The sequence below is a fragment of the Pongo pygmaeus genome, chromosome 10, assembly GCF_028885625.2.
Source record: "Pongo pygmaeus isolate AG05252 chromosome 10, NHGRI_mPonPyg2-v2.0_pri, whole genome shotgun sequence".
Taxonomy (NCBI): Eukaryota; Metazoa; Chordata; class Mammalia; order Primates; family Hominidae; genus Pongo; species Pongo pygmaeus.
Window position 1 is genome coordinate 32200838 of NC_072383.2, and position 72089 is coordinate 32272926.

At 42.2% G+C, this 72089-nt stretch overlaps 2 protein-coding genes and 1 pseudogene across 7 annotated transcripts; 2 read left to right on the top strand and 1 right to left on the bottom strand.

Moving 5' to 3' along the window:
* Positions 1–4118: 4118 nt before the first annotated feature.
* SINHCAF (SIN3-HDAC complex associated factor) lies at positions 4119–49919 on the bottom strand. 6 transcript variants are annotated; one of them, XM_063672557.1, is made up of 8 exons: positions 49765–49857; positions 49571–49639; positions 49328–49410; positions 21645–21792; positions 18815–18914; positions 17374–17500; positions 11196–11346; positions 4119–6416 (listed from the first exon to the last, which is right to left on the bottom strand). In XM_063672557.1, exons 4-8 carry the CDS (start codon positions 21770–21772, stop codon positions 6257–6259), a joined length of 666 nt encoding a protein of 221 aa, XP_063528627.1. In that variant the 5' UTR covers positions 21773–21792; positions 49328–49410; positions 49571–49639; positions 49765–49857; the 3' UTR covers positions 4119–6256. The 6 variants fall into 6 exon arrangements, with proteins under 6 accessions (XP_063528627.1, XP_063528628.1, XP_054298481.1 ...); XM_063672558.1 differs by lacking the exon at positions 49571–49639 and having other exon boundaries at positions 49765–49863; XM_054442506.2 differs by lacking the exons at positions 49328–49410; positions 49571–49639 and having other exon boundaries at positions 49765–49919.
* Positions 27275–27372, top strand: LOC129011097 (small nucleolar RNA U13; annotated as a pseudogene).
* LOC129009505 (uncharacterized) lies at positions 47955–49559 on the top strand. Its single transcript, XM_054442511.2, has one exon. It carries the CDS (start codon positions 48578–48580, stop codon positions 49055–49057), a length of 480 nt encoding a protein of 159 aa, XP_054298486.1. The 5' UTR covers positions 47955–48577; the 3' UTR covers positions 49058–49559.
* Positions 49920–72089: the final 22170 nt, after the last annotated feature.

The window sequence follows — 72089 nt, forward strand, 5'->3', positions numbered from 1 at the left end:
ATGAATATGATTTCTGAAAATACCAAGTTGTAAGCAATCAATCAATATAAATATTTATTGTGACCCTGCTATTAATATATCCTAATCAACCCCTCTGGGAGCTGTAGTGGTGACTAAACAGACATGCTTAATGCTCTCTTGGAACCCATGTAGCATGTTATTTTGTACGCGTGTGTGTTGGAAGAAAGAGGAATTATTCTGGAATGCTTCCCCAAGTGATGCCTCAGCTTAAACCTGAAGGATAAATAAGTAGGTGTTGCCTAGTTATAGGATGGTGGGGAAAAGGGTCAGAGAAAACGAACAGGTGTGAAGGCACTAATGATGGAGTTGGCCAATCTGGAGAGTGAGAATATTTACTTACTCCTACTGCTTCCTCCAGGCCCCCACTCTTTTTAGATAGCCTGTTGGTCTCCTGGTTCCATTAACCAACTCCCTGTATTCAATCTTCAGACCCAGGAGTAGTAGTAACAGGACTCCAATGTTACTAGTCTCAAGAACTATACTCACCCTGAGGTTTCCCTATACCCTACATACAACTTTGTAAAGGTCCCTTTATTAAACTTTCCTCAAATTATCCAATTTCAGTAAGCCATCTATTTCCTGCCAGCAGGACTGATAAAAATCTCTAGAGACAGATATGGGAGATGTCTGCATATTTCATATGGTATCTAGGACCATGGAATGGAGATGATCTGGGAAGAAGGCTGAAGATGAAGCCTGGGCCAGTGAGCATCTGAGGTCCAAGGAAAACCTGGAAAGTGTGTTTTCAACCAAGAGTATTTCAAGAAAGAAACTGTCAGTCGTATTAAGTACTGTGGAGAGTCTGGGTAAACAAGATAAAGGCTTTGGAATGTCCCATGAAGAAGCCATCAGTGACAGATCAACATTGAAGAGATTTGTAAAGTTAACTGGAGGCCAAGTATACACTTACTTGAGGGAAAAAAAAAAAAAACAGTATGGCCAGGCATGGTGGGTCACACCAGTAATCCCAGCACTTTGGGAGGCTGAGGCGAGCAGACCACTTGAGGTCAGGAGTTCGAGACCAGCCTGGCAAACATGGCGAAACCCTGTCTCTACCAAAAAATACAAAAATTAGCCAGGCATGGTGGCACATGCCTGTAATCCCAGCTACTCAGGAGGCTGAGGTGGGAGAATCCCTTGAACCCAGGGGATTCACTGCAGAGGTTACAGTGAGCTGAGATTGAGCCACTGCTCTCTAGCCTGGTCTACATAGTGAGACTCTGTCTCAAAAAAAAAAAAAAGAAAAGGAAAGGAAAAAACAAAAAAACAGTATAATTGGTCAGGTTTCTACTTTAACTCTACCAGGAACTTACTAAATAATTTGAGATTTTTTAGTTTTAATTATTTTGAGATTTAAATATAAATTTAAGCAAAAACAATCTTTCTCTTTTATTTGCAAAAAGCCAATACCGGCTGGGCATGGTGGCTCACGTCTATAATCCCAGCACTTTGGGAGGCTGAGGCACGTGGGTCACCTGAGGTTAGAAGTTCAAGACCAGCCTGGCCAACATGGTGAAACCCTATCTCTACTAAAAATATAAAATTGGCTGGGCGTGGTGGCAGGCACCTGTAATCCCAGCTACTCAGGAGGCTGAGGCAGGAGGATCGCTTGAACCCAGGAGGCGGAGGTTGCAGTGAGCCGAGATCACGCCATTGCACTCCAGCCTGGGCAACAAGAGCAAGACTCTGTCTAAAAAAAAAAAAAGCCAATACCTGGAGATACAGTTAAGCTAACGTAAGCCATAGAAGTTTAGAGAATAAATGCTGTAAAACAGAATAAATCATTTTCCCCTTTCAGACAAAGAGCAGGCTTTCACAAAAAAATCTTTTGTCTCTCCCTAAACTGAATGACTAAGTTCTTTTACGCTAAAGCTTGCAACGAAGTTTGTCTAAGACCCCCTAGTCAACATACAATAACAAGCAGTTTCTAACCAGGGTGTAAGGTATTTGATACCTAAAGCATTCTCATGATACAATGAGTAACCAAACTCCACAGCTTGAGAAATTGTTAGACAGAACCCGCAGATCCCTTTCTTTGAGAACATGAGCCTGTGAAATTATCTATCTTTGATCCAATTTGGCTTTCTCCTCCCTTCCAAGTTCACTGAACATCACACAAAAATGATTGCCTGGCCACTACAATGCTAAATCTGGGGCACTAGGAACGCTGAATAGAAAAGGCTCCCAGAGTACCTTTTATTGTTCACTGCAGAGCAGCTACCTTGATGAATTGTTTTAAGATATCGTTTCACTAAACCTCCAGCAGTTTTCTCCACAAAAAGACAGATAATAGGTACTTTGAACATTACCAAAATTAAAAAAAAAATTTTTTTGATTAAGTTAAAGATCAACATATCTGCAAGAGCTAAACTTGCCCCTCATTTCAGCCTTCAGAAAGAAGGGAGGCAAGAAGAGACCCAGGGAACGGTTTCCAATGAGGGTTAGGACAGCATTACTGTAGCAGACAGTTTAGGGAACAAAGGCTCTCAAATAAGAAAAGCAGATTCTTTCATTCAAGTTACATGACCTCCTGGCACCTCCTACCTGTAAATAGATTTTTTTTTACTTTGCGGGGTTACTTAAACAATGTTTAAAAGTGCCTGGCCCAACAGTAGGTCTTTTCCTTTCTTTTTTTTCTTTGGAGATGGAGTCTCGCTCTGTCACCCAGACTGGAGTGCAGTGGCCCGACTCGGCTCACTGCAACCTCTACCCCCCGGGTTCGAGCAATTCTCCTGCCTCAATCTCTCGAGTGGCTAGGACCACAGGCGCCTGCCACCATGCCTGGCTAATTTTTTTATTTTTAGTAGAGACGGGTTTCACCATGTTGGCCTGGTTGGACTTGAACTCCTGACCTCAAGGGATCCACCCGCCTGGGCCTCCCAAAGTGCCGGGATTACAGGCATAAGCCACAGTGCCCAGCCAGGGTTTTTCATATTGTGAGAGCCATTTTTCTTTTTACTTGCTACACAAAGCATTTGCATTGTAGGGCGAGAGGACCAATTTAAAGAGATTCAGTTAAAAAAAAAAATGCTGTGACAAACTCTGGGTGCCTTCCCATTAGCCCCACCCACACCTCTTGGTATCCAATCCTTCGTATGAGCCTCTCCCCTTGGATATGGGCAAGACCTGAAAAGACCTCTCTTGCTGGCAGCTTGGCTCTCGTCACTTGCTGGTAGTGACAGTAATCATGTCTGTGGTCCAGTCAGCAGCCAGGCCATGCAGGGAGCACCCAGCTGGCAAGGAACTAAGGGGGGCCTCCAGCTGACAACCACTGAGAGGTCTGGGCACTCAGTCCTGCAGTGGCAAGAAATGAATTCTGCCAGCCGAGTGAGGCTGAAATGAGTTCTTCCCAAATCACCAGGTGAGAATGCAGATGAGACTATGAGCTTTCTAAAGGACCTATCTAAACCATGCTCAGACAGAAACTGAGACGCATTTGTTTTAAGCCACTGAATCTGTGGTAATTTAGGACGTAGCAATAGATAATACAGGTACTGTCAACTTCCTTAGTTACCTTGTTAATTTCATAGTAACTGTATTAGGTGGCATCCGGACTATCCCAAAGCAAATTTAAATACTAACAGTAGTATAAAAAGTCTGGCCCTTTATTACCTTTCCCAGGTAATAAAACAATTGGTTTCTAAAAGTTTGATATGGATTACACCTCTTAGGATTCCTCATAATCCTGAGAAGTAAATATTCCCGTTAATTATTTAACTCAAATGACTAACAAGGGGCAGAGCTAGGAACTTGAGAACCAGGGTCCAACCCCTGATGCCACCACCCTTCCGACTTTTATAGTTTCCCTAAAGTCTCAATGATGCTTCCCACTATGCCCATAGACAGTAATAAAACCACAGACAGTAAAAAGTACTGGGAACATTTTGTTCTTCCTTTTAAATCCATCTTATCCACTAGATTAATAATTGTGCACATCAGTTAAAATGTCTTTTATTCCAAAGTCTATGTCTCAGTAAAGAGGAATTTATTCCCTTCATGGCTTGTTATTAATACTAAGCACTTAAACTGAGTATATGTGAAGGCCAAAAACATTATTCTTACTGAAGACCTGTCAAACAAAGCCACAAAACAGCTCCTTTTATTTTCTAATAAGACTAGATTTATTCAATACCCTAGTAAAAGTTTTGATTATAAGTATCCAACAGTATAAAAAGTACAAAACAGATCTGTAGATTTCTAATATATTAATACAAAGTGCATGACTACATACAGTACATCCTACAGGCAAAGAGAGGTGGAAGGGGAAAAAGAAGACTGTGGTTGAGGTCTAGTAATAAATAAATAAATACAGAAGTAGAGATGATCCATATTATAGTATATTCTACCACCAATACTGCAGCCAAAATGTACAAAAAAAATCATTTCAAAATAACTCAGGAGGATGATAATGGCTGGACTTTTGTAATTCGCCTCAAAGACTGTGGGAGAGCCAACTCAACTCACTGTATAGTCTGTGCATATGGTGGCTTGTAGCATGTAGGTTTTTTCCAAAAGAAGGAAATATAAGATGTTTAGATTAAGAACTATAAAACTACAGGGTGCCTATAAAAGGTGGCTTACTACTTATTGTTATTATACTATCCAATTTTTAAAATGCAGTTTAAAAAATAAGCACTGAGTCTTGTTATTATAAGGCAGGCAAATGTTTCTCCCTCATTCTGAAAAGACTGAACTGGCGATGCTTTTCCTGAACATTTAGAAAAGAGGCAGTAAGAGTACTCCGGTTTGGGTTCATCAAGTGAGAGGCTTTTCATGAAAATCTTAGGATTGAAGAGCTCTAAGTTCAGGATATCTCAATGTTCAGAAAGCCTGACTAAAAGAAGCCAAACCAAAACCATTTAATGTGAACACAAACCTCTTTTCTTTTAGTGAGTTTTACTTTTAATACAGAGTGAAAGAAAATAAAAAGTTAATAGGCTAAAACAAGTCAAACACCCATTCTACACAGATAAAAAACCTTCACAAAGGTCAACTGAAGTAATCCAGAGCTGAAACTGAATTGCGCAGATTTTCAATGAAGTCACAGAAGTCATGTAACACAAACAAAAGTCGATTATATTTACACACTCAGCAAGCCCTCTAAGAAATGTGCCCCAAGAAGCATTAACCTTTGTTTTGTGCCATCCTGAAGACTTGCACATTTTATTTTTCAGATAGCTTAACATTTTTAATCGAGTGTGTTCTCCACCATGCGGTAATGCTTTGGTACTATTCACACAGGGTCTCGCCTGTCCTAAAGACTTGCCATTTCCCCAAGAGGAGCTCTGATTCTGCTTTAGAAGTTTTACATAAATTAAAATCTTTATCAAATATTAATATGAAGGGAGACACTGGATGCAACATATATAGTCAAGTTACCTCTCTGTATATTTAGAAATTACTTTCTCCTCCAAGGTATTTGCAACAGAAAGCTCAGTCTGTCCTGCTTAATAATCAGTAGTACAGGTTTGAATCATCAGAAGCTTGGCAAGACCTTAATATTTCAAAATTATTAACAACTACCTCTAGGGGCAAGTTCATGTTACTGAGTTATGACAAATTTATTATCATGAGGGAAAACAAGAGTAGCCAGCCATCTTAAAAATGCCCCAACCACTGCTTCTCAATACAGAAAGACTAAAAACTACATACAGTTTATCATACAACAAATCCCATCTCTGTCCCCTGAAATTCCCCTAGTTTCATTCATTAGAAGGGGATTAAAAAAAAAAAAAGACTTAAAGAGCACTTTACAGCAGCATTCAGCTTTCCTATGAAATACTCAGCATCTTAAATATTATGTACAACTCTTTTTTTAGTAAGCTAGACACTGGCTTCAGAGTTTGTGGGACTGGGGGAAATCAACCCATTCAAAACTACTCTAGAAATTGTCTTTTGGCAGAATAGCAGGTATCCAAGTTAAAAATAAGAGGGTCATTTGAGACCAGCCTGGCCAACATGGTGAAACCCCGTCTCTACTAAAACTAAAAAATTAGCTGGGTCTGGTGGCGGGCACCTATAAACCCAGCTACTTAGGAGGCTGAGGCAGGAGAATCACTTGAACCCGGGAGACGGAAGTTGCAGTGAGCCAAGATCACGCCACTGCACTCCAGCCTGGGTAACAAGAGCAGAACTCCGTCTCAAAAAAAAAAAAAAAAGAGGGTCAGTTTGTTGCTTTGTGGTCTTTTCAAAATTCAGATTTTTTTTTTGTTCCCCTTCTACATAAAAACCTCAGTCACCACTCCTGAGTGGAGATGGGCAGAGGCTCTGGCCCCTGCTCCTCTGGCTTCTCGGCAGCTGCTTTCTTATTGCTGCAGCAAGGCTTGAAGAGATGTGTGTCAATGAGGACTTCCCCAAAACGGCCTTTATAGATGATCCCACAACATATCTTCTGTCTAAAAGAAAAAATGGAGAACAAGATACATTAATAAGGAAGAAAAATAGGAATACAAAAGAAATCTACTCACTATAATAACTAGTCCAATATAACTAAAGAGTTGTGCTTCTACAATCTTGCACATTCCAAGTGAAAGGGCTCCTAGAGTAACCCCAATTAGCTAGAGAAGGGGAATTACCCAGTTGCCTTAAAGGCCACACTGGAATCTTCTCAAATATTGAGGAAGATGGCATTTTGAAAGACAGCAGTCAGTTTCAAAGGCTGCCCCTGATGTTGTTAACTATTTCCTCCAAAATCACCAACTCTTGAAAAAAAAATCAGCCACCATAAACTGGCTGATGCAGCTAGCAATTTTTTATATATATTTAATTTTTTTTTTCTTTATCAACTCCTAAGTGCTTGAGTGGTAGTTTTTAATTAAATACTGAGTAGATAAAAATACATGTGTGGGCCGGGTGTGGTGGCTTACACCTGTAATCCCAGCAGTCTGGGAGGCTGAGGTGGGCAGATAACTTGAGGTCAGGAGTTCGAGACCAGCCTGGCCAACATGGCGAAACCCCATCTCTACTAAAAATGCAAAAATTAGCCAGGCGTGGTGGCACATGCCTATAGTCCCAGCTACTTGGGAGACTGAGGCAGCAGAATCACTTGAACCCAGGAGGCGGAGGTTGCAGTGAGCCGAAATCACACCACTGCATTCTAGCCTGGGAGACAGAGCAAAACTGTCTCCAAAAAAAAAAAAAAAAAAAAAAAAAAAGTGTGTGTGTTAGCAAAGGCACCAAAAATGACAACACAGTAAGAATGCCTACAGACCACATACTCTAAGGGAAAAAAAGATCATTTCCTATGAAGCTCCCTGCAGGCCCCTCCACAGTCCCATCCTACCTCATCTCATCCTCCCCCCACTTAATTTTAGGTTTATCGCTCCCTTTTCTTTATACTTCATGGTTTCACCGTGTGTTGGCATCTCTAATCATACTGCACAGTTATCCATTACACACACAAACACACACACACACACACAGAATCACAATGTATTCTGCAATGTTTTAGTCAACATTAATTGAGATCCATACATATTGTTATAGAGCTTTATTTCATTTTAACATGTATAATATTCTACCCTGTGAATATATAACACAGTTTTATTTATCTACTCTTATTTTAATGTATAAATCAGTGGACACATCCTAAAGGTTTTTACTAGTTTATATTGCTGGCATATAGGAATGGGAACATCTTCAACTTTACTCAAAAATGGCCATTTATCTACATGGTTATAACTATTTACACCTATAACTGACAGTGTTCTCATCATTCCATACCCTCTCTCCAACATTTGGTAATAGACTTTATTTTAGTTTTTCCACCAATCTAATGAGTATAAAATGGTATCTCATTGAAATTTTACTTTGTATTTCCTTGATTTTCAAAAAGTTTGAACACATTATCATTTAATTTGTTATTTTATGATTCCTTTCTAAGTATGTCCATTTTTCGGTTGGTTTATCTTTTTCTTCTATTATAGGAGTTGTTTGTATATTCCAGATACTAATCCTTTGTCAGATATATGTGCTGGATATCATTTCATTTTCTTTATGGTATTATTTGATGAATTTAAGTTCATAATTATAATGTTATCAAACCTGGAGGTTTTTTTAAATGCTTAGTACTTTGTCATAAAAAAATCCTTTCCCACTCAAAACTCATAATCTATTTTCTACTTTAATGCATCTGTAATTGGTGTTTGTCTATGGTGTGAGGTAGGGAACCCAAGCCCAATTTTTCCATATGAATAACCATGTTGTTTTTAATATCCTAGCAACACTTATTGAACAGACCATTTTCGCCCACCAATCACCCCCACATCATGTATCACATAACAAGTGCTATATACATATGTGGGCTTGTTTCCAGGCTCTCTATACTATTCCATTGGTTTATTTTTCTATTCCTAGTCCCAAAACACATTAATTACCATGGCTTCATAATATGTCTTGATTTCTGTTAGGGCAAGTTTATCCACATCTTTCTTTTTCTTCTGAAGATGCCTATTTTGGGCCCTTTGCTTTTCTATATAAATTACAAATTAGCTTGTAAAGTTCCATAAGTATGTTGGGATTTTGACTGCAATTACCCTGAATCTACAAGGTGATCATCTCCCTAACAGTCAGTTTAATAATATCTATGAATGTGCTATACGTCTCAATTTATTTAGGTGTCTTTAAATGTTATTCAATGGCCAGGTGCGGTGGTTCATGCCTGTAATCCCAGCACTTTGGGAGGCCGAGGCGGGCAGATCACCTGAGGTCAGGAGTTCACTATCAGCCCAGCCAGCATGGTGAAACCCCATCTCTACTAAAAATACAAAAATTAGCAAGGTGTGGTGGTGCATGCCTGTAATCCCAGCTACTCCAGAGGCTGAGACAGGAAAATCGCTTGAACCCAGAAGGCGGAGGTTGCAGTGAGCCAAGATCGCACCACTGCACTCCAGCCTAGGCGACAGAGCGAGTCTCTCTCTCTCTCTCTTCATACACATATATTTATTTATATATATATACACACATGCATGCACGCGCACACACACACACACACATATATAAATAAATGTTATTCAACAATATCATATGATTTTTACATAACTCCTCCAAAGGGCTTTTGATATTTTACTACTACATTATTGTATATTTCCTAACACTATGATAAAATGTATCATTCTAATGCCAAACTGCCTAGATTTAAATCCTGCTCTACTTACTGTGTAACCTTAAAGTACTTCCTCTTTGTACCTGTGTTTTCACATAATGCTTCACAGAATTGTTATAAAGACTAAATAAGGTCAGGTGCAGTATCTCACACCTGTAATCCCAGCATTTTGGGAGGTCAAGGCAGGCAGATCACTTGAGGCTAGAAGTTCAAGACCAGCCTGGCCAATATGGCGAAACCCCATCTCTACTAAAATACAAAAGTTAGCCAGGCATGGTGGTGCATGCCTGTAGACCCAGCTATCTGGGCGGCTGAGGTGGGAGAATCGCCTGAGCCCAGGAGGTGGACATTGCAGTGAGCCAAGATAACACCATTGCACTCCAGTCTGGGCTACAGAGTGAAACTCTGTCTCAAAAAGAAAAAAAGATTAAATAAATGCAAACTTAAAGTGGTTTAAAGTATTTTAAAGTATTTACACTATGCTCTAGGCACTGTTCTAAAGTGTTTACTACTACTGGTACTACCACTATCACTACTACTACCAATATTGTATTGGTTAGAGCCTTCTGTATAATGCTGAATAGAAACAGTGATAGTCAGCACTCTTGATTTGTTCCTGATCATAGAGAAAATGCTTTCATTTTATCACAATTATGTATTATGTACTTTTGTACTTTTTGTAAGATACCTGTTGTCTAAGTAAAAAAGTTTCCTTCTATTCCTATTTTGCTAAAACTTTTTTTTTTTAAACCTTAAAGGAATGTTCAAATTTGTCAAACTCCTTCTTTGCACCACTAAGAAGACAACACCTTCCTTTAGAAACTATCAATGTGGGCTAGGCATGGTGGCTCACGCCTGTAATCCCAACACTTTGGGAGGCTGAGGCGGGTGGATCACCTAAGGTCAGGAGTTCGAGACCAGCCTGACCAACATGGTGAAACCCCTTTTCTACTAAAAATACAAAAATTTAGCCAGGCGTGGTGGCCATGCACCTGTAATCCCAGCTACTTGGGAGGCTGAGGCAGGAGAATCACTTGAACCCGGGAGGCAGAGGTTGCAGTGAGCCAAGATTGAGCCATTGCACTACAGCTGGGGCAACAAGAGCAAAACTCCATCTCAAAAAAAAAAAAAAAGAAAAGAAACTGTCAATGGGGTAAATTATATTAGTTGATCGTCTCATGTTCAAACCAATCTTACATACCTAGAATAACCCTAGTTTTGGTATCAAACTTATATCAGCCTTAAAAATGCTTGGGGCCTATGCCCTATTTTATCCATAGTCTGGAAAAGCCAGTGCATAGGCCCCAATCATCTGTTCCTGGATGTTTAGTACAACTTGCCTATTGTGGTTTTTTGTTTTTTTTTTTGTTTTGTTTTGTTTTTAAATAGAGTCTTGCTTTATCACCAGGCTGGAGTGCAATGGTGCAAAAATAGCTTACTGCAACCCTAACCTCCTAGGCTCAAACAGTCCCCTCACCTTGGCCTCCCAAAATGCTAGGATTACAGGTGTGAGCCATCACGTCTGGCCTGAATCAATTTATTATGAGATTATCTCGGTTTTTCACTTTTTCTTGAGACAGCTTTAGCAAGATGTCTTTTTTCTAGTACTGTACCTGCTTCACCTGTATGTTCAAATTTATTGGCATAAAGTTGTCTATAATATCCTATTATTCTGCTTTATCTATACCTAAGTCTCTTTTCTCTTTCCTAAAATTGCTTATGTGTATTATCTCCTTTTCCTGATCCACTTTATCTCCAGTATTTTTTTGGTCACGTCTTTTTGAAGGACCAACTCTTAGTTTTACTGATTCTCTCCACTGCATATTGTCTTTCTACTCCATTTATCTAGCAATAGGCAATGTAGGTACCTTGATGTGATTTTTATTTTAAATAAATTTTAATAGGAAGAACATACAAAATCCCACTTCCCTGCTCAATTCCTGCTTAATCCACTGCAATCGTGTGTTACCAACTGTTTGCCAAATGCCATTTAATTGCTAAGGAAGTAGAAAAACACTGCCCATAATTAAGATGGTCTGCTGGTTAGAGAGATACTTTCTGTTTCTTTTACCTTTTCCAGTATGTGAGATCTAAAAAGGAAAAAACTGGTGTTCTGTTAGAACCAGAAGCCATCTCTGTATCTGAGCCGTCGTCTGACTGGTTACTGTAACAAGGAGATTGAGCTGGGGAGGCACTTGAGGTGGTACTGTGAGCATCAGAATCTGCAATAAAGATTAAAAGAAAAAATAAAATTTTCAATTTCATTACATGTAATTGCAACTAAACCTCAGCATAAGACACTGTGAATGAGTTGGTAAAAAAGAAAAAGTAAAAAATAATTCATTTTCTATGCACTACTGATATTTGAAGATATTCAGACTAACATGTTTTTTAAAGAAGTGAAGAAGATGGAATAGACATACTTTTTCCTTTTCCTCCTGCTTATACCACTAAAATCCCTGGATTATTATATATAAAACAAACCTAAGATTCCAAAAGTTGATGATCATCTAGGGAGCTCAAGACCCAAGGCAAGCCATGGTGGTAGGTTCCTTAGTTTTTCTGGATTTTCCTTTTGCCTCATAATCCCCAGCTTTGGAAGTGAAGCAGCAGCCACCCAGAAATGCCAATGGGTACAGACAACCAAAACGACAACAACAAAACAAAAATCCAAAACCCCAAGTAAAACCTGATCTCTCTAGCAAAGAACTAGGAAAAGGGCAGCCTAGCCAGACAGAAAACGTTTCTAAACACTAACCTTCCTGTTCCAGCCAAAGCCAAACCCACGGAAAAAACTGTGGACACCTTTCCTAACCTCAGCAGAGGCTAAGGTGAAGAGCCTTACATTTCCACCCTCACAAGACTTAGGAAGCACCCCAACACCTACACCAGTATGGTGTCAGAGGAAGCCTTGCGAAGTCAGGATTTTCGTTATGGCCCACTAAGTACAAGGCCACCCTCACCAGGTGGTAGTCTGAACTCTCTCCTGACACCCAGTAGTAACAAGGAGCCTCCCCCTCCCCCCGACCTCAGATGTCAATGGAGGTTGAGGGAGAAACCGGAATTCTAACACCTGGCGGTAACAGGGTGGTGGTGATGCCCCTCCCTCTTTCTCTGCTCTGAGGGGTGTCAAAAAAGCCAGTTAAAATAGAAGGGTTAAATAAGACCCAGAGTCTCACAACATAATCTGAAAATGTCCAGGTTTCAATAAAAAATTACGTCAGTCCAAGAATCAGGAAGATCTCAAACTAAATGAAAAGGCCAACACTAAGATGACAAAGACAATAGAATTATCTGACCAAGATTTTAAAGCAGCCACGACAAAAATGCTTCAGTGAGCAATTATGAACACGTTTGAAATAAATGAAAACATAGCCTTGGCAAAGAAATAGGAAGCCTCAGTAAAAATAAGATAGAAAACTATAAGGAAAAGATAAATGAAAAATTTGTAACTGAAAAAAATACAATAAAGAAAATAAAAACCACAGTGGATGGGCTGAGCAACATGGAGGGGAGAGAGAAAACAAACAGCGAACTGGAAGAAAGAACAACAGAAATTACCCCATATGAACGACACAGAAAACAAATGAACAGAGCAGGAGAAACCTGTGGAGCTTAGTCAAACATGCATCTACATTCATGTCATTGCAGTCCTGGAGGGAGAGGAAAAAGAGAACAGAGGTGAAAAAGTACTCAAATATAGTGGCTGAAAACTTGTCAAATTTGGCGAGACATAAACCTAAGACTCAAGAAGCTAACCAAAGCCCAACAGAATAAACCCAAAGAAATCCATGCCAAAACACATCATAATTAAACCTCTATAAACTAAACCAAGAGAAAAATCTTGAAAGCAGCCAAAGAATAATGACATTATACCTATAAAGAGAAAACAAAAGATCCTGATTTAATAAGGAATAAAGGCAGTTCATTAGATGCAGAGCTAACCCTGATTTAATACTCTGCCTGTTTATGTGAAGATGTCATATAAATGTACAAGCCAGAAAGTAAGTTTCTTGGTTAACAGTCATTGTGCTATAAGGCTGTTGTACTGCCACGTCACAGCAAGAGCAGTATTATAAACCTCATAAACACAGGTGGGGCCTACCATACACCTTGCCTGTCCCAGGACACGTGGACAGAGCAATCCTTCAATTCAGATAACCAATCAAGTACTTATTAAATATTTATAAGGCATCAAATCCTGTGTTACATGCTGCATGGAAAGAAACAGACTAAAGAAAATTTTGGGGTTTTTTATTATTTTTATCTTTTGATTTTCCTTGAGACTGGATCTCACTCTGTCACCCAGGCTGAAGTGCAGTGGCATGACTACAGCTCGCTGCAGCCTCAACCTTCTGAGCTCAAGCAATCCTCCCGTTTCAGTCTCCTGAGTAGCTGGGACTACAGGCACACACCACCACACTCGGCTGATTATTTTTTTAATTTTTAGTAGAGACAAGGTCTCGTTATTTGCCCAGACTGGTCTCGAACTCCTAGCCTCAAGCAATCCTCCCACCTCAGCCTCCCAAAGTGCTGGGATTACAGGCATGAGTCACCATACCTAGCCAAGAAAATGTTTTTGTTTTTGTTTGTTTGTTTGTTTAAAACAGAGTCTCACTCTGTCGCCCAGGCTGGAGTGCAGTGGCTGGATCTCAGCTCACTGCAGCCTCCACCTCTTGGATTTTCATGCCTCAGCCTCTCGAGTAGCTACAACTACAGGTGTGCACTACCACACCCAACTAATTTTGTTATATTTTTAGTAGACAGGACTTCGTCATGTTTGCCAGGCTGGTCTTGAACTCCTGGCCTCCCAAACTGCTGAGATTACAGGTGTGAGCCACCACACCCAGTCAAGAAAATGTTTTCTGAATAGAGCTCACAAATATTTTATATTAACAAATATTTACACAAAACAGCATAAAATTAGGTATCCAAAACAAAGAAAGCACCGTTAATTTTTTAATATGTTAACTTAGCAAACAAAATCCTCAAGAGTAGCAGGTTTTAAAAGAATGAGTCTAGTGGGATGTTTAAGACTTCCTAAATAATTAACATCAATAGACACCTCTATGCTGCTGAGGAAAACTCACTCTCCTAGAAAGTGCTTAATACCTTTAAACTATTTGAAATTTCAATTATCTGACCATTTTTGTTTTGTTTTGTTTTCGTTTTTGGAGACAGAGTTTTGCTCTTGTTGCCCAGGCTGGAGTGCAATACCACAATCTCGGCTCACCACAACCTCTGCCTCCCAGGTTCAAGCAATTCTCCTGCCTCCGCCTCCCAAGTAGCTGGGATTACAGGCATGCACCACCACACACCCAGCTAATATTGTATTTTTAGTAGACACGGGGTTTCTCCATGTTGGTCAGGCTGGTCTCAAACTCCCAACCTCAGGTGATCCGCCTGCCTCGGCCTCCCAAAGTGCTGGGATTACAGGCGTAATCCTCCATGCACAGCCCAAACTGCAATTTTAAGTCTTAAAAATTACATAGGATTTGGAAGGCATCAAGGAGTGATTAGATGGCATCAAGTCGGTAGGGACAATGGGCAAAGTCAATGAGCAAAGTGTGGAAGCCAAACACACTCCAGGAACTGACTCAGCTCAAACAAAAATAGGACCTTCAAACACTTTCTAGGAATTCTCAACCATATTTTATAGCAAGCAGAAATCACTGCAGATTTTGGAAAGGATGACACAAAAAGAATAGCTAACATTTATAGAGGAATTTATTTTGTTTTACAAAGCCATTTTTTACTTGATTATCCCCAGTTCTCTGATTAGAAAATTATGGTTAAACGTCAAGTGACTCCAGAGTCACACATTTGCTAGTGACAAGAGCCGAAATTCAAATCCAGATCTGTAACTCTAGGTCCAATGCCTTTCCAGTACACCACAAAATGTCTTGAAAAGGGAATACAGGGCTGGGCACGGTGGCTCACGCCTGAAATCCCAGGACTTTGGGAGGCCAAGGAGGGCAGATCACCTGAGGTCAGGAGTTCAAGACCAGCCTGGCCAACATGGTGAAACCCTGTCTCTACTAAAAATACAAAAAATTAGCCGGGTGTGGTGGTGGGCACCTGTAATCCAAGCTACTTGGGAGGCTGAGGCAGGAGAATCGCTTGAACCCAGTAGGGGGAGGTTGCAGTGAGCTGAGATCGTGCCACTGCACTCCAGCCTGGTTGACAGAGCAAGACTCCATCTTTAAAAAAAAAAAAAAAAAAAGAATGAAAGAAGAGAATACAGGCCAGGTATGTGCAGGATGCACAGAAGCAAGCACATAACCAGAAGCACAGACCATTTAGTGGGTGATATATAAAAATTCACATGTCTCCCAACTGCTTCAATGCACAAAGGTGCCAGCAATTTATAATGTACCTGGTGAACACCCTGTTTCAGTTTGAGCCTCCACAATCTACACACCTTATTATCAAAGGAATTTATTTTCAGTCTCTAACTACTACACAGCACAGTTTCATAATAAAAATCTAAAATTACACTGAATATATTCCCTTAAGTAAGGCAAAAGTGAGGTATCACTTTCTCTATAATTAAGGGAAAGGGCTAAGAATATACATATGAATAATCAGTTCCTCTGCCTTCAAGTGATAAAAGAAAATTAATGTTTCCCAAATGTTCATTAAAACATCTAGTGAGGACTGGGTGTGATGGTTCACACTTGTAATCCCAGCACTTTTGGGAAGCCGAGGTGGGTGGATTGCTTGAGCTCAGTTTGAGACCAGCCTGGGCAACATGGCAAAACCCCAACTCTACTAAAAATACAAAAATTAGCCAGGCATGGTGGTGCATGTCTGTAGTCCCAGCTACTCAGGAGGCTGAGGCACAAGAATTGCTTATACCCGAGAGGCAGAGGCTGCAGTGACCCAAGATCACACCACTGTACTCCAGCCTGGGTGACAGAGCGAGACCCTGTTTCAAAAAAAATAAATAAACAAAAGAAAACATCTAGTGAGAATGTAAGGCAGAGTTAAATCTTTAGGGAGATGGGGGGTTGAGAGCTGGTTAGGAAAGGTAAGTGTATAATTAAAATACATATACAAATTTATATTACCTAAATATTTTACTACATCTCTACCACTTATTAAGTGGCCCAGGTCAAGTTTAAATCACCCCTTTGTGCCTCCCATTCTGAGCTCTAAGATGGAAATAACTGAGATCACATATGTAAAGTGCTTAGTATACCAAAATGCTCAAAAAATGTTGAGTTCTCCTGCACTCCTCACTTTACCGTCACTAAACTTTGATGTCTTTTTCCATTATTCTAAAACAAGATTATAACCATTTGTCTTGATTGATAATGTTCTCTCTAACAGGGCCCTATAGATTTTTTAGAAGTACTGAGAGCTCCAACAGAGATCCACAACCCCTAGCTGCAATTCTGAGAAAGATCTAGAAACAGAAAGTATATTCCTAACCTATTTGGCCACAAAATCTGGCATGACCTAAGCTATGATTATAAGCAGACAAACCTGACTAGCCTATGTACCATCTATTTATTCCACTAAATGTGAATACTGCTACTTTTTGCTGTAAAAATACTAATGTGTTTGGTTCAATAATGCTCCTTCAAACCCCAAGGGTAATAGAGATATTTATTAGACAATAACATTATATGCAGTTTATTTCCTTTTCAAAATCCAAAATCTCAATTCCAAAATACAGATGTGCCATTACAGCAACCCCCCCCCAAAACTTCCAATAATAGCATGTGACCTGACATTAATTAGACATTCCTTTCTCATTCTATCACACAACACACACTGCCCCTTAAACCTGAAAGAAGCCCTGAGGTTGGCTGTATTTCAATATGTGAGTTATGATTTCTAAAGTTACTTTCCAGAAAACCTGGACTTTGGTCTCAGATTGTCCCCTAATTATTTACGTACCTTCTTGCACATCTGCAGGACTCAATTTCCTTATGGATAAAAATCAAGTAAACGAGCTAGAAATGCACCTTCTAGAAAATTAAGATGTCAATAAAGACATCAGGGTGGTTTCAGTACAGTCTGAAGTGGTTAGCTAGTAGAAATACTCTCTTAAGACATCAAAATCAGAAAGAGTACCAAGATTTCATAGAAATAAGATAACATCTCTACCAAGTCAACATTGCCTTCCAGTGCTCTTTATAAAAAGCAATAAAAGAAAAAATGATCCACACACGCCATACACCACCCCCAGCCAAAAATAACAAAACAGTTATTAAGTACTAATGTTGTAATATCAAACTTACTATGACGTTTAAATTCCTTCTGCAGTTTACTGATCTGGTTGCTTTTTATCCTGTTCCCAGATAGAGTTTTCACTTTCTTTGGTTTCAATGTAGTCTTTAGACTGGGTCCAGCCCTTGCATCTACCACCTGGAAGAAAATACTGAATATTTAATAATATTTTTTAAATGACACCAGTGTATCCCTTTGGGTCAGATTCGTGCCTATTTGAGAACCACAGTTTTAATACCGAAAAGAGGATGAAGCTCCATGTGCACCTTTAATCATCACATGACATAAGGGAATAAATAATATTTATCTACTGGGGTTTTTTAAGATATTCTTTCCTGTGAAGTGGGTAATAGTGGGAGTCTATTGGAAAAAAATTTAAATAGATTTGTATATGGGATAATCGTTACTGGATGACCCAACTAGGTTAAAGAATCAAACCTAAAAACAACTCCATTTCTACAGGATAATGTTTTGCAGTTTACGAAAAGCTTTCATATACTTTTTATCTTCAGTACAAAGCAAAAAATGGGGCTATTTTTGTTACTCCAATTTTAGACGGAAGGAAAACAAGGCAAAGATAAATTATGCATTTTGCCTTATTTCACCAAGCGAGTAAATGGGTAAGAGGGGTGGAGAGGGGAAAAGATTGGAATCAAGGTCTTCAGGCCTATTCTTTACGCTTTTTTCACTATACACCTTAATCTCTGAGGTAAGTTACACGACAGCAATAGCATGTTCTCCCACAGTCTAGCCCAGCCATTGATCTCGCCCCATATGGTCCTGTTTCTTAGGTATTCATTCACATTTATTAGTTGCAGATTTCTACCCCATGTAAAAAGGAAGGTTGTTATCATCTTCAAAATCATGACTTATTATAATAACATAACACTGTCATCAAAGGACAATGTAAGGCTAGTGTGAACGATAACTATGTGTTATACTTTCTATACACCATCTCATCCAGTTCTCACAATAGCTCTGTAAGAGAGCTATTATCTTTGCACTTCATGAATAAATATAACCTGCCCAAAGTCCACAACTAGTAAGTGGTAAAGGCAAAATTCAAATTCAAGTCTGATCCTAAAATCTATGTGTTCATTAGTACCAACCTGAGTTCAAAGGATCATGTTATCCAAAGAGATTTAAGAAAAAGGATTCATGTCTAATTAACTCTGGGAATTACTAGGTTAAACCTAAAAATAGGTGAATGCTTACTGTGAATCTCCAAAAGGGGGATATTGGATACAGCCTTAAGGAAATGCCACACCAGGCTATTCTGTTCTAAAGATGCCAAAATGTTAGGCAATTATATCTGAGCAGCAGCTAGTGTTTTTCTTTATTCTTTTCAGACTTTTCTACCCTAGGGATATATTACTTCCTAAATTAGGGGAAAATTAATGTTACTTTAAATATAATAGAGGTATAATTGAGAAAAAAGAAAGATGGACTAACATGATTCCAGTTTTTTTTTGATCCTGCTGGCAACTTCTTCCATCTTTTCACAAGCAGGACACAGGCATTGCAGATGTCTCCTGAACGAGTCTCATGCAATCTGATAAGAAAACAATCAAACCTTTATCAGTCTCCCTTACCTTAAAGAATTCATGCAAGCACATTTCTTTTGGGGAAAAAACTGTATCTATGTATGGTTTATAGATACAATTTAATCATCCTGGATGATCCCATTCCATTGTTTCTATAGAATATTTCAGAAATAAAATTATCTTCTAGATTCAACAAACCAATTCTATGTACTGCAATTTGGTTATTTTGAAATAGCAAATGCTTTTAAAATTAAATAGGCCAGGCTGGGTGCGGTGGCTCACACCTGTAATCCCAGCACTTTGAGAGTCTGAGATGGGTGGATCACTTGAGGTCAGGAGTTTGAGACCAGCCTGGCCAACATGATGAAATCCCGTGTCTCTACTAAAAATACAAAAATTAGCTTGGCGTGATGGCGTGCACCTGTAGTCCCAGCTACTCGAGAGGCTTAAGCAGGAGAATCGCTTGAACCCGGAAGCAGAGGTTGCAGTGAGCCAAGATCGCACTACTGCACTCCAGCCTGGGTAACAAGAGCGAGACTCCATCTCAAAAAAAAAAAAAATTAAATAATTAAATAGGCTGGTGCAGTGGCTCACACCTGTAATCCCAGCATATCAGAAGACCAAGGTGGGAAGATCACTTGAGTGCAGGAGTTCTAGACCAGCCTGGGCAACACAAGGAGACCCCATCTCTACTTTAAAATTTTTTTTAAAAAAAATTTAATTTAAAAAAATGCTTTTAAAATTAAAGAGTAAAACTCAAGACCTAAAAGAGATTCTGATTATCATGGTTTTAAACAATGCTGTTTAATTAATCTTTCTTGAAATGTGTAGATATATTTCTTTTTTGGTGGGGGTGTGGGGGTGAACAGGATCTCACTCTGTCACCCAGGCTGGAGTACAGTGGTGGGATTATGGCTCACTGCAGCCTCAACTTCCCAGGTTCAAGTGATCCTCCCACCTCAGCCTCCCTAGTAGCTGGGACCACAGGCACATGCCACCACGCCTGCTAATTTTTCTATTTTTTGTAGAGACAGGGTTTCGCCATGTTGCCCAGGCTGGTCTCCAACCCCTGGGCTCAACTGATCTGTCCGCCTTGGCCTCCCAAAGTGCTGGGATTACAGGTGTGAGCCACCACACCCGGCCTGTGTAGATATTTCAGAAGTATCCAAATGCTAACTTTGGCAAGTAAAATAAGGTGCCATAATATTCCAGTTTCGCAGCAAACAAAACCAGAGAGGCATTGTAGTTTTAAAAAATGAAAATGGCCAGATGAGGTGGCTTATGCCTGTAATCCCAGCACTTTAGGAGGCTGAGGCAGCCGGGAGTTCGAGACCAGCCTGGGCAACACGGCAAAATCCTGTATCTACAAAAAAATAGAAAAATTAGCAGGGCATGGTAGTGCATGCCTGTAGTCCCAGTTACTCAGGAGAGAGAGGTGGGAGGATCACCTGAGGCCAGTGAAGTCAAGGCTGCAGTGAGCCATGATAGTGCCACTGCAGTTCTGCTTGGGTGACAGAGTGAGACTCTGTCTCAAACAAACCAACAAACAAACAAACGATTATATTGCTGGGTAAGGTGGTGCACACCTGTAGTCCCAGCTGCTCGAGAGGCTCAGACAGGAGGATCACTTGAGCCCAAAAGTTCAAGGCTATGGTGTACAATGATCACACCTGTGAATAGCTACTGTACTCCAGCCTAGGCAACGTAGGAAGACATTGTCTCTTTAAAAAAGAAAAGATAAAAAGAATGATTTCCCATGTTAAAAATTACTTTCACCACTTTTTCTTATCAAAACATTTGTTGATCATTTATTGTTAATCCTGGACTTTGTAACTATTCTGAAGGTGTCAAAAAGGTCTGTGCCAACCATGCCTTTTTAAATTTTATTTTTATTTTAGTATCTTCATTTCCTCAACCTCCCAGGCTCAGGTGATCCTCTCACTTCAGCCTCCGACGTAGCTAGGACTACAGGCATGTACCGCCACGTCTGGTGAGTTTTTTGTTTGTATTTTTTGTAGAGATGGGTTTCCCCATGTTGCCCAGGCTGGTCTCAAGCTCCTGGGCTCAAGTGACCCACCTGCCTCAGCCTCCCAAAGTGCTGGGATTACTTGCGTGAGCCACTGCACCCGGTCAAGGGTAATTTTTTTTTTTTTGAGACGGAGTCTCACTCTGTCGCCAGGCTGGAGTGCAGTGGCATGATCTCGGCTCACTACAACCTCTGCCTCCTGGGTTCAAGTGATTCTCCTGCCTTGGCCTCTGGAGTAACTGGGACTACAAGTGTGCGCCACCACGGCCAGCTTATTTTTGTATTTTTAGTAGAGATGGGGTTTCACCATGTTGGCCAGGATGGTCTCAATCTCTTGACCTCGCAATCCGCCCGCCTCGGCCTCCCGAAGTGCTCTCAGATTACTGGTGTGAGCCGCTGCACCCAGTCAAGGGTAATTTTTTTAAAAGCCTTTTTAAAAATTAACCACAAAAGGAAGTCAACAACAAAAGGGTTTGTCTAGCTACAACTATAAGGGGCTTCACAATTAATGTGGTAGCTCCTTATAATCTGGAAAAAAGTAGGCTGTCAGCATTGTTTGATTCATTTAAAAAGCAGGAAACTTAAACAGCCTAAATTAGAATAAGTGATTTTTCTTATTAGCACATTGTTCCAATCACCTTGCTTACAAATATTTCTGTATGTTGTGGTATTTTTTCACTCTAAGAATAGTACAAACATCAGGTGATCTTACCCAAAACAGCTCTGGAAGTCCTTTTCATAGCGTTTACTGTCAGTGAATCGAGAACTGGAGGACTTAGCTCTGCAAATACAGCAGCCCTCTATACTTCGGTACATCTTTGGCTTGTGAAAACCAAACATCTTTTCTTCTGGGCAACAGTCTGTAAAGCCAAGGGAATTGACATATCTTTGTTGAGGGCTGTAACAAGGAACCATTAAAGAGTTCTCTCTGCTCCACCCCACCCCCAAGCAACTTGGTGTTATATGACCAAGACAGGCAGGCAGCTCAGGGGAAGACCTCCTGGATCTACCTCCATTCTTGGCACTATCAAGGCAAGCGTATAAAACACAAAGAAAAGCCTAGTTATTTAAGGAGGACTCTACTACCTCCTAACTCGCCTAGCAAACATGCACTCTAAAAATGGGTAAGAGAAGCATTTTTTTAAATCAGGTTTTTAAGTAAGAAATGCCACAAACAATCCTGTAAAATAATGAAGCTGTACACAATTAAGGATGCATCCTTAAATTTAAGACACACCTTTTTATTTTGCACATTTGCATTATGTGATTCCCCTCCGGGGAAGTTTTGAGCATTTACCATGAATACTATTTGATACTAAGCACACAACTAGCTCACTATGTATCAGCCCATACTACTTTGCCTAATGGGAATTCAGAGGGGATTTCTTCTGTGATGAATGGGAAGTTCTAAGCAGTCAAGTTTGCCCCTAAATTGAAACTGCTGAAAAGAAGATGTAAAATTCACAAAAATCCAAGGTTAGAATTTAATAATAATAATTCCTTATTATCATTAAGACAAAAAAAGAACGAGCTCATGTTGTCTGACCGTTGATCTGCCCCTTAGTTGTTAGAGGTTTGCGGACCTCTTCTAGGAGGCTTTGTGCCTGAGAGTGGTAACAGTGGGAGGCAAACGTCCCAGAGATGTAGAGTAAAATAAATTGCAGTCCTCCTGTTAAAAAAAAAAAAAAAATCTCAACATCAAGGAAGGAATGAAGAAAACAGCTCTGGGGCTGGATGCAAATATGTAGCTGGCAGTAAATCTGTACCTTAGGAAAAGTAATTTGGAATATCAAAATCAAGGGCCAGCTCACCAGAACATCTGGACTAAGAGAGGTGATGAAAAGGCAATGAATATAGAAACTAAACTCCAATGGACAAGTCAGAGGATGTGTGTATGTATGAGGGTCTAACTATAAATTATCACAAAATTATCATGTAAAGCAACAATAAAAGAAAAAAAAATTTTTTTTTTTTTTTTGTGAGACAGAGTCTCGCTCTTTCGCCCAGGCTGGAGTGCGGTGGCGCGATCTCGGCTCACTGCAAGCTCCGCCTCCCAGGTTCAAGTGATTCTCCTGCCTCAGCCTCCCCAGTAGCTGGGACTACAGGTGCCCGCCACCACGCCCGGCTAACTTTTTGTATTTTTAGTAGAGACAGGGTTTCACCGTGTTAGCCAGGATGGTCTCGGATCTCCTGACCTTGTGATCCGCCCGTCTCGGCCTCCCAAAGTGCTGAGATTACAGGTGTGAGCCACCGTGCCCGGCCAAGAAAATTATTAATACCACTTTCGTGTCCATAGTTTTAGGAGTTATTACCACAGAACACTACGTTTTTAAAGTTGTTTTAGAAATAAACTTAGATGAGTAAACCTAAAGCTTCAGTACAGTCATGTGTTGCTTAACAATGGGGACACATTCTGAGAAATGCATCATTGGGCATCCTTGTGCAGACATCAGTGTCCTCACACAAACTAAGATGGCAATAGCCTACAACACCCCTAGGCTATATGGGATAGCCTACTGTTCCTAGGCAACAAACTTATACAGCGTGTGACTGTACTGAATGCCGTGTGCAACTGTAATACAATGGTAAGAATCTGTGCATCTAAATATAGAAAAGGTACAAAAAAATATGGTATTATAATCTTTTGGGACCACCATTACATATGCAGTCTGTGGTTGACCGAAACGTCCTTGTGTGACATATGGCTGTATTTGTCTTTGGATTATCTCGTCTGATCCCATTCCATTCCAATTCTGGTCAGTATAATATAGAAAGTATTAATGAAAATGATTCAGAAGTAACCAAATATCCAGGCTTTTTTGTGTATTTTTTTGGTATTAGGGGTTTTGAAATATAGACAGAGGTTTTACAACTTTTAAAAGAAATTTTTTTAAACTTTTATTAGCAAATAATTAGCTAAAAACTGAAGCTTCCCTTTCAAACAGGCTATTGTTAATAAACTGTTCCTCTGCAATGTTTTTGTTGGTGAGAGGCAGGCAAAAGAGTGGGATGGGGGCAAGGCAGAAGGCCTTGATGCATTTCAATAATTAAGTCTAAACAGTTACCTCTAAGAATTGTTTAAAAAAAAATTTTTAGTTGATAATAATTTTAGTTAAATGCTTGGGAATTTGATGTCTTTGAGAGGAATAAAAACGAGGAAGTAAGCTCTACACAGTCATAAGAAAAGATCTAGAGAGGCCTGCTCAAATGAGGCAGATTTTTTTTTCTCAATCCAACAACAAACCCATATGATAACTGAAAAGAAAATCCTGAAGAAAATGGTCGCACGTTGCTTTGGAAAAAACAATGTCAAATGACAGAAGATTGCAGAAACAAGAAAGCAGAGTAGGAGTTATTGCTTTAATTTGTATATTTCTGTTTTAAGGCAAAATGTAATACGGCCCTCGTCCTCACACCACCCTGCGCTCTTCTCCAAACTCGCCCAACAGCTTGCATTACCATCAAGAAGGTCAGAGAACAGTTCCTCTAATACTCTCCAACTTCATCCATAACTCTTGGAAACTTCAGCCTCCCTTCTCAGCAAGGACAAAAGAAGCAGAGCAAAAAAAGGCCAGTTCATTCCATTAATACACAGACCAAATCCTATTACGACAGATAGATTCCTATCTCTACCCTCACAATCTCTTTCCCTTCCCCTAAATAAACAAGTCCTCAAAGCTATCAGCATTCAGCTCATCTCTAGAATGTGAACTACCTTCACTGAGGTTGGATTTGACCAAGACGCCATAGTTTGTGCCAGTTACCACACTGGCAAGCTGTTAAGGATGTTAGGGTTATAGGTGAATACTGAGGCTTTCTTTTTAATCAGCAGCCATTGTGAATTAAGTGTTCCTCTTCAATGATTTTTTTCTGCTGGTAGGGACCTCCAAAAAACTTACCCACCACCCCCTAGCAAGACATTCCAGTCATAAGCTGAGGAATATTCTTCTTAGACATAGGGGAGAATAGGCTGATGTCTTAGGATTCATAATCCATTTTTATATAGTTCCATGACCTTTGTCCTGACAAAATTATTCTGCCTGAACATCTGAGAGGGACCTAAATCCTAGGGCTTACCCTCTCCTAGGCAATGCTCAGTGAGAAATGCAATGAGGTGGCAGACACCTGTCCTTATGCAACACACAAGGAGCATGTGAACCTTTTAATGGATGACAACTTAATAAACCTATTAAGCCTTTTCTGAGCTTATCCTCACACTTAAGAGGCACCTGGGAATCTGCAGCAAATACACAGGGGTTTCATTTTGGGCTTTGTTTACAGCAACCAAGTTAAGCAGTGGTTGGTGTTTAACCATTTCGAGGTTTGGGAAGCCCTGAGATTAACTGAAAGTATTTTCAAAAATCTACAAACCCATGAAATGTTTAAAAAAAGACAAAAAAAACACTACTGAATCTCTAGAGCAAAACCAAGGACACAAAATGGTCTCTGAAACCAAGTTACTTTATATATTTAACAAAGTAGTGGGTGGGCGTGGCATAATTTGATTTTAAGCTGGAGATTTGTTTTTTCAAGCAACCTGGTGGTTCTTTAGAATACTGCTTTCCTAGTACCAAATTTGTGCAATATTAAATGATTCCTCCAGTACAATCTATCTTATTTGTTCAAATGACACCATCAGCTATGAAACCATCTGTGAATTTTGCCTCTATCCTCATAGACATCATATCACTCAGCACTATGTTTTAAAGGAAGAAAGGTAATACTATCTGCTTTCTAATTGATTAATAGTTACAGCTGAGAACAGACCCCATACACTCTCACCCTTAAGCGTGTGTTTGGGGAAAGAAGAGGAAAATTAAGCTGTGAGATAAAGCCAAAAATCAAGAAAAACTTAAAATACTGATTATGAACTGTCATTTGTCTTCTAAAATTAAAGAGTGGTATGGTTGCAAAACTCTGAGTATACTAAAAGCCACTGAATTGTACACATTACAAGAGTGAATCTTATAGTATATAAATGAGTGAATTTTATGGTACGTGAATGATCTCAGTAAGCCTGTTTTTGAGATATTTAAAAATAAAAATAACTGAGTTAGGAATTCACTTGTCTTTATCATCTTTGTAAACTCATCATCTAGGATGCCAGTCTCATAGTAGGTGTGTCAACCCAAATTGAGAGACCAAGATAGGAATCTCAATCAAACAAGGTTTATTAGGCCGAGCTTGAGGATGTGTGCCCAGGAAGCACAAGTTCCAATAGGTTATAACCTGTGTTTCAAAGCAGATTACATGAAGCACGGTATTCATACATTTTTTTAAACAGGGGGATACCTGCAGTACAGTGAAGCAACAATTACATTCTTGTCGATTTGACTGGTATTCAGTGATGTTACACATAAGGTAAAGTAAGTATGTGGCTGAGCGGGTAGGAGAGAAGGGTTAATAATTGTGTAGGCATCTCAGGGTCTGGCGGAAGGATGATTGATTCCATCCTGCCTTTGTTCTATATCTGATACACAAGTTTACAACCAGTACCTGCTAGTAAAATATTTAACAAACTCTAGTTACAAATGCACAAAGGGTCAGCCTTAGTTAATAGGCCATTATTTTATTACCCATATGTCCAAACTGCAGCCATCTTGGCTCACTTTTCTCTTTTCTTCTGACACTATCATCATCATCTATCTATCTACAGTATGTTTTCTTAAGGTCCTTGAAATTAAAAAAAAATCATTTCAAGATGTTTTTCAAGATTTGAGGGATTACAGTTAAAACATGCCTATTTATGGGAGGTTCTAACACTGATCTAACTGACACAGCTGCCTTTGCACGTACACATTCTTCAGCCAGAACAAATATTTAGAACAGGCTGTGTCAACCCATTTTTCCTTGTATTTCCACATTTTCTCCCTTTTGATCAAAATTTCTCTTTAGAGAACACAAATGATCATACTTTATGTCCTTTTGTCCCTCTGCATTGGGAAGGCTCATTCCCAGGAAGTCATGTCCCACGTTGGAGGGAAAGAGGTGAGACGACGCTGATGTAGGCCTGAGGCGGACACTTCAGGGGTATGTAGTAGAATCTGCTGCTACGCTTACAGGATAATTCTATCTACATTGTGCTACCATAATGGGGGGGAGGGTGGTGGTGTTTTTTTTATCAAGATAGGGTTTCACTGCATTGCCCAGGCTGGTCTCAAACTCCTAGCCTCAAGCAGTCTTCCCACCTTGGCCTCCCAAGTGCCAGGATTGAGTGTGAGCCACTGCACCTGACCTATAATTCTGGTTTTAGCAATAGACTTACATAAGTTGGTTATAAATACCATGAGTAATTTAAGTGATAGTAAGAGAAGTATGATAGAAACTATATCAAGGTTTGAGATCCTTTTGTCATTTATAAGTGTGATGATTGGGCATTCACACGTGTGAGATGTGCCTCCCTCAAACCTTGTTATGACAACGGCACTTTACCCATGAAAAAGGGGTTGAATTGCAGACTGGAAGAAATAGGAAGCCAATTAAATAGATCATTGAGAAGATCGGTAGTTTGTGCCTCTTGTAACCATTTAGCTTGCTTGGAAATTCTTTCTATGCAAGTCTCTACTTCACCTGAGGTGTTGATGTAAGTGCAGCAGGCAGTGGGAGCTACTGCACAGACTCCTTGTCCCAGCTACTCGGGAGGCTGAGGTAGGAGGGAGCCCAGCGAGGTCAAGGCTGTAGTGAGCTGTGATCACACCACCACACTCCAGCCCAGGCGACAGAGCAAGACCCTCCCTCCAAAAAAAAAAAGCGCCCTTCAATTTGCCAGCTATTTTGCCAGCTATTTACACTATGTGCCCATCCTTGAGTTGGTGGGTGTGGCCCAATGCCACATACCAAAATGTATCTCTTAACTATTCATTCATAATAGTTTGAATAGGTAAGTTGTTTAAAACATGAGTGAGCCATGGATTGGTTTTACTGCAGGCCTTACAAAAGCCTGCACAAGCACGATATATAACAAATGAGACAGCCGGGCGCGGTGGCTCACGCCTGTAATCCCAGCACTTTGGGAGGCCGAGGAAGGCGGATCACGAGGTCAAGAGATCGAGACCATCCTGGCTAACACGGTGAAACCCCATTTCTACTAAAAATACAAAAAATTAGCCAGGCACGGTGACGGGCGCCTGTAGTCCCAGCTACTCGGGAGGCTGAGGCAAGAGAATGGCGTGAACCCAGGAGACGGAGCTTGCAGTGAGCCGAGATGGCGCCACTGCACTCCAGCCTGGGCAACAGAGCAAGACTCCGTCTCAAAAAAAAAAAAAAAAAAACAAAAAAAACAAATGAGACGTGCTGGCACAATTTGCTTTGCTTTTTCTCATTTGGACATTCAGTTGCCAGTTATGACAGTAACGGTGGGAGACCAGGAATGTGCAGGGACAGTGGCCTGGAAAAGATGAGGAATTAAGTTTGTGTTCTAGATAAGTTAGAGAATTTGTCCCTGATTGGCTTACTGTTAGATAGACCTGGGGGCGGTGGGGAGGGGTGAGACTTAGGGGATATCACTAGGCACAGAATGAAAATATGGCCTGGCTTTAGAAGCTGAATTTGAGTTTGGAAAGTGACACTTGGAGGGAACTGATGTAAGTATATGGTAACATTTGGAGTGCCAGAAAAATCAATCTCTGGTGCAACAAGTAGCATGTAATGATCCTGAATGGCCCTTGGAAGCTGGTGACAAATCCAGCAATCTGAGAGACTGCCTCCATCTGCCACACTTTAGGAGAGTTTAGCTAATGAACTATTTTTCCATCCCCAGCAGAGACCCTGAAAGTCAAGTGTAGGTGGCCATCGTGTGTACAGAAACATTAACCAGGTTATATATCCTATAATCGGAGTCAAAGCAGACAAGGCCAATAGTCCTCAAAGTCAATATCATACTCTAAGAATGTTTAGACAGGAGATCATACAGGCCTGGTCTGAAGTCTTGGGTCAATTAGCTGTCCACTCAGATGTTGTCAACTTCTCGTCCTAGTTTCAGGGTTGAAGCTGTTTGGTGAATCAGAGACAGGGATCTTTGGTGGGAGTCATGGTCCATTCAGGTAGTTGTGCCTTTTTAAGGTGAGAGATATGGATCCGTGAGTCTGCAACCTTTAACTCTGCTGTGCATGGATTAGTCAACAGTACCTGGTAGGGGCCCCTCCACCAAGGCTGGCGGGAGTCCTTTACAAGATGTCTTTTCCAACAGACAAAATTTCCAGGTTGGAGGTCATGACCAGAATCTTCATCTCCCAGGAGCGCACTGTGGGACATGTCTTGCACTAAGGTCTGGCTTTTCATGAGTTGGTGAACGAGTCCCTTACAATAGTGCAAGATGTCCCCATTCAGCAAATTTGGATCAGTCATCTTGATTCCCATGTGCCTGGGTCTTCCAGTTACAATTTCATGAGAAGAGAGCTGATAAAGGGATGGATCAAAGGTTGAGCAATACCAAGGGGAGTGCCTTCGGCCAGCAGAGGTGAAAAGCCTCCATAAATTCAGCCAATTGTGTTTTTATTATTCCGTTGGTCCATTCTACCCATCCAGAGGAACTAAGAGTGGTAGGCACAATCAAAATACTGAAATATAGGCCAATTTTTTTTTTTTTTTTTTTTTGAGACCAAGTCTCACTCTGTCACCTAGGCTGGAGTGTAGTGGCGTGATTTTGGCTTACTGCAACCTCCGCCTGCCAGGTTTAAGTGATTCTCCTGCCTCAGCCTCCTGAGTGGCTGGGACTACAGGCGTGCGCCACGATGCCCGGCTAATTTTTGTATTGTTAGTGGAGACGGGATTCACCATGTTAGCCAGGCTGGTCTTAAACTCCTGACCTCAGGTGATCCGCCCGCCTCAGCCTCCCAAAGTGCTGGGATTACAGGCATGAGCCACTGCGCCCAGCCCCAAATTTTACAAATGCTCAATGACCTGGGCAGTAAAATAAGTTCCCCTATTGCTGTGAAGTTCAAAAGGGGACTCCCCATAATGGGGTAATCCCTTCTAATAAGATTTTACCCACTACCATTGCCCATCAGCAGGATGGGCAATTGCATTACCCAATGCAAAAACATGCATATCATTACCAATACATGTTTATATGTTTAAGATGGTGGCAGCTGGATAAAATCAAGATGCCACATCTCAAAAGATCTAGGTAGAAAAAGAAAATGACCCTGAGCCCCATAAAGGGGTTTTCCAGGATTGTGTTCTGGGTAGATGGTACACTGTGAATCAATCTTCTGTGCCATGATGACAGTCTCCAATAATATTGTTTATAATAGGATATCATTTTATCTGAATTCCAATGGGTCAAGCTGTAAATGTGTTCCATGAGGGGTATCTGATACCCCACTAGGATAATGGGTTTATCATTAGGTCCATACCATAGTTCAGTTTGGGGGAAAAGTACCCCCCCTTTTGTTTCCAGGTAGATCTTTCTTCGGTGAAAGCAAGTCTTGGGTTTCCTTTAGCTTAGACTTAACTGTTTAAGTCTCACAGTCATTCCAAGGATCGGACTGGTGTCTCAAATGCAGCTCTCTTAGCTACTGCATCAGCAAATTGATTACCTTGACTCTGTGTTGTTTAATTCAGAGCAGCCTGGAACCTTTATAATTGCCAAAAGCGAGATCCAAGACTAGTCCATTTTTTATGGGTTGCCCTGAGAAGGTTAAATACCCTCTCTCTTTCCATAGCATTCCAAAGTCATGAGCACCACCAGATGCATAGGGGCATAATTTTTGCTACTTTATTCTTTGCTAGTTAACAAGTTTGAGTAAGGGCAATCAGTTCAGCCAGTTGGGCTGACTTAGCCTGAAGAAGACCAGCTTCAATGACCATGGCACATCCTGCTTTAAACTTACCACCTTCTCCCCCCAAGTAAGATACATCTGTAAACCATTCTGTCTCAGCATTATCTAGTGGTGATTCTTGTAGGTTTGTCCTTGAGGTAAAAAGTTGGGTGTGTCATCAGGATGAAGTCATGAGAGGTCTTATCAGAAGACTGGCCAGGCCTGGTGCAGTGGCTCATGCCTATAATCCTAGCACTTTGTGGTCTGCTAAATTGATATTTCAGTATTTGGGAAGTAAGTGGGGCACTGTATATCCCTGTGACATCACAGTGCAAGTATACCGTCATCCTCTCCAGGTAAAGGCAAACAAATACTAACTACCTGGATGTATAGGGATGCTTAAAAAGGCACTACAGAGATCCACAAGTGCCACTCAGAGTGGGCAGACCGCTTGAGCCCAGGAGTTTGAGACCAGCCTGGGCAACATGGTAAGCCCTGTCTCTATAAAAAATACAAAAATTAGCCAGGTGCAATGGTGCAAACCTGTAGTCCCAGCTACTCGGGAGGCTGAGGCAGGCAGATTAACTGAGCCCAGGGGGTCAAGGCAGCAGTGAGCTGTGATCACGCCACTGCAGTCCAGCCTGGGTGACAGAGCAAGACCCTGTCTAAAAAAGAGAGAGAGAGAGAGAGAGGCCAGGTTAGGGTTATTGCAACAAGAGATGGTAACATTCGAGGATAATAAAATTAACACCTAATAGGAAGTTAATCTATTGAAAGATAAGTGTTGAGTTATGATGGGAATTCAGAAGTAGCTCAACTGAATGTGGAATGAAGGCGGTAAGGGAGAGGACCCCATGACTATCTCTCCAAGAGTTTTATATAGAAGGGCTATAGCTGATATTGCCCTCATACAAGGGGGCCATCCTCGAGTCATTGGATCTAACTGCTGACTATAATAGCCTATAGGTATTTGCTGGTCACCATGTTTGAGTCAACATACCAAATGTGTTCCCCCCATCTTCATGAACAGAAAGAGAGAAAGTTCATAGTTTGGGTGTCTTATTGCTGGGGCATTTATTAACCTTTTTTTTTTTTTTTTTTTAAAAAAAGACTCTTGCTCTGTCACTTAGGCTGGAATGCAGTCGGCTCACTGCAACCTCTACCTCCCAAGTTCAAGCGATTCTCCTGCCTCAGCCTCCCATGTAACTGGGACTACAGGCGTTTTGCCACCACATTTGGCTAATTTTTATATTTTTAGTAAAGACACGGTTTCCCCATGTTGCCCGTACTGGTCTTGAACGCCTGGCCACAAGTATCTGCCCGCCTCAGCCTCTCAAAGTGCTGGGATTACAGGCGTGAACCACTGCACCTGGCCTACTAATCTTTCTTTAATTTGTTGCACAGCTGGTTGTCCCTCACGAGTCCACATGATGGGATCAGGCTGGTCATTCTTTAAACGGGTACAAATGGGTTGAGTCACACGATAAAAATTTAGTATCCAGCTTCTACAATAGCAAGCCAACTCCAAGAACCCTCTAAGCTATTTTTTAGTAGGAAGCATCAAAAAAGCTAAGATTCCTTTGATTCTATCAGGATTGATGCTCAATCCTTTGGCTGACATGACATGTCCCATATGTTTGACTTGAGAAAGACAAAATTAAAGTTTACCCTTAATGTAATGGCCAATTGTTGAAGTAAGTACAAGTTTTCTTTCTTCAGAGGAAGAAAGTGTGTCAGAGCAAAGGAGGAGTTATGCACACACTGGATGAAGGATGAGGATCCCCTGAGAGAAGTCCGAGTCTGCTAAATTCATATTTCAGTATTTGGGAAAAGTAAGTGGGTCACTGTATATCCCTGTGACATCACAGTCCAAGTATACCGTCATTCTCTCCAGGAAAAGGCAAACAAATACTGACTATCTGGATGTATAGGGATGCTTTAAAAAGGCACTACAGAGATCCGCAACTGAAAAATATTGTCAGGGACAGGCACAGTGGCTCACATCTATAATTCTAGCACTTTGGGAGGCTGAGGCGGGTGGATCACTTGAGGTCAGGAGTTCGAGACCAGCCTGGCCAACATCATGAAACCCCGTCTCCACTAAAAATACAAAAATAAGCTGGGTGTGGTGGTACACATCTGTAATCCTAGCTACTTGGCAGGCTGAGGCAGGAGAATCACTTGATCCTGGGAGGTGGAGACTGCAGTGAGCTGAGATTGTGCCACTGTACTCCAGCCTAGGTGACAGAGTGAGATTCCGTCTCAAAAAAAAAAAAAAAAAAACACTATCGTCCTTGATATTTGGTATGGCAGACAGGAGTATGAAGGTTAAGAAGCACTGGATAACTAGGTATTATAATACTGTCTACAGCCCTTAAGTTTTGTACAAATCTCCATCCTCTTCCCATTTGGTTCCTTGACAAGGAAAATGGGGGTGTTGCAGGGACTGATGCAGGGAGTAATAAAACCTCTCTCAAGATAATCTCATGATTGGGGCAACTCCATCTATGGCTTCTTGCCATAGTGGCTATTATTTTACATTAAGCAAGAGATTCTTAGTGTTAATCTCAACCTTTATTGGAGTAGCTAAGAGTATCTTTCCTATGTCTGTGTTAGACTGGGACCACAGCTGGTAAGAAATAGTTTCAAGTAAAAGCTCAGCTTCTGGCATTAGTAGAAAAGTTGACGTTTAAAAGGAGCCTTATGGTTTCCTCCCCTTTATTATATTTCACTTTGTTTTCTCATTTTCCCAATCACATGAGGGTGTCTTTACACCACTAACATCAACTTGTGATTTTTTTTTTTTTTTTTTTGAGACGGAGTCTCACTCTGTCGCCCAGACTGGAGTACAATGGTGTGATCTCGGCTCACCGCAACCTCCGCCTCCCAGGTTCAAGCAATTCTCCTGCCTAAGCCTCCGGAGTAGCTGGGATTATAGGAATGCACCACCACGCTCGGCTAATTTTGTATTTTTTTAGTAGAGACAGGGTTTTTCCATGTTGGTCAGGCTGGTCTCAAACTCCCGACCTCAGGTGATCCACCTGCCTCAGCCTCCCAAAGTGCTGGGATTACAAGCATGAGCCACCGTGCCCGGCCAACTTGTGATATATTATGAGGGCATCTGTTGGTTTGCTTTCCCCAATCCCATGGTTTCAGTTCCAGAAACATTTCCCACTTTGAGGAAAAAGAGATGAGCATTATGGATGTCGTGGAAATTTCAATCCAGAAGGTTAAACAGGCACTTCTGGGCATATCAGGAAAACATGGGATTGGCTGAGGGTATCACATTCATAGCCCTTGGGAAGAAGCCAAACCCAATGAACCACTAAAGCAAAGATGTGAACTTAAGGCAAGAGATAGGTTTATTAGGTATACCCACCATGTTAACTTTTTCATTCCTCTGAGAAACGGGGTTTTCAAGTAAGGTGGAATTTATAACTGATACAGCAGCTCCTGTGCCTATTATTGTGTTAATTTCTCCCAAAGAGTGAGTTAAAGCAGCATATTGGGAGAAATGAAAACCCCCTATTTCCTCAGAGGAGTCCTAGTTTTCCAGTTTATCATCCTGTTGTTTCCATTTCAACGTCCTGTAATTCCTTTTAAAATGCCTAGTTTCTTGTAGTAGTGACAGACAAGGGGAGAAGAGTTCTTAGAACCAAGAGTTCCTGGCCTGGGAGTTTTAAGAGGTTAACTGTTACCATTGTTAAATGTACAGCCTTTTGATTTTCCTTTTTTATCATTGTGCAGGACAACTGGTCAGCTAGTTGACCAGTCATTAGTTCTGGCCATCACCTAGTCAGTCATGTGACATTTGACAAGAGTGGGTGGTGCATCATCCAAATTGTTTGTGAAACTTTAATCATGTGTCATTTTTATTGTTTTCAAAGTTGTCCACTGACATCTGCAATACTGTTTTCATGTTTTATCAAAGTGGGTAAAAAAAATCTACAACAGGCCCATCTGCATTCTGGCAGCATTGCTGGATTTTAATCCAATCTACGATCTTTTTTTTTTTTTTTTTTTCTGACAGAGTCTCACTCTGTCGCTCAGGCTGGAGTGCAGTGGTACAATCTCAGCTCACTGCAACCTCCGCCTCCAAGGTTCAAGCAATTCTCCTGCCTCAGCCTCCTGAGTAACTAGGATTACAGGCGCCCACCACCACAACTGGCTAATTTTTGTATTTTTAGTAGAGATGGGGTTTCACCAGTTGGCCAGGCTGGCCTCGAACTCCTGACCTCGTGATCCACCTGCCTTGGCCTCCCAAAGTGTCCGGCTGTAATCTACGATCTTTTGAAAAAAACAAGCGAATGGCATTTAACAGAGAAGCTGCTCATACCCACGCATCTTTGAACCATCTTCTGAAAGTTGGGGAGTTGGCTAGGGCAGAGGTCATACTGGATTTTCAGGAACAAGATCTATTAGGGGATCCAACCACACTGTGCTTTTTCTAGCTATTCCCTAGCTTAAGCAGCTGAAACCAGCATGTAGACAAGCCGATAAATGTCAGAATGACCTGGGTCATAGATTTTAATTGTGAGTTCAAATTCTTTGGTAAAGCAAATCCCATCTTCATAAGGATCAGGAAATTCCTTAACTATGGCCCATAATTTGGCCTTCGACTAGGGTTGATAGAGAATCAGGACTCCAGGCAGGCCGGGCACACACGCTGCTGGTACTGGAAGTGAACCACTGGGACCGAGCATGAGCAAGCCAGTGAGTGGGTCCCGCAGCCCCCTGGACCCAGGGCCAAGCATGGTGGCTGCCAAGGTGGCTTTAACTGAGAGAGCAGATCCAACTGAGCTTATGCCAATATTTCTGAAGTATGCAAGCACTGAGAAAAATGGTGAATTTTTCATGTCTCCCAATGACTTTATCACTCCATACTTGAACATTTCTGGAGAAAGCCAGCCTAACCCAACGACTGTGGAACTTTTAAGTGGGGTGGTGGGTCAGACCAAAGATGGGAGGAATTTTGTCCCAGCGTTGACGATGCTAAGTTTGATCACTTGATGACGGTGGCATCCACCAGATATTTCCATTTTAATGACTAATATCTTTTCAAGAATGTGTGGGCTTTTGATTGGTCCTGGGTGCCCCTGATACTTTGTTTATGGTAGCCTTTCAGCTGTTTGACAAAGCTGGCAAAGGAGAAGTAACTTTTGATCAGAAAGAGGATGGTACCAGCAGTCTACAGGTCTCATCCTAGTCACTGTTCCCTGGTACCAATGGTAACAACTGACATTTATCACCATCAATTGGTTTTGCCTGTTTTTAAACTTAATTGGAACTATGCAGAATGTACTCTTTCAGTCTGGCTTCTTTTGTTCAACATTTGTGAGATTAATCCATGCTGTATTTTTTATTTTTCTTCACTGTATAGAATTCCGTTGCGTGACAGCATATCCATTCTAGGGTCGATAGACATTTTGGGACATTTTCAGTTTTGGCTACTACAATCAACATTGTTTTATGTATTTTTGGGGTGGGTGGGTGTGTGTGCGTGTGTGTGTGTGTGTGTGTGTGTGTGTATTTCTAGGAATAGAACTGCTGGGTCATAGAAAATGTGTACATTTACCTTCAGTAGATCTTGCTAAACTGTTTCCTAAAATGATGGTACCAGTTAACACTCATACCATCATTGTATGACGGCTCCATTTATTTCAGATATTTGCCAACACTTGGTATCAGTCATTTGTTATTTCAGTGATATCTCAGTGTGGTTTTGATAAGCACTTCCCTGATTCCAAATGGGTCCTAGAACTTATTGGCCATTTAGGTATCCTCTTCAGTCATGTGCTTATTTTCTGGATACAAGACCTTTGGTGGTTCTATGTTCATAGATGTCTTTACTCTGTTCACTGTTACTCATTTAACTGAGTTTTGAGGAACTTAAGTTCCTAATTTTAATGTAGTACGAATTATCAGCATTTTCTTTTGTAGCTAGCTCTTTTTGCGTCCTGATTAAGAAATCTTTGCTTTCCTCCAGGTTGGGAAAATAATCTCCTTTATTATTTTCCAGAAGTTTATTTTCCTTTCAAATTTAGATTTTAATTGTTTTAGAATTTGTGATATTTTTACATGGCATTAAAGGTAAGGGTCGAAGATTCTTCCCTTGCCCTCTTCTCCATGGATATGTAGATCACCCAGCACCATTTAATGAAAAGATAACTCTTTTCTTTTTTCTTGAGACCCAGTTTTGCTCTTACTGCCCAGGCTGGAGTGCAATGGCACGATCTCGGCTCACTGCAACCTCCACCTCCCGGGTTCAGGCGATTCTCCTGCCTCAGCCTCCCAAGTAGCTGGGATTACAGGCACCCGCCACCACGCCCAGCTATTTTTTTTGTATTTTTAGTAGAGACAGGGTTTCACCATATTGGCCAGGCTGGTCTCGAGCTCCTGACCTCAGGTGATCCACCTGCCTCGGCCTCCCGAAGTGCTAGGATTACAGGTGTGAGCCACCCTATGCAGCCAAGATCACTCTTTTCTTTATTGCACTGCAGTGGTACTGCTGTCATAAATCCACTATGGGGCTGTATCTGAATGCGCTATTCTTTTTATATAATTGTATATTATCCACTAATACTATACTATCTTAATTACTACAGCTTTATAAGTCATACCTGATAAGTCTTTCAACTTTATTCTTTAAGATTATCTTGGCTATTCTTGGCCCTATTCATTATCAATACAATTTCAGAATAAACTGTTAATTTCCACAAACATCCTGCTGGGATTCTGAATGCTATTGCATTGAATATGTGTAATATCTGTGCGTATGTGTATAATTAAATGTTTTTTTGTTTGTTTGTTTTGTTTTTTTTGAGACAGAGTTTCGCTCTTGTTGCCCAGGCTGGAGTGCAATGGCATGATCTCGGCTTACTGCAACCTCCACCTCCTGGGTTCAAGTGATTCTCCTGCCTCAGCCTCCCAAGTAGCTGGGATTACAGGTGCCCACCACCTCGCCCGGCTAATTTTTTGTATTTTCAGTAGAGATGGGGTTTCACCATAATGACCAGGCTAGGCTGGTCTCGAACTCCTGACCTCAGATGATCCACCCCCCTCAGCCTCCCAAAGTGCTGGGGTTACAGGCGTGAGCCACCACGTCCGACCAATTAAATGTTTTAATCCCGTAAAAAAAGAGAAAGAGAATTAGGAATCCCCCACCTATCATAGGCTGTTCCCAGAATGAGGCAACCACAGGAAGCATTCCTGGGGAGTTCCTGTCCCTCACTTCTGAACAAGAGCACAACAAAAGCAGGGGCCTTTGGAGCCGTGTTTCCTGTCACAGTCTGTTTAACAAGTGACAGACAAGGAGAAAGAGATGGCAGAAGAAAAATCAGATCCAGCCTGGGGAGTTAGAAAGATGAAGATAGAGTGGCAGGGCACGGTGGCTCACGCCTGTAATCCCAGCACTTTAGGAGGCGAGGCGGGCGGATCACGAGGTCACGGGATTGAGACCATCCTGGCTAACACGGTGAAACCCTGTCTCTACTAAAAATACAAAAAAAATTAGCCGGGCGTGATGGCGGGCGCCTGTAGTCCCAGCCACTCTGAAGGCTGAGGCAGAAGAATGGCGTGAACTCGGGAGGCGGAGCTTGCAGTGAGCAGAGATCGTGCCACTGCACTCCAGCCTGGGCAACAGAGCGAGACTCCGTCTCAAAAAAAAAAAAAAAAAAAAAAAAAAAAGATGAAGATAGAGTGAAGGTGGAGGTGGTGAAGGAGGCACCAAAAAGAGGTATTTCTGAAGATTTTTTTTTTTTTAATAGGAGAGTATATTTAAGAGCTATCTGTTAACACCTCTAAGTTGTTTATCAGCATTCTGTAAGGAAGAAAGATCATATCATCCTACCCACTTTTGCTACTTTCAAGATACCACTGGAAGTAGCTTCCCCATTCTGGTTGCTTAATTTTTGCACTAGCACCTTCCATCCTAGTCTGCATATATCAAAGGATCTGCATTTAGGCCACTGTGATGTGCAGTCATTCTTAAGTCATCCTGGTCCATTTGTTTAAGGAAATACACAATGAGGCACCCCAAGTACTGTATATTAACCCAGCTGGGGTTTCTAAAGGTGGAGTCAGATGTTCTGCAGTTGCAGGGGATTTAGTCGATTTAGAGGCTTTGTTCTCCATAATTTTTAATACCTTCTCATTAGATTGACTAAGTCAGGAGGTGTTCTGAATCCGAATGTGCAGCTTGCAAACACAAAGCTTGAGGATGCGCACCCAGGAAGCACGAGTTCCAGTAGCTTATTACCTGTGCTCTGAAGTAGACTGCATGAGGCACAGTCTTTATACATTTTTTAAACAGGAAAATATGTGCAGTATGGTGAAGCAATAGTTGAGAATTTGGTTCATATTCAGTGATGTTATCCCTAAAGTAAAGTAAATATGTGGCTGAGTGGGTAGAAGAGAAAAGTTAATAATTGTGTAGGCACCTTAGGGTCTGGTGGAAGGATGATTGATTCCATCCTGCCTTTGTTCTGTATCTGATAAACAAGTTTACAACAGTATCTGTCAGTAAAATATTTAACAAACTCCAGTTACAAACCCAAGGAGTTAGCTGTTTGTAGGCAGTGGTTTAATTATGCATATGTCCAAACTGCAGCCATCTCGGGCCAGTTTTCTCTTTTCTTCTGACACCATCTATCATCATCTATCTGTCTGTCTACAGTATGCTGTCTGAAGTTTCTTCAAATAGGACAAACATTTTGAGAAGTTTCTCAGGATTTGAAAGGTTACAGTTAAAACATGCCTATTTATGGGAGTTTGTAACGCTTATCTCTGACATAGCTGCCTTTGCAATATACACACATTCCTGGGCCAGAAAGAAATTTAGAGGAGGACTGTGTTGATCAGTTTTTTCTTTTATTTGCTTTCACAGGTGTAATAAATGTGTTGCTTAAATTTTAAAAGTTGTCATTTGTATAGCACTTTACATTTTATAAAGCACTTTCACTGGCATTCTTTCTTTGACTACTATTAGCCAAAAACCCAAAAATTGTTTTAATACTGTAACAGTTAAAAACAATCAACCATGGCCGGGCGTAGTGGCTCAAGCCTGTAATCCCAGCACTTTGGGATGCCAAGGTGGGTGGATCACCTGAGGTCAGGAGTTTGAGACCAGCCTGACCAACATGACGAAACCCTGTCTCTACTAAAAATAAAAAAATTTGCCGGGCGTAGTAGTGGCAGGCGCCTGTAATCTCAGCTACTCAGGAGGCTGAGGCAGCAGAATTGCTTGAACTCGGGAGGCGGAGTTTGCAGTGAGCCGAGATTGTGCCACTGCACTCCAGCCTCAGGGACAAGAGCAAAATTCATCTCAAAAAAAAAAAAAAAAATTCAACCATGCTATAATTATAGCTCTGACCAAATAAACTGAATATCCCAAAGTTAAAAAAGATTAAAGGTAATAACTAAGTCAGCAAAAGCAAAAGAGGTAACTGTAATTATATGGACAATATATATAAACAAAAAAATAAAGTTTTAAAACACAACAATCAGTTCTAAACATCTGTTTTGGTTGATTTGTAGGGTTTTATTCTACTTTAAAGCTGTGGGTTTCATATAAATTTAATGATCTTAATGACTGTAACTTAATGAATCTAACCTTAGTGCTGACGAGTCAAGAAGGGGATGAGATAACCACAATATATCAAAGATACAAAAGGGACAATTCTAATCTCATCTAATGAAATTGGGAAGCCAAAGATCAAGAATAATGTCTAATTTTACATCTAATTAAACACATAAGTTTACTGAATAATATACATAGGAAACAAAAAGTGTTTCACAGTGATAGTTTATATTAAAGACGCTATTTAACAAAAGTTTTCTGATAAATAAAGATTATCTCTTATAAATCTCAGCAATACCAAATACTTGTTCATTTTAAGCTCCAACCAGGAAACAGAATGAGAAATACTGAAATGCAAATTTTAGAGCTTTAGTACCCTTTTTAATATGGAATCAGGAGACAGTGAAAAGGTGATGAATTTAATTCAACTATTTTCTTGTCTTTTTAAATCTTATAAGGGTGTTAACTCACATTTAAGGATATGGAGAGGGTTCTTATGATGATGAATTTAACATATGTTAAGCTCACCTTAGTTGGCATGCATGCTTTGAAGGACATCATTAGTTACTCTAATATAACCCCCAATTCCACTTTCTAGATTCCTTCTTCTGGCTTTTTTATATATTCAGAAGTAAAGCGTTTTTTAATATTCAAAAGTACCTTTCAAAACTCAATAATACCACTGGGTGGACTAGATGAAAGAAAATTGAGAGCAGTAGTCAAACGTGGTAAATAACAGTTAACTTCACAACTGTCCAAGTCATCTTGGGAACTGAAATTCTGATATGCACAAATTAGGGGAACAACCTCCCAAATGAAACTATCCTTAAGTTTCCAATAAACCAAAACCCTAGCTTCTAATTATCATTTTTTTCTTTCTAAAAATCAACTGGCCTAAGTCTTTAAAAACAAAAAAAAACACAAGATAGTTGAAGTGACTTAAATGTCAGCGAATTTTCAGACTGGTTAAATTATGGTTGAAACACCACAGAATGCTGTTTCGACCTTTAAAGCAAGTTGAACAGTAGTAATACAGTATAATCTCACAGGATGTTTTTAAAATGAGACTGTAAGTACACAAACTTCTTTTTAAATTGGTTCTTAAAAATAGTAAATAGTGGTTGCCTCTGAGGAGTACAAGCATAAAAGAAGCTTACTTTCACTTTACTACCTCCTGCTTTTTTTTTTTAACCAAGAGCATCACTCTCCAATAACCTTGGTTATCAAGACACACCTTAACAGTAATCTAAAAAAGCACAGAGAGCTTAAATAAACTTCCTCAAAGACATACAGATGGAGAGACACAAATTAGAAAATACACTCCATGGGAGAGACTACGAAATAGACTGGTAAGATCAAAATACACACAGAGCAGAATGGGAAGGAAACTGCAGACAGGAGACAAGCAAAAGATTTGTAAAGTGGGAAGGAAGCAGCAGTGAACAAAGACAAAAAGAACTAAGCAACCAAAGACAACTTTGAAGTGAAGGAGATGCATTTCTTTAGAGCCAAACTAGAAATGGCAGGATGATGGGAAAGGAAAAGAAATAACACGAAAAAATACTCGTGATCACAAACTGTGGGGATACTTGAGTTCCTGTAATTGGTAATGCCACCACTGACACCATTTTAGTCAATCATATGCTATCATTAATCACATTTAAGTACAGCATCCAGTAAACACTAACAGTGTAACTGGAGCAACACTTTTCACAAACGGTCAACAGGACTAAATGCTTTGTATTCTCCCGCTGCTAGGTCATTTGGCTGCAGTATTCCCCAACAATGAGACATGTTTCATCAGCAGTTAAGGAAAGCCGTGGAGCAGTAAGACATTATTTCCTCTAACCTGCTTCTAGATACCAGCCTACATCTCAGCAAAATTCCTGAATTTAGCTAACTTTAAGAGACAAATGTAAATCTGTCTGGAAGAAAACTGAGAAAGGGGTAGCAGACCCCACTTGTTTGCCAACAGCCTTTCCAAACACGTGCCCTGTCTCTGAGAAATTATATGGTAAAGCGTAAAGCATTTATAACTGTAGCTGTCTGTGGAATCCACACTTGGCTGAAGAGCCTAAAACTCATCCTATATAGGAAAGAGGTCAAACTCAGAAATAAACAAGTCTTCAACTGAAATGGCATAGGTTAAAAATAAAATTACAAATTCAAGTCTCTGGGCTTTAGATAGTGTAAAACACCAGGCCCCTCCAATTTTGGTAGAGTGAAAAAAAAAAAAAAAAACTAGGTCTCCCAATTCTAGATTAAGAGGAATTCCAGTGGATGAAAAAAAAAATTGAAAGTGTCAGAAAGAATATTTATTTGCTTTTAATGGATGATTATGAGTTAGAAAATATAACCATACTTGAGTCTGCAATGAGTCAATTTGGAGTCTATTTCTGCTTCTGTCTTTACAACTAAATAGGAAGTCACTCCTAATTTTATTTGCCCTTCTGTAACATTAGGAAATTCTGTTTATTTCCTTGAATTTATAAGAGTTACACATTACAGAAAAATAAATGCTATCTATCCCAAGATATATACAACAAATTTAATTGAAGGTAAAATTCTGATTACTAAAGATTTTCTTTTAAGCCCAGGTCTGTGGGAAAAGAGGAACTTAGCCTTTTCAGGGAGACTTTAAGGTCATGAAAAGCCCCATATACTCCTCTATGAAGCTATTCTCCCATTTTCAAACTTGATAAAAATGTTAAGAAAATGGATACATGATAGTATACACACCTGATTTGACCCAAACCTCAGGAAAGTTCCTTAACCTCACTAATCCTGTTTCCTCATCTATAAAATAATGACAGGCCGGGCACGGTTGCTCACGCCTGTAATCCCAGCACTATGGGAGGCCGAGGCAGGTGGATCACCTGGTCAGGAGTTCGAGACCAGCCAGGCTAACATGGTTAAACAACGTTTCTACTAAAAATACAAAAAATTAGCCCAACCTGGTGGCGCGCGCCTGTAATCCCAGCTACTCAGGAGGCTGAGGCAGGAGAATTGCCCGAACCCAGAGGCAAAGGTTGCAGTGAGCCAAGATCGCGCCATGGAACTCCAGCTTAGGCAACAAGAGCAAAGCTCAGTCTCAAAATAATAATAATGACAAATCCAAATCTCCTGAATAGTATCTGTAAAGCATCAACACAACATCAACACAAAGATCGGCACAAGGTATGCACTCAGCTCTGACAATTCTTTTTACTCACAAATCTTTCTTCTTTCTTTCTTTTTCTCCTCTTACATTTCAGGTATCATTTTGCTTTCTGTCTTTGGGCAATCCACTCGCAGGAAGTTACTAACCAACCTTATTGGTAATACCTATTATTCATTCCCTGGTCCAATCTCTCCCCTTAGCTCTAGGATAAATATGGCCAACTGACCACCAATCCATTCCAATCTTTAAATACCCTGAGAATTAATTATATAATCTTCCCTCCAAATCTGCTCTTCCTCTGTTTACCTATCTTGGTTGTCATCCGCAGTCACACAAAAACAACTTGGAAGCCAGCTGAGCTCTTCCTTCACCCTCTGCATGGCCCTCCATCAAATTTATCGTGAAGTCCTTGGAAATTCTGTTTCTTCCTTCACTTCCATCCCCACTGCCTGTTCCTCATCATGGTGCATGAACTCCTGTCAGAACCTTGTAACTGACTTCCCTACATCCTTTAAACATGTGATATCTTCCTAAAGTTGAACTACTAATCTTCCCTTCCAAGGTACCAACACTGGCTTCATGATAGTATCTAAACTCCTTGGCAAGGAATTCAAAGCTTTTCAGGATCTGCTCCTGCCTACCAGCTGTTCCCAACTTGGAATTCTGATATTCTAAGAGTGTCAAACCAACTTTAATAACTAGCCACCCTCTACTCAGGCTGTTATTTCTGTCTGAGACAGCTTACCCTCCATCCCCTTGACCTGGGAAATTCTCTTAAGAATTACTTATTTTACAAAACCCTTCCATACCTTTATTAGAACACCTACTACGTAAGATTTCACTTCGTTTACTGCATTATCTCCTCTACTCAATAGTAAACTGCTGTAGAGCAGAAACTAAAGTCTTGTATTACAACCAGGTGCTGGCTGTACATAGTACACAAACGGGTAGAATTTGCTAACTATTCAAAGAGTGGGGCAGCCAAGATTAATATAAACAGTATATTTAAGGGCATGGAATGGGAAATGGTGTCTACAATAAAGACGTGAATTTTAAAAACTAATGTTTTGAAAGGAGTCATTGTTTGCACTATTGATCATAGAAATCTTTTTAATGTTTTTTAAAAGGAGTCATTTTTCTTTAACATTTGGTCTATAGACTTTTGTAGGAAAAAAACCCTGAGGTTTTAAAAGCTATAGGAAAAAATGTTTCTTGCTTATTTCAAGCAGGAGCAGGGGGGAGGAATTAGACTAGTGCGGGGAGAAATGAGAAATGAGAGCTACTTCAACTCAGCACAGTTAACATTTACCAAATTAAAATAACATTAAGCCGAACCAAACTTATAATAGGTGGAAAACAACTAAATACAAAGCTAGAAAAAGCTAGAAATAAATTCTTTTAGTTCAACTGTAACAACTTGAATATGTAACAGCAATATGCCTGTGACATTAGTATTTCTGAGGCAAAGAGAAAACCTCCCTACCTTGAAAACAAACTCCCTTTTTGGACTAGATGCATTTCCACATTATTTCCATAATACAGAAAAATCCTAGTTGCAGATTCAATAAAAAAAAAACTGGAGAAACAAAAGACAACAAAAAAGTCTCAATTTATAACACCCCAAAATCAAAACATAAGTGTGGGAAATACAGGACAATCTTGTGGACAAGAGAAATCAGGAAGAAAGAAAAATGACATTTTCCAGGTTTCCACAGGACTTTCTGATGTAAAATGGTTGAATCAGAATTGAAAAGACAACCAAGAGTCACGGGCAGTGTCTTCCCAGAACTGCTTTCATAAGGTAGGGAGGGGACCCAAAGACACTCATTCTTTCCACTAAAAATTTACTTAATGTTTCCCCAGAAACGATAACTGACCCAGCCCTCAGTTTTATCTTCTGTAAAATGTCTATTTCCCAGTGTTGTGAGGACAACAGCAGCTTATATTTATCAATCATGTCACTTGCTTAATTACAACTTATTTACAATAGGTATTACTACCATTTTACAGATGAAAAAAACTGGATCACAAAGTGACTAGAAGATGATGACAGCTTTGAAACCCAAGCATTACTAACCCAGAAACCTCTGAACAGCAAAACTTCGTGCCTCAATACATGTGTTCCTTTTCTGCTCAACCAATTATATTCCTACCATCTCTTAAGAAAAAATGAAAATGACATACTTTTAAAGCAACCTACTATGTGCCTGGCATGGTAAATTGATTAATTTATCCTCATAAGAGCCCTGTGTAGTTGGTTTAGATTTAAAAGTTTATGCTTTCCCCAGTGAAAAACTTTTATTTTACATGTAAAATGATTCTTAAATTGCTTCTCTGACATAAATATGTCTGAGTTTGAGCACTATGAGTCAGGATTTCCCAGGACTTGATAACCATTCCGGGGAAAAAAAAATTGACCATTCACGTTCCAGATATACAGAATTAAGAATACTGTGCAAGGACAGACAGACTTGGGGCCTGCTGTCCACCAGTGATCTAGAATATTCTACCAATTGAACTTCGTATCTCCAACCTCCCACAAAAGCAATACAAAGAGAAGGCAGTAGAGACCTTGTCTGCGGGCCTTTCCCACCCTGAATTCATTCACATTGATAATCCAAATCTCTGTTTTACATCATCTAATTAGTAAAACAAAAACCATTAAGCTCTGTATGTAGTATATGAAATCTGCTAGGAAATGGAAATTCTAGCCATAACTTAGCTATGAAATACTAATTAAGAAAAACAACTCAAACAATCTCAGCGTATTTGCAAAGCACCTCATATGCATTTTAAATACAGGACCCAGAGAAACAGCTGCCAAAGGAAAGCCAAAGTTATTAAATCCAAAGTTTTTCATTTTCTTGACATGCTCTTTCTATTTACTACAGAAATGTACTAATATTGGTTGCCTTTTGGTATTGTAATTTGGTCAACCAAAACTTGGGAAAAATAGGTTTATTAATAACAAAATAATGAAAAAAATGGATTTCAACTAGTATTGATTTTTTGGTGTGTGGGGGCAGGCGCATTCAAGGGTATTATTTCCTAGTAATGATCACTTAGATTCTAGGCCTTAAACGTGATTCAAATGCAAGAGAAATCAGGAAAGAAGCAACAGATACGGTGGTGGGTATCGGATGTCTAGACTACAGGCAAACCCCAAATACCAAAGAAGCATCCATGTGTCAAACCAGCATAATTTTTGAGCTATGCCTGGGTCCACATACAAAAAAAAAAAAAAGGTTAGTTTGAAAATAAAAATCTAGGAGAGGTAACCAGAAGGTCAACCTCAGTTCAAGGGATCTAGAAAGAAGCTAGCCGTTACCCTGTGTCATCTTCCTGAGCAGCTTCCTCCCCAGCCAGCTCCTCAGCCTCCTTACAATATGTTTCCAGAAGGCCCAACTCCCTAAACATTTGCTTCTTCAAGGTCATCCTAAGATAAGGCAGTGAATAACCACCAAACACTGAGTCACGCATACCTTTCGGCTAAAAAAGATCCCCCTTCCCAAAATCATTATATAAATACTTTAAATGCCATGAGGGTTTTCTCCGGAACTCCACCAGAAACAAACTCCCAGACTTTAATTTAGATTGGGCAACTAAATGTGTTCAATTTTGCGACATAAAATATTAAAAGGCTTTTCAAGTCTGGCAAATTCCAGTTCAAAAACAGGTGCTTTTAGCGTACTCTGAATAACAAGGTCAAATTCATTTTTAAATTATTAAAAGAAAAAGAAAAGCTTTTCTTAACCCTCCTTAGGACAACCTAAGGAGGGGGAGAAAGGATTGCTGGGGTAAAACTGTCTCGGATAGGGTCCCTGTTTAACTCAACAGTAATTCCTAATCTTTCGAGTGCCTGAAGTAATGGAAGGTTACAGGAAGAAAATAAAAACAAAGAAACTGACTAGGGTCATAGTTACCAGAACAAACTGCACCGCCCTACCACCTCAAGAAACCAACTCCCCCCACACCAAAACAAACCTTGCCCCTCCCCGCTCCCCCCACCCCCTAGAAACACACAAAGAAACTGGTCGCACGAATGATTCGCCCACAGTCCTCACTTCCCTTAGTAGGGCAACTGGGATCCCCGGAACTTCCCCACGGTGGTTTATCGGGCGTCGTCGGAGCTGGGTCCCCTGGACTTGCGGGCCACAGCTCGGCTGGGGAGGAGGTGCTCGCCGCCCTCGCCCGTTTCCCCGAAAGCAGTAAAATGCCTCCCCGCTCCTCCCAGGGCCCTCGGGTCCCCACCTTCCGTAAATCGCGCTTCCCCCTCGGGCACTCCGGTGACTGCCGAGAGAGACGCCGAGCCAGCAAATAAGAATGCTCCCTGGTGGATTTGTTGGTAAATAAGACATCTCGCGTCGGGAGGAAAGTTCCTGCGGGGGCCGCTCGCCGGGGCAAGGGCGAGGGCAGCGGGAGGTGAACCGCGTCGCTCGCCGCCGCCTCCCTCACCTGCGCCGGAACAACGGGCCCCGCGCCCGCCCGGCCCGGCGCCTCCCGCAGGCCGCGCCTCCCGCACGCCGCGCTGCCGGGGCTTGTTCCTCCTCATGGCTTTGCCCTGACGTAATTCAAACATGGCAACAGTTCGACTTCAAAGGCGAACCCACAGACCTCCCAGACACAGGCTCCCGGGCCACGAGAAACCGGCCGAGGAGTCCGGACCAAGCTCTCCGGACCCCTCGGCCGTCGCAACCCCCGACGCCAGGGCTGAAGCGCCGGGCACTGCCGCCTCCCTCGCCCGCCCGCACGCCCGGAGCGGGGAAGCACGCCGCCTCCCTACGCACCAGCATGGCACCTCGCACAAGTAGCGCCGCCAAAGTTTCCCCACGAGGGGACTGAGGGACAAAAGCCCCTCCCGAAACTCGCCCGAACTTCGAGGGCCTCCGACCTGCACGACCCTACGCCCAGGCAGCGGCCCCGAGCGCCGGGGGCCCGCACGGGCACATGCAGCCCTTTGTTTTCTGTCCAGCCGGGCGCTGCCTACGTGCAGCATCAGGGATGTCGGAGTGTTTCGCAGGGGCCGGACACTGGACGATCACCCTGGGTAGGGGTCCGGACCCCGCGCCCCGAAGAGTCCGGAGCCTGGCCCCCCTGCCCTTCCCTCGGGAGCAGGCCCATTTAATCAAAGTTTTGCAGTGTCCTTGATGAGAAACGCCCGGAGTACCCGCCCCGCACGGGTGGAGAGTTGGCGACTTTCACTCTGCTTTTTAAACTGGCAAGACGCCATCATCAGCAAACCACATTGTCCTGCCGGCCGGACCTGCCCGACGGCGGCCGCATCCCACGGCTCACGCGGGGCTGGACGTTCGGACAAGGACCAGGGTCGCAGCCCGAAGCACGTGGTCTGTCACGTAGAGCACAAAAAGCAGTGCCCTGCGGAGTTCACTGACTCCCGCGGCGTAGACAACGCCGCCGCCTCCGTCTCCAGCCAAGTTGGCTTCCCTGGCCATCTTACAGCGGGGACGGCCGCCCATAAACGGGAAGCCCTCGCCGTGTCGCCCACACCTACGCTACAGGTGAACGCACCGGCAGCAAAACTTCGGGCTCCGAAGGCACCCTGGACACCAGACGCTCTTGGGCGCGGTCCGAAGAGGGTAGGCGAGTGGAAGACGGGTTGTTTTTAAGCGACCGCGTGTTGCTCTCATTGTCGCATCCGCATCCCTCCGGAGTTGAGCAAACAACGCCACGCAGCGTGCGCTCCGGCAGAGCCCAGCACTGACCCCCAAAGGCCGATTTAAAGACCCTCGGCCGCCAGCTCGGAAGCGGATGGCAACTTAGTTTCCGAGCGAATGGCGTTTATTGTCCACCCTAGTCCGGGGGCTGCAGTCAACTAAACCACGAGGTCTCACAACGGCGCCCGACCCTGCCCGCGCCTCGCGCCCACTCGGACTCACCGACCCCGGCCGCTGCGCGGTGGCCAGCGAGTCGCTTTCCTCTCGGGCCTTTCGGCCGCCGGGCTCCTTTCCGCGAGAGAACACTGCGGCGGAGAAAAGTCATTGTCACCTTCAACGTGGATCCCTCAACTCCGGCGACTCCTCAATTATGCCCAGGCTCCACTCACTTCCCCCGCCCCGAGACTTTCGGTTTGCCTCAAATACCCTCCCCAATTAATAAATACACATTAAACACGAGCGTACCAAAAAACCTGGGGTCTGAAGATCACGAAAACAGCGCTCCCAACAATGCCACCTCCAAGACAAAACTTCCTGTGTGTATGTGGAAGGACGGGGGGAGGTGGGTGGAGGTGAAAAGAGAGAGAAAAAAAAAAACACTCTGAAATCAAAGCCTCGTGAGACAGTTTTGCACTAGAAGCATGGTGAGAGTCACTCACCTTCCAAAAGCAGCCGTTCCACGCGCAATAACGTCCCCGAGGTGCGGAGTGCACGCCAGGCCAGTCCCCCTCGAGCGCTCCCTCCTCCTCAACTGCCTTGTCTAGAAAGATTGTCTCCTGCAGTTCTGCAGTTGCTACCGCTGGCCGGGAAGGTGTAGATTCCGCTTTCCCTCTGCGCACGCGCGGCTCCCGGCACAAAATTCTCTTGAATCGAACTTATTTGCATACGGGCGCGCGCACGTCGCTGGCTGGGAGGGGGAGAAGTCCCGGCGACCGCGCGCGCTCCCGAGGCCTCTATTGTCCTTTTAAGGGGAGAAGCTCCGCGGCGCGGGAAACGCGGCGGCCAGAGGGAGACGGGGGCGGTGACTGCTTACTACGGCGGACGTCACATAAACAAACGCCCCCCGGCTGCAGGCCGCGGCGGAGAGGGAGTGGCGAGGTGGGAAAGGGAAAGGTTAGCAACGGAGGGGAAGGCTGCGCTGCTTGGCGTGTTTTCCGCCCCCGAAGTTGTTAGGGGCACCATTGAGCGCTGAAAAATTGTTCTGAAAGCTGCTTTTGCAAAATTCTCACACCTGTCCCCACTTTCGGTGACAGAGGAGGTGATCTTGTAAGCACCCAGACTGAATTTATACTAATCCCACGTTTCCTAAATTTTGTTTGAAGTTAGGTTTTTGAAGCTTGTAAAAAAAAATCCTCCGGGGCCAGCAAAGGTTTAGTTTTTGTGCAGTTGTAATGAGTCGTTTAATAAAGTCCCATTTTAACACCCTATCCATTCGCTAACTCCCGCTTGCCCTTCTCAAATAGTAACCCAACCCATAACAATCCAGTTTTTTTCTCCACTTCGGCCTTAAGATTTCAAGTCTCTCCGAATTGAATGATTGTTAATTTCCGTGGGAACAGTGCCGCTTTCTTTAAAAGACTAGGCAATGGAAAGCCAATAACCTAGGGACAGGCAGGCATACGTCCTCTAGCAGCTTGTAAAGGGTGTTCCACTCACCCAGAAATAATTCCACTAACTGGTGGTCTTGGGAATGGAAAAAATAACGAGTGACGTACAGACTTTTCAATGCAGAATATGTAATAATTCAACAATCTAAGCGCTTTCTAGACTCCAGAAGAAAAAAAAACTGAAGTAACTCTTCTCAGATTGATAAGAGGAAAATGAAAACCGAATGATTGATTCGCCTTTGTCCCAAGGACACACTTAACACCAACAGGCAGAAACCCGGGGTTAATGATAGAGGGTGGGGAGAGAGGAAGGATGTTTTTCCCAGAAACTTGATATTGGTCCCAAGCTACAAAAGTGTGAAAATCAACCATAAAACTTAATCATCTGCTGACAAGTTTCGCTGCTTTCACTGCAGTGTCAACAATACAGATTTAAATAGTTACTTCTGAAATGTTAATTTAATTCAACAGGCAATTCCTAGTATATTATATACGGTATAAACCCACTTCTGAACTCCTCAACGAATACTTCTTTTTTTTCTTTAGGTTCTGTAACATACTATTCCTGTAACTGTATGTGAAAACTATATTATAAATACCTGAAAAGATAGCCTGGCGTGGTGGCGGGCACCTGTAATCCCAGCTATTCGGGAGGCTGAAGCAGGAGAATCGCTTGAACCTGGGAGGCAGAGGTTGCAGTGAGCAGAGATTGCGCCACTGCACCCCAGCCTGGGTGACAGAGCAAGACTCTGTGTCAAAAAAAAAAAAAAAAAACAGAAAGAAAAAGGACACCTCTCATTAAAATATGAGCTCCTTAAAGACAAGGATTTTATGCCTTTCTTACCCATTTTTGTATTCCAGTGCCTGAAACAGTGCACATCAGATAATATATACTGACATCTTGCATGCATTCGTTGGCTAGGAAAATTTTTTTTTTAATATAATAAACGGCTGGGTGCAGCGCCTCACACCTGTAATCCTAGTACTTTGGGAGGCCAAGGCAGGCAGATCACATGAGGTCAGGAGTTCGAGACCAGCCTGGCCAACGTGGTGAAACCCTGCCTCTGCTAAAAATATAAAAATTAGCCGGGCATGGTGGCTCACACCTGTAATCCCAGCACTTTGGGAAGCCAAGGCACGTGGATCACCTGAGGTCAGGAGTTCAAGACCAGCCTGGCCAACATAGTGAACCCCTGTCTCTACTGAAAATACAAAAATTAGCGGGGCATGGTGGCACTGTAATCCCTGCTACTCGAGAGGCTGAGGTGTGGTGGCACATGCCCGTAATCTTAGCTACTCAGGAGGCTGAGGCAGGAGAATCGCCTGAACCTGAGAGGCGGAGGTTGCAGTGAGCCAAGATCACACCACTGCACTCCAGCCTGGACAATAGAGCAAGACCCCGTCTCAAAAAAAAAATATATATATATATATATAAATTAGCTGGGTATTTTCATGCAGACCTGTAATGCCAGCTACTTGGGAGGCTAAGGCACAAGAATCGCTTCAATCTGGGAGGCTGAGGTTGCAGTGAGCCGAAATTGCACTACTGCACTCCAGCCTGGGTGACGGAGTGAAACTCTTGTCTCAAAAAATAATGATAATGGCCAGGCGAAGTGCCTCACGCCTGTAATCCCAGCACTTTGGGAGGCCAATGTGGGTGAATTACCTGAGGTAGGGAGTTTGAGTGCAGCCTGACCAACATGGAGAAACCCCGTCTCTACCAAAAATGCAAAATTAGCCGGGCGTGGTGGCACATGCCTGTAATCCTATTAGCTACTCGGGAGGCTGAGGCAGGAGAATCCCTTGAATCCAGGAGATGGAGGTTGTGGTGAGCCGAGATCAAGCCATTGCACTCCAGCCTGGGCAACAAGAGCTAAACTCTGTCTCAAAATAATAATAATAATAATAAATATATAAATATAATTTTAAAAAATTAATGAACATTTTTAAGGTTCTTATAGGTTTATCACTAATCAAAACTTTAGTTTACAATTTTTGCATTTGACCTAAAATGAGTTTGGAAGTTATAGTGGTCACATTGGTTGATATGATGCCATCCTTGTCCTTATGACAATAAAAATGAATAAGCTTAATAGCTGTTTCTGTGTTCTGCTGGTGGCAAATTGGACCCTAATCATAAATTTCTGCCTTCATTCTAAAGAGAATTTTAACAGTTGTCATGGGTTGTCTCAAATATTTATTTGGCTTATGACAGATCTTCCAAAAATAATTTCAAATTATTATATGCCTCTGAAGGTATGAAAACTGCAAATACTGGCCAGGCACGGTGGCTTATGCCTGTAATCCCAGCACTTTGGGAGGACGAGGCGGGTGAATCACAAGGTCAGGAGTTCGAGACCAGTCTGGACAGCATGGTGAAACCCTGTCTCTACTAAAAATACAAAAAATTAGCCGGGCATGGTGGTGCACGCCTGTAGTCCTAGCTACTTGGGAGGCTGAGGCAGGAGAATTGCTTGAACCCAGGAGGCAGAGGTTGCAGTGAGCTGAAATCACACCACTGCACTCCAACCTGGGTGACAGAGCGAGACTCCATCTCAAAAAAAAAAAAAAAGAAAAGAAAAGAAAGAAAATTGCAAATACCATAACAATATTTTTTAAACTCCAATTATGGTTTACAGGAGTATATATATACATATATATAAGTATGTACACACACACACACATATACCTTGAATGCTTTTTCTCTTGAAAGTTTATGTAAAGAATATTTATTGCAGCCGAGCGCGGTGGCTCGTGCCTGTAATCCCAGCACTTTGGGAGGTTGAGGTGGGTGGATCACAAGGTTAGGAGTTCGAGACCAGCCTGGCCAATATGGTGAAACCTTGTCTCTACTAAAAATACAAAAAAATTAGCTGGGCATGGTGGCACATGCCTGTAATCTCAGCTACTTGGGAGGCTGAGGCAGGAGAATTGCTTGAATCCGGGAGGCAGAGGTTGCAGTGAGCCGAGGTCGCCACTGCACTCCAGCCTGGGTAACAGAGTGAGATTCCATCTCAAAAAAAAAAAAAAAGAATATTTACTGTAATACAGGGATGGAATAATAAACTCAAATGTGCAAGCAATGCAGGAATTACAGTACTTAGGATATACTGTTCAGGTAAAAAAGTACCTAGAAGTTGCAGAGCTACTGAGTTAATGTAGCTAGACTTCCTCTGCTCTCAAAGTATAGGTCAAGAAGTAATCTGGGTAAGTTTTTTAGGAAGGGTAGCTACAAAATTCTTTTTTTAAATTTTTTTATTATTTTTTAATTTTTCTTTGATAATCCTATTGCAATAAACAAAATTCTTAAAGAAAAATCTGAATTCCATAGTCTTTTTTTTTAAAGCAACCACCTGCTATTTTTGAACAACCAAGTGCATTCCAAAGGTTCTTTTGTCCATTTTTTTGCTTGAACACGTCATTACGGATGGCCCTACCCAGGCCCAATAGCTCATGTATGGGCTACTTTTAAATACTACTACCTAAATTGCCCAAGTGAATTTTTCAACGTGAAAAAGGAAAGAAAGAAATATAAGAAGTAATTTATAATATATCAATTTGTATTACAAGAGATTGAATTACATCATGCTAGGAAAATATCTGCGGGTTTTTGTTTTGTTTTGTTTTGTTTTTGTTTGTTTTTTTGAGAAGGAGTTTTGTTCTTGTTGCCCAGGCTGGAGTGCAATGGCATGATCTCGGCTCACCACAACCTCCACCTCCCGGGTTCAAGCGATTCTCCTGCCTCAGCCTTCCGAGTAGCTGGGATTACAGGCACGAGCCTCCATGCCCGGCTAATTTTGTATTTTTAGTAGAGACGGGGATTCCCCATGTTAGTCAGGCTGGTCTCAAACTCCCGACCTCAGGTAATTCACCCACCTTGGCCTCCCAAAGTGCTAGGATTACAGGCGTGAGCCACCACACCCTGCCCTGAGTATTTTTTAATGACTACAATGCTATGTTGAACTCATAAGTAGTTTTCAAACATTTTGAAGTTGAAAGCTAACTACTTTGCTTATAATGTATGTCTTACTGTAGAATTATCCCTAATGCTTGAATTTTCGTCCCTCTAGCAAACATTTAATGATCATCACTATGTGCCAGATAGTGAAATCATTTCAGAACTCGAGGGGCTCAAGCCTCTCTAATTCATTTCTATATAATTCTATTTTATTTGCTCCTTTTTCTTCTGTAGAATGTGTTGCCTTCTTTTGAGATTTATTGTCAGCAACTTTAGAATTTAATATTCTTGGAATGGAGGATAAATTATATATAAAGGATTGTAGAAGAGGACAAATCTTGCTTGATTATGAAGGACATTGCTAGCAATTTAGTCATGTTTGTAATGACAAACTAATGATTGTTTTTAAAATAAAGACAGATACCCTCATCAGCGGCTGGTACCAACCACATGAAAACATGTTTGCCAAGCCCAGGAAAGAGCTGATGATTATTATTAAGCATAGGGTTTGGTTCCTCTTTTTCTCACAACAAAACAAGTACAGTGTTTTATTAATTTGTTTAAATCTCTTTGAAGTTCAAATAGCAAGCGGTCAGAGCAAGACAGATAAGTTTACACTCGAAGGTATAGCCTGGATTATGCCATCTAAGTTACCCCAATCCTCCAACAAGTGTCAACAGCTGCCAGAAAAAGTTATTTATTACTTAATCAGAATTAACTTTTCAAATTTCTGGACATAAAAGCTTAAAGAATTATCAAAAACTTATTCTTAGAGTATCCTGAACTTATAGAGATCTTAAGTTTTATAATAGTATCTTATGACATTTGAACAGCATGATTTTATTTTATTTATTTATATTTATTTATTTATTTATTTATTTATTTATTTATTTTTGAGACAGAGTTTTGCTCTTGTTGCCCAGGCTGGGGTGCAATGGCATGATCTTGGCTCACTGCAACCTCTGCCTCCCAGGTTCAAGCGATTCTCCTGCCTCAGCCTCCCGAATAGCTGGGACTACAGGCGCGCGCCACTAATTTTTGCACCTGGCTAATTTTTGTATTTTTAATAGAGACAGGGTTTCACCATGTTGGCCAGGCTGGTCTCAAACTCCTGACCTCTGGTGATCTACCCGCCTCAGCCTCCCAAAGTGCTGGGATTACAGGCATGAGCCACTGCACCCGGCCAGCATGCTTTTAAAGAATAAAATTACCAGTAACAAAAATAGTTTTTCGTTAAGAAGAACATTGAAAAACTAGAATGAGTTCACAGGAGGGTAAATCAGGACAATGAAGAAGGATGGAAACCATAGCATAAAAGCAATAATAGAAGGAAGGCTGTGTTTCGATTAAGAGGGCAATCTTTGACTATCTGAAGGATTGTCCTTAGTAGAGGGATGGACTTGTTGTTTTATCCTTTGGAACAAAATTAGTCTTGAAAATCAAAAGAATGATGCTAAACATGATAACATTTCCCAAATATACAAATAGTCCAAGGATGGTTCAGGATACTTCCAAAGGCAACTCCTCATCACTAAACAAACAGATAAAATCAAGATAATCCTTTTAAAAATTCATTCAATGAATTGCATTACTTACAATATGAAGCTAGCTAACCTCTCTAAACTCCTGTTGAATTTTATGAATCTTTGATTGCACGGAATAAACTAGTGGTACCATCAATAATGTCTCAAGGTCATGAGGTGTTCACATTACTGTGGCCACAGAATAAAGTGTGAGAAATAAAAGAAAAAAAAGTAAGTACCGGGGACTTAACCATGTACGGCAAGGGGATCAGATCTAATCTGGAAGTAAGAGAAGGCTTCTTTGAGGAAGTGACATTGAGATATTAGTAGGATTCGATGGAGAAGTGGGAGAGAGGGAAAGAGTGTTGAACCAGTGGCAACTTCAGGAACGACGGGTGTTAGAAAAAGACATGACTAAGAGAAAAAAACGTGTCTTTGACTAAATAAAAGTCAGAATAAAAGATTGCAAATGAGTCCCGTTTGAGGGAAAAGATGATGTCAGGTGTTGGAGACAGAGATTTAAGCCCTGTGAATTTGGAAGTTACATTGGAGTTGGACGTAATTGCATGCCAAAAGCATACCTCAGAGATGAACCCCTATAATTAGGTTACAAATGGTTTAATCAATGTATGTTTCTTCTACCAAAATTTAGTTTTCTAAATGTCAGTAAGAAGTTGATCCCCACTGCTATCCCTAGGCCAGGTGCAATGTCTCAGGCTTGTAATCTCAACACTTTGGGAGGCCAAGGAAGGAGGATCGCTTGAGCCCAGGGGTTTGAGGTTGCAGTGACCTATGATAGCACCACCACACTTCAGCCTGGGTGACAGAGCAAGACTCTGTTTCAAAAAAAAAAAAGAAAAAAAAGGAAGAAGTGGAAGAAGAAGAAGGAGAAGAAGAAGAAGAAAGAAAAAAAGAAGTTGATCCCCCAGACATAGAGTTCACTTCCTGGAAAACCCACTGTTCTAACTATTCAAGGCATTACTAAAGGCAAGCATGCTACAATCATCAACAGATGATGAACAAGTGAACGAGTGGACACATAATAGTCAAAGAAACATGCTGCATTGCCAGTTCTAAAAGCTTTGGTGATAAAATATTGAGGAATCTGGAAGAATTTATTTATTGATTTAATTTTTTTTAGTGACAACATCTCACCCTGTCACCCAGGCTGGACTGCAGTGGCACAATCATAGCTCACTGCAGCCTCCAATTCCTGGGCTCAAGTGGTCCTTCTGACTTAGCCTCCAGAGTAGCTGCGACTAAAGGCACGCACCACCACACCCAGCTAATTAATTATTATATTTTTTGTAGAGACGGGATCTTGCTATGTTGCCCAGGCTGGTTTCCAACTCCTGGCCTCAAGCAACCCTCCCACCTCAGCCTCCCAAAGTCTTAGGATTACAAGTGTGAGCCACCATGCCTGGCCAGGAGAACTTAATATATTGCTGACAGTTAATTTAAAAACTTTCAGCCAGGCATGGTGGCTCACACCTGTAATCCCAGCGCTTTGGGAGGCCAAGGTAGGCAGATCACTAGAGTTCAGGTGTTCGAGACCAGCCTGGGCAACATGACAAAATGCCATCTCTACAAAAAATCCAAAAATTATCTGGGTGTGGTGGCACATGCCTGTAGTCCCAGCTACTCGGGAGGCTGAGGTGAGAGGATGGTTTGAGCCCACAAGTGCAAGGCCAGCTTGGGCAACATGGCGAGACCCTGTCTCAAAAATTAAATATTTATATCAAATAATGTTTTTAACATGGAGTGAGGGAACTCAAAGGACTTAAAAGATTAATAAATTTAACTACATAAAAATATAAAATTTGTAAAATAGGAGAAAATACCATATAAAGACCAAAAAGTCAAACGATTAAAAAAAAAAAAAACACTGCAAGATAAAGGGATAATTTCTTAGTTGTTGTTGTTGTTGTTTGAGACAGAGTCTTGCTCTGTCACCCAGGCTGGAGTACAGTGGCGTAACCTCGGCTCACTGAGGCCTCTGCCTCCCAGCCTCAAGTGACCCTTCCACCTCAGCCTCTGGAGTAGCTGGGACTACAGGTGTGTCCCATCATGCCAGGCTAATTTTTGTATATTTTGTAGAAACAGTTTTTCCCATGCTGACTAGGCTGGTCCTGAAATCCTGGGGCTCAAGCAATCCTCCTGCCTCGGCCTCCCAAATGCTGGGATTACAGTCATGAGCCACCACATCAGACTCAATAATTTCTTAATATCAGTAAAGTAGAAGTGATAAAGTATCAGTGAAATTAGTTTACCCAAAAGAATATAAATGGAAATAAACATGTAAGAAGATGCTGGACTTTATTCATAATAGTTCTGGCCAGGCGCAGTGGCTCACACCTGTAATCCCAGCACTTTGGGAAGCTGAGGCGGGCAGATCACGAGGTCAAGAGATCAAGACCATCCTGGCCAACATGGTGAAACCTCGTCTCTACTAAAAATACAAAAATTAGCTAGGCGTGCTTGCATGCGCCTGTAGTCCCAGCTACTTGGGAGGCTGAGGCAGGAGAATTGTTTGAACCCAGGAGGCAGAGGTTGTAGTAAGCGGAGATTGCACCACTGCACTCCAGCCTGGAGACAGAGTAAGACTCCGTCTCAAAAAAAAAAAAAAGATGCTGAACTTCATTCATAATAGTTTTAGAATAATAAAATTGTTTCTAAATGCATTTTTTTTTTTTTTTTTTTTTTTTTTTTTTTTTTTTTGAGATGGAGTCTTGCTCTGTCTCCCAGGCTGGAGTGCAGTGTCACCATCTCGGCTCACTGAAAGCTCCACCTCCCAGGTTCACTCCATTCTCCTGCCTCAGTCTCCCAAGTAGCCAGGACTACAGGTGCCTGCCACCACGCCCAGCTAATTTTTGTATTTTGTTTAATAGAGACGGGTTTCACCATGTTGGCCAGGATGGTCTCAATCTCCTGATCTCATGATCCACCCACCTCGGCCTCTTCCAAAGTGCCGGGATTATAGGTGTGAGCCACCGCACCTGGCCACTTAATGCATTATTTTAATGTAAATTGAATTGACCACTTTTTAAATGATGGAACACCTATAAAATGGAATTCTATACTGCTGTTACAGAGAATAAGTCTGCTTTATATATGCTGACATAGAAAGATAGTCACAATATATTAAATGGATAAAAAACAATTTGCAGGCAGGGCGCGGTGGCTCACACCTGTAATCCCAGCACTTTGGGAGGCTGAGGTAGGCAGATCACCTGAAGTCGGGAGTTCAAGACCAGCCTGACCAACATGGAGAAACCCCGTCTCTACTAAAAATACAAAATTAGCCGGACAAAGTGGCACGTGCCTGTAATCCCAGCTGCTCAGAAGGCTGAGGCAGGAGAATCACTTGAACCCGGGAGGCGGAGGTTGCGGTGAGCCGAGCTCACACCATTGCACTCCAGCCTGGGCAACAAAAGCAAGACTCTGTCTCAAAAAAAAAAAGCAATTTGCAAGCTGGGCATGGTGGTTTGTGACTGTAATCCCAGCACTTTGGAAGGCCGAGGTGAGTGGATTGTTCGAGCCCAGGAGTTCGAGACCAGCCTGGGCAACATGGTGAAACCCCATTTCTACATGGCGCAGGCCCATAGTCCCAGCTACTTGGGAGGCTGTAGTGGGAGGATCTCTTGAATGTGGGAGGCGGAGGTTGCAATGAGCCATGATTGCACCACTGCACTCCAGCCTGGGGGACAGAATGAGACCCTGTCTCAAAAAAAAGCAAAACAAAACAAAAAAGCAATCTGCAGAACAGTAGGTAAAGTGTGATTTCATTTGAGGGGCAAAAAGGAATACATGTAATATATACATACAGGTAATATATGTACACATGCATATATGTCATGTGTTTGCACATAAAAAGTGATTGCAGAGAGGAGACATATCAGTGTTAATCACAGTTGCTTCTGAGGATAAAAGAAAGAAAGTGGGAAGGAGTTACTTTTATTTCATATAATTTTACCCACTTCGGGTTTTTGTTTGTTTGTTTGTTTATTTGTTTTGAGACAGAGTTTCCCTCTTGTCTCGCAGGCTGGAGTGCAGTGGCAGCAATCTCGGCTCACTGCAACCTCCGCCTCCCAGGTTCAAGTGGTTCTCCTGCCTCAGCCTCCCAAGTAACTAGGATTACAGGCGCCCGCCATCACACCCGGTTAATTTTTGTATTTTTAGTAGAGACAGGGTTTCCATGTTGGCCAGGCTGGTTTCAAACTCCTGACCTCAGGTGATCTGCCCACCTCGGCCTCCCAGAGTTCTGGGATTACAGGCATGAACCACCACCCCCGGCCCCCTCTTTGGGATTTTATGGAGCTTTGGTCATTTTGGTAATATAATTTTTTTTTTCTTAGTCTGAGACAAAGTTTCACTTTTGTTGCCCAGGCTAGAGTGCAGTGGGGCAAGCTCAGCTCACTGCAACCTCCGCCTCCCAGGTTCAAGTGATTCACCTGCCTCAGCCTCCCAAGTAGCTAGAATTACAGGCACCTGCCACCACACCCAGATAATTTTTGTATTTTTAGTAGAGATGGAGTTTTGCCATGTTGGCCAGGCTGGTCTCAAACTCCTGACCTCAGGTGATCTGCCCGCCTCGGCCTCCCAAAGTGCTGGGATTACAGGTGTGAGCCACCACACCCAGCCAGTAATATAAAAATACTTAAAGGTAGAAAAAAACCCTATTAAAATATGTAGGCTGGGCGTGATGGCTCATGCCTGTAATCCCTGCACTTGAGGAGGCTGAGGCAGGAGGATTGCTTGAGGCCATAAGTTCAAAGACCACCCTGGCCAACATAGTGAGACCTTGTCTCTATTAATTCAAACACACACACACAGAGCACATTAGGAATACAAGCAACAGTATTTTTTTTAAACGGTGTTTGTATTAGTTTAACAAATGAATTACTAAGGTAATGTTAGCTTCTTGAACCCAGGATTCACATCTGGTTTGGCTTTAAAGCTTCCACAGTATCTTGTACACTACCTGCTCATGTAAATAGTACCTACTTATATAAATAAATATGCAACCAAGAAGTCCATAAAAGCTCTTCTTTCCTCTACCCAGAACTCTCTTCCCCCTCATCTTTGAATGTTTAAATCCCACCCATCCTTCGAGGCCTGACTCGAATGCCAGCTCACGTCAGTAATGGTCATGGATTGATCGCCAGCTCTGGATCCAGCATCACTCTGCGCACCCACATATTTTATCTTCCTTCACAATAATCTTCACAAGAATCCTGACATAGATGCTGGTCTTTCCTATTTACATAGGAAAAAATGGGCCTTTACAGTTACGAAGCTTATTCAGTGTCACATGTGTCATAAATTAGTGATGGAGATGAGATAAGAAACCTCACCTCCTGACCTGGTTCATTCTGAATTCATTCCACTTTACTCCATGGACTTCGCCCTAATCGCTCAAACAGGAAGCAATACTTTCTTCCTCTCAACTCTTCTAACACTTGGTGAGTGCCTCTGAAAGCACATATTAGTTTCTACTTTATGTTTCATTTATCTGTGTATAGCCTCACATCTCTATATGAGAATGAGAGCTGACTCTAATCATTTCAATCCATAGATGGCATAAAAACCACCTGTGAACTTTTAAAACACATTTATGTCACAGACTGAAGGAATCTGAATTTCTACACTTGGTACCTGGCTATCTGCATATTTTTAAACCTGCATAGTTGTTGCCGATGCACACCAAGGGCTTAGGACAGCTAGCTTCATCCAAGCTTGATTCATCTTTGAATTTCCATAGTGCCTTCAAATAGCAAATGCCAGGTGGGGCACGGTGGCTCACGTCTGTAATCCCAACACTTTAGGAGGCTGAGGCAGGTGGATCCCTTGAGCTCAGGAGTTCCAGACCAGCCTGGGCAACATGGTGAAACCTCGTCTCTACAAAAAGCACAAAAATTAGCCGGGCATGGTGGTGCACACCTGTAGTCCCAGCTGCTTGTGGGGCTGAAGCGGAAGGATTGCTTGAGCCCAGGGGATCGAGACTGCAATGAGCTGTGATGGCATTACTGCACTCCAATGTGGGTGACAAAGCAATACCCTGTCTCAAAAAAAAAAAAAAAGCTGGGCGCGGTGGCTCACACCTGTAATCCCAGCACTTTGGGAGGCCGAGGCAGGCGGATCACGAGATCAAGACCATCCTGGCTAACACAGTGAAACCCCCGTCTCTACAACAAAATACAAAAAAAATTAGCTGGGCGTGGTGGCATGCACCTGTAGTCCCAGCTACTCGGGAGGCTGAGGCAGGAGAATTGCTTGAACCCGGGAGGCAGAGGTTGCAGTGAACCAAGATCGAGCCACTGCACTCCAGGCTGGGTGAAAGTAAGACTCTGTCTCAAAAAATAATAATAAAAAATTAAAAAGAAAGAAAAGAAAAGAGAAAAAGCAGATACCTTATAAGTATTTGTTGACTTACCCATAATCATTAATTATTTTTATAAATCCAAATATGGAATCAGAGTGCCTTTACTGGAAGAAAAGTCTAAGTGTAAGTGTTTGGGTAATGGAGACACTATGAGGATCAGGTAGTTTAAGCAATGTGGGGGTGGCTAGTGGGTGAACTACGAGGATTAAAGGTGCCAGCTGGGCACTGTGGCTCACGCCTGTAATCCCAGCACTTTGGGAGAGTGAGGCGGGTGGATCACCTGAGGTCAGGAGTTCAAGACCAGCCTGGCCAATGTAGTGAAACCCCGCCTCTACTAAAAATACAAAAATTAGCCAGGCGTGGTAGCAAGCGCCTGTAGTCCCAGCTACTCAGGAGGCGGAAGCAGGAGCATCGCTTGAACCCAGGAGGCAGAGGTTGCAGTGAGCGGAGATCCACCACTGCGTTCCAGCCTGGGTGACAGAGCAAGACTCTGTCTTCAAAAAAAAAAAAAAAAAGGTGCCACAAAGGTGTGCTCAGAAACAGCCGTAAGAAATGAGGAGACCGGGCTTATCAGGTCATCCCTTAGGCTAGCAGCTGCCCTTTCAGGATAGCTCTGTGCTTTCTTTTCTTTTTTGTTTTTTTTCTTTTTAAGACAGGGTCATGCTTTGTCATCCAGGGTGGAGTGCAGTGGCACAATCACGGCTCACTGCAACCTCCACCTCCCAGGCTCATGAGATCCTCTGACCTTAGCCTCCCAAGTAGCTAGGACTATAAGCATCATGCACCACCATGTTCAGCTAATTTTTAATTATTTTTTGTACAGACAGGGTCTTGCTATATTGCCCAGACTGGTCTCGAACTCCTGGGCTCAAGCAATCGGCCCACTTCGGTCTCCCAAAGTGACTGGAGTGGAGTTACAGGCATGAGCCTCCAGACCCAGCCTGGCCTTTCTTTTTCTTTGAAGGTTACTCTAATTTTCTTACTTTTTTTTTCTTCTTTATTTTTTATTTTTTTGTTTCTAATAAACATTGAGACAGCCTTCAAAGTTACCCTAATTTTATCCAGATTACATCTGCTTAAAAATTGTACGATATATTGGAAGGATAAAGAGTTTGCCTTGGCTCCCTCAAATTCTCTCTAACTTGTAAGATAGTAAAACAGGACTAGATCCTACTGGCAGTGCTTTGAGAAAGAATGAATTGATATGTGAAGAGGAAGGAGACTTAAGGGGGCCACGGCTGGAATGTGGTCAAACAGGACGGACCACATATGCACCATAAAGGCTGATATTCCTAGTCTGAGGAATTGCCTATTCAAGGAATCATTTTTGGTGATATATCTGCCTAGTAGCCAAATACGCTTATAAGATCAAAAACCCGTGTGTGTGTGTAAGATTAGCTGATGCTTCACTTTTCTCAATGTTTTATATTGCATATTATCATAAGAAATCTCACTGGATCAGGCCAGGCGCCATGGCTCACACCGGTAATCCCAGCACTTTGGGAGGCTGAGTCGGGTGGATCACCTGAGGTTAGGAGTTTGAGACCAGCCTGTCCAACATGTCGAAACCCTGTCTCTACTAAAAATACGAAAATTAGCTGGGCGTGGTGGCTGGCACCTGTAATCCCAGCTACTCAGGAGGCTGAGGCAGGAGAATCGCTTGAAGTTGGGAGGTGGAGGTTGCAGTGAGCCGAGACTGTGCCACTGCACTCCAGCCTGGGCAACCAAGCGACACTCCATCTCAAAAAATAATAGTAATAAATAGATCAGTTAATAGGGTTGAAACAAACAAAAATGGAAATAAATAAAAAGAAACAAAAACAAAAGAAATCTCATTGGAAATCTCACTGGAGATTTTTGCATAAATTTGATCCAAAATGGACTGCTCTTATTACATAAGGATTATAGAGCTGACCCACGATTAGTAAAGTATATGCTTGAGTTGTTTTTCGTAATAATATTATTTCATAATATCATTAATTAATATATTTGTGCACATACTCTGCTATATGATAAGGTTATACAATATTATAAAATATACTTCCTAGACTGGGTGTGTTGGCTCACACCTATAATCCCAGCACTTTGGGAGGCCATGGCAGGAGGCCGTGTTTGAGAGCAGCCTGGGCAACACAGAGAGACTGTGTATCTACAAAAACTTTAAAAAATTATCGGGGCATGATGGCATGGGCTTTTAGTCCCAGCTACTCAGGAGGCTGAGGGGGGAAGACCCCCCTGCTTGAGCCCACAATGCAGAGGTTGTAGTGAGCTGTGATCGTGCCACTGCATTCCAGCCTGAGTGACAGAGCCAGACCTTGTCTAAAAAATAATAGAGTAAAATATACTTCCTACCCTTAATGGGCTTCCAGCCCCAAGAGGGAGACATAACAGTTACATAAAAAGTAAATACCAGCTGGGCACAGTGGCTCACGCCTGTAATCCCAGCACTTTGGGAGGCTGAGGCAGGCAGATCACGAGGTCAGGAGTTCAAGACCAGCCTGACCAACATGGTGAAACCCATCTCTACTAAAAATACAAAAATTAGCCAGGCATGGTGGCGACCGCCTGTAATCCCAGCTACTCAGGAGGCTGAGGCAGGAGAATCAGCCGAGATCGCGCCATTGCACTCTAGCCTGGGCAGCAGAGCAAGAGTCCATCTCAATTAAAAAAAAAAAAAAGTATGCATAAGGTACTAAGGGAGGCCAGCACGGTGGCTCATGCCTCTAGTCCCAGCACTTTGGGAGGCCAAGGCTGGCGGATCGCCTGAGATCAGGAGTTCAAGACCAGCCTGGCCAACATGGCAAAACCCCATCTCTACTAAAAATACAAAATTAGCCGGGCGTGGTGGCGCATGCCTGTAATCCCAGCTACTCAGGAGGATGAGGCTCCAGAATCGCTTGAACCCAGGAGGCAGAGGTTGCGGTGAGCCGAGATCATGCCATTACACTCTAGCCTGGGCAACAAGAGTGAAACTCCGTCTCAAAAAAAAAAAAAAAAAAGAAAAAGAAAGAAAGAAAGGTACTAAGGGAGCACAGAGCTGGAATACTTGGGCCAGCTAGTATTCAGAGAAGGTTTGGAGAAAGTGCTGCTTGAGTGGATCTGGAAGGATGAAAATGAAGTTGTCAGGTGAACAAACATGGGCAGGGTTTTCTAGGCTGCAGGAACAGCAAAAGCAAAAGCCCATAAGTGGAAAAATGTTAAAAAGCATGCCATGTTCAAGAAACATGCAGATTTATTACAGTGTCAAGTGCATGATTGGATTTGTGGAGGATGAGTCTGGTCAGGTCATGCAGGGCCTGTAAGCCACATTAAAGAACTTGGACTTAAGCTGTAGGCAGAGGAAGCTGTTAAAAGCATTTAAGCAGAGGAGTGACATGATTTGTTTCATGTGTGTAAGTAATTCTAGATGCAGTAGGGAGGACAGATAAAAAAATAAGACTGCAGGCAAGCAGATTCCTTAAAATTGTATTCCTATAGTTTTGTCAAAATACTATTGAGGGCCATAACTAGATAAGGATAAAGAGGACAGATCTAGGAAACCAAGGCAGATTTTTAAGTAGAGAAAAGAAGGAGGACTTGTTATTGACTAAACATATATGAAGGAGGGCAAGAGATCTAATTTCCGTGGTTCTAATTTGGTGTTTGTTTGTTTGTTGGCTGAGTTTTTTGTTTGTTTGTCTTTAGACAGCATCTTGCTCTGTCACTCCAGGCTAATGTTTTTGTTTTGTTTTGTTTTTTGACACAAAGTCTCGCTCTTATCCCCCAGGCTGGAGTGCAATGGCGTGATCTCGGCTCACTGCAACCTCCACCTCCCAGGTTCAAGCGATTCTCCTGCCTCCGCCTCCCGAGTAGCTGGGATTACTGGCGCCCACCACCACACCTGGCTAATTTTTGTATTTTTAGTAGAGACAGGGTTTCACCACGTTGGCCAGGCTAGTCTCGAACTCCTGACCTCAGGTGATTCTCCCGCCTCGGCCTCCCAAAGTGCTGGGATTATGGCATGAGCCACCATGCTAATGTTTTTTATGTAGAGACAAGGTCTCACTATGTTGCCCAGGCCAGTCCCTAACTCCTGGCTTCAAGTGATCCTCCCACTTCCCGTGTTTCGAATCTTGATGGTGGTCACATGAACTAAGTTTGAGAAGCTAGGAAATGAGCAGGTTTCGGGAGGAGGATGATCAGATCTGATTTGGGGAAGGGAATGAGAGAGAAGAGAAGCTAGAGAGGAATGAAAGATCAAGGAAAGTTTTTTGTTAGTGTGTTTGTTACGTTTTATTGTGTAAATAACTTGAACATGTTCATAGGCTTGGATATAGGGTTGTATTCTATTCTGCATGGTAGGAACTCAGTAAATATTTTTTGAAAAAATGAAAAGATTGGGAAGCTGATGCAGGTAGATCATTTGAGGTCAGGTGTTCAAGACCAGCCTGGCCAACATAATGAAACCCCGTCTCTACTAAAAATACAAAAATTAGGCAGTAGTGGCACGCACCTGTAATCCCAGCTACTCGGGAGGCTGAGGCAGGAGAATCACTTGAACTCGGAAGGCAGAGGTTGTGGTGAGCTGAGATCACGCCACTGCACTCCAGCCTGGATGACAAAGTGAGACCCTGTCTCAAAAAAATAAAAGAAAAGAAAAAGAAAAAGAAAAAATGGAAAGGGTTGGGAGGAAGAAATTAGAGATAAAGAGAATATGACTGAAAAAGCAAGATCCTCAGGAAAACCACATGCAGTCGTGTCTTAGTCTGTTTGGGCTGCTATAACATAATACCGTAAAATACTGGGTGGCTTATAAACAACAGAAATGTATGGCTCACAGTTTTGGAGGCTGGGAAGTCCAAGATCTGAGAGCCAGCTTTGTTGGGTTCTGGTGAATGCTCTCTTCTGGATTGTGGACTTCAGACTTCTTGCTGTGCTCTCACATAGTAGAAGGGACTAGCTAGCTGTCTTGAGCCTCTTTTACAAGGGTCAGGATTTCAACACATAAATTTGGGGAGGACATAAACATTCAAACCAAAGCCAGTAGAATTAGGAGCAAAGGTGGATGACTTGGTCTTGGTCTTGAGCAATAGAAGGATATTTCAGGCCTGGCACAGTGGCTCATGTCTGTAATCTCAGCACTTTGGGAGGCCGAGGCAGGCAGATCACTTGAGGTCAGGAGTTCGAAACCAGCCTGGCCAACATAGTGAAACCCCGTCTCTACTAAAAATATAAAAATTAGCCAGGTGTGGTGGTGTGCACCTATAGTCCCAGCCACTTGGGAGGCTGAGGCAGGAGAATTGCTTGAACCCGGGAGGCAGAGGTTGCATTGAGCCCAGATCGCACCACTGCACTCCAGCCTGGGAAAAAGAGAGTAAGACTCAAAAAAGCAAACAACAACAATAAAAAAAGAGTAGTGTGGGCTGGGCATGGTGGCTCACGCCTGTAATCCCAGCACTTTGGGAGGCTGAGGTGGGTGGATCATGAGGTCAGGAGTTCGAGACCAGCCTGACCAACATGGTGAAACCCTGTCTCTACTAAAAAAATACAAAAATTAGCTGGGCATGGTGGTGCACGCCTGTAATCCCAGCTACTTGGGAGGCTGAGACAGGAGAACTGCTTGAACCTGGGAGGCGGAGGTTGTAGTGAGCTGAGATCGCACCACTGCACTCCAGCCTGGGCAGCGGAGTAAGACTCCATCTCAAAAAAAAAATGAAAAGAGTAGTGCGATGTGTGTCTTTCAGGGTTTTCCAAAGAAACAGAACCAATAGGAGTACATATACACTCTTATTATATATCTATATGATATATAGAGTAAGCAATTGTAGGAGCGAACGAGTCTAAAATTTGTAGGGCAGGCCAACAGGCTGCAAGCTCAGAACTTGGGCAGGAGGTGACACTCCAGTCTTGAGGTCTCAAGGCAGAATGGAAACCTCAGTTTTTGCTCTTAAAGTGTTTTTTTTTGTTTTTGTTTTTTTTTTTTTTGAGACAAAGTCTCACTTTATTGCCCAAGGCTGAAGTGCAATGGCACGATCTCAGCTCACTGCAACCTCTACCTCCCTGGTTCAAGAGATTCTCCTGCCTCAGCCTCCTGAGTACCTGGGATTACAGGCATGTGCCATCATGCCCAGCTAATTTTTGTGGGTTTTGTTTGTTTGTATGTTTGTTTGAGACGGAGTCTTGCTCTGTGGCCCAGGCTGGAGGCATGGCAGGATCTCGGCTCACTGCAACCTCCACCTCTCGAGTTCAAGCAATTCTTCTGCCCTCAGCCTCCCGAGTAGCTCGGATTATAGGCGCCTGCCACCACGCCCGGTTAATTTTTATATTTTTAGTACAGACAATGTTTCACCATGTTGGCCAGGCTGGTCTCAAACTCCTGATCTCAAGTAATCTGCCCACCTCGGCCTCCCAAAGTGCTGGGATTATAGGTGACAGCCACCACACCCAGCCCATTATCACAAACTTTCTTATCTCCTGTTTGTTCTCCTGAAAACCCATTTAGTTTTCCAAAATGGTCATTTGTTTCACACAACAATCTCCTTTCTCTCCTTCCCCTTCACCAATTAAGATGGCATATAAGCCCCAAATTCTAGTCACTCCTTTGAATTAGTCATCACAAAATTCTCCCATCTGTATACACCTTGCACATGTGAGTGTGAACTTTTTTATTTTTCTCCTGTTAAGGTATCTTTTGTGAGTTTAATATGCAGGCCCTAGCTACTGAATCTAAGAAACTGAGAAGTGACTGGGTTGGCGGGCTCATGCCTGTAATCCCAGCACTTTGGGAGGCCGAGGCAGGCGGATCACCTGAGGTCAGGAGTTCGAGACCAACCTGGCCAACATGGCGAAACCCCATCTCTACTAAAAATACAAAAATTAGCCAGGCGTGGTGGCGAGTGCCTGTAATCCCAGCTACTCAGAAGGCTGTGGCAGGCGAATCGCTGGAACCCAGGAGTTGGAGGCTGCAGTGAGCCAAGATCGTGCCACTGCACTCCAGCCTGGGTGACAGAGGGAAACTGTGTCTCAAAAAACAGCAGCAACAACAAAAACAACAATAAATGAGCCAGGTATGGTGGTGCGCACCTGTAGTCCCAGCTACTTGGGAGGCTGAGGCAAGAGGATCCTGAGCCCAGGAGGTTGAGGCTGCAGTGAGCCATTCCTGCACCACTGTACTCCAGCCTGGGTGACAGAGTGAGACCATGTCTCAAAAAAAAAAGAAAAGAAAGAAAGAAAAAGAATGTCCAAGGTTTTTAGGCTTGGAGGCAGTGTTTTGCAACTATCCATCCACATTCTTCTTTTGTCCTACCATTAACAATTGCACACATATTTCTAACAACTGATTGGGGTTAGGGATGCAATGTGTGGCTATGTAAGGAAGGTCTGCATGGCGATCACCAGAGACCTTGGCCCTATACATGCAATGCGTTAGATAAAAGTAATCCCAATGAAGTATTACCCTGCCTGTTAGACAGAGCAGTCTGTTGACCAAGAAATGAATAATCAGTCACTGATAAGAGCAGAAAAAAGAGCAAGAGGCCAGGCACAGTGGCTCACGCCTGTAATCCCAGCACTTTGGGAGGCCAAGGCGGGTGGATCACCTGAGGTCAGGAGTTTGAGACCAGCCTGGCCAACATGGCGAAACCCTGTCTCTACTAAAAATACAAAAATTAGCCGGGTGTGGTGGTGCATGCCTGTAATCCCAGCTACTGAGGAGGCTGAGGAAGGAGAATCACTTGAACCCGGGAGGTGGAGGTTGCAGTGAGCCGAGATCACGCCACTGCACTCCAGCCTGAGCAACAAGAGTGAGACTCCATCTCAAAAAAAAAAGAAGAAGAAAAGAAAAGAGAAGAAAAAGAAAAGAGAGCAAGAAATGATGTGAGAAATTTTTCTGAAACATGAGAGAACTGCCGTCTTCCTTTGGGCAGGGACATGCTGACTGGTTAATGCACTTGCTTCAATCAATCGAAATTTAAGCAATTAATGTAACCGCGAGCACAGATTTACAAGCTTTCTCCATTTGACATAAGATTTATTTATCTGGGTTGGTGTTTACCTGAGTTTCATTTCTATTTTTAGGTTTGAGTTTCTTTCTAAGGGACATGTGGATACGACTTGTAAATTATAAGCTTGGCGTTTTGGCAACTGCAATAACAAAAACCTGAAGCATGAAGATTAAAAACCCCGCCTGGCCTGGACGCACTTCACTTACTCTGTTAGACTGGTAACTTCTTGCCAACAGAAACTTAAAGGAGCACTTTCTGCAATTAATATGGTAACTACCATTAATGGCTTTGTTTTCTCCAGACAAGCCAACAGCACTGGCATTAGTCTTTAGTCTCGATGAACTGGTTCTGAGAAATGAAAAGCATGGGAAACAGAATAGCACCCAGCAGCGAATCTAGCTGCAAAATGCTTTTTGGTCCTCCAAGGTGAATTAAAACCTTGAACTTAGAAGCCGATATGACAGACTTTATTTAATGTGTCAGAAATGACTGATGACACAAGCTTTGTAACCTCCAGTCCAAATCTTACTAAACATGCAGACCACTCTCCATAGCCCCTGGGGCACCAAGCCTCAAGGACGCCCACAGCTCCCTGGCTCTCCAGATCCAGATCGGTGGCACTTCATCCTCTCCCAGAATACTTCCCTTGGATTCTTCATACCTCAGGGGGTCTCTAACCCACTTTCCTACATGCAGCTGCAGACCTACAGCTAAGGTGGGACTGAGGAAGGGAGAGAATGAATGTTCGCTATTGGGCTCAGTACCAAGTACGTTATCTACTTTATCTCCTTACCTCACACTATCCCTGTAAACTAAGCATTATTCTTATCATCCTCATTTTATCACTGAGCAAAATGACCTTGAGAGAAATGAAGTAAGACACTGCCAGTCTCACAGCTAGTAAGTGGTGGAAATGGGCTCCTACTCAGGTCCTTTTGAATTCAAACATGGCAGGCTTCATTAATCTGCATTGTAAACCAGGATTTTACCACTTAGTTTATACCAGATAATTTCCTGAGAAAGGGTTGCCTCTTCCCAGTTTGTCTGTACTAAGTGTGTGTGGAGGAGTCCGACAGCTTAACCACGCAGTGAACATCCCCCAAGACATTTTGTACTTAGTGCCAACAAGGGAGGATCAACCTGGGCTTTAATCTCCTTGGTGTGATAAGAGAGACATGGAGCATTTAATAAGTGTAGTGCTGAAGTTAGGGGGTGCAGGTAGGCACAGCAGCCCCAGAGGAGATGAGGTCCTGGCTCACAGGTCCTGAGTTCCCAGATAGCACAATGAGCTGCCAGTTCCCTTCCAGCACCAGAAGTAACATATCACAGGGCAATGTGGCTTTACCCTTCTCCAGGGGAATTTCATACCCATGGTCTCACTTAAACTTCAAACACCATACTCAGAAAATAAAGTTGCAAGGAAACATTTTTTTTCTTTATTTCTTTTTTCGTTTCTTTTTTTTTTTTTTGAGACGGAGTTTTGCTCTTGTTGCCCAGGCTAGGGTGAAATGGCACGATCTCAGCTCACTGCA

Bases quoted from the DNA above. Each gene is read 5' to 3' on its own strand.
- SINHCAF (XM_054442506.2), bottom strand. From the start codon at position 21,772: ATGTTTGGTTTTCACAAGCCAAAGATGTACCGAAGTATAGAGGGCTGC. The intron at 18,915-21,644 runs GTAAGATCACCT...TTTTCTTATCAG, and splicing joins GACTTCCAGAGCTGTTTTGG to ATTGCATGAGACTCGTTCAG. The intron at 17,501-18,814 runs GTTAGTCCATCT...ATTTTCTTCCAG, and splicing joins CAAAAAAAAACTGGAATCAT to GTGGTAGATGCAAGGGCTGG.
- LOC129009505 (XM_054442511.2), top strand. From the start codon at position 48,578: ATGAGAAACGCCCGGAGTACCCGCCCCGCACGGGTGGAGAGTTGGCGA.